The 72,089-nt window shown below is 36.9% G+C and overlaps 3 protein-coding genes across 5 annotated transcripts; 1 reads left to right on the forward strand and 2 right to left on the reverse strand.

Moving 5' to 3' along the window:
• Window positions 1-12,334: 12,334 nt before the first annotated feature.
• Window positions 12,335-19,982, reverse strand: LOC143622206 (hyperosmolality-gated Ca2+ permeable channel 1.7-like). The gene is made up of 12 exons (XM_077093407.1): window positions 19,643-19,982; window positions 18,659-18,820; window positions 18,429-18,564; window positions 17,804-17,905; window positions 17,220-17,339; window positions 17,049-17,129; window positions 16,073-16,413; window positions 15,740-15,985; window positions 14,454-14,778; window positions 13,771-14,004; window positions 13,144-13,372; window positions 12,335-13,001 (listed from the first exon to the last, which is right to left on the reverse strand). The coding sequence occupies exons 1-12, from the start codon at window positions 19,954-19,956 to the stop codon at window positions 12,952-12,954; spliced, it is 2,340 nt and encodes a 779-aa protein (XP_076949522.1). The 5' UTR covers window positions 19,957-19,982; the 3' UTR covers window positions 12,335-12,951.
• Window positions 19,983-27,812: 7,830 nt separating this feature from the next.
• LOC143622152 (putative sarcosine oxidase) lies at window positions 27,813-29,696 on the forward strand. Its single transcript, XM_077093377.1, has 2 exons — window positions 27,813-28,704; window positions 29,234-29,696. The coding sequence occupies exons 1-2, from the start codon at window positions 27,813-27,815 to the stop codon at window positions 29,605-29,607; spliced, it is 1,266 nt and encodes a 421-aa protein (XP_076949492.1). The 3' UTR covers window positions 29,608-29,696.
• Window positions 29,697-29,886: 190 nt separating this feature from the next.
• On the reverse strand, window positions 29,887-43,352 carry LOC143622207 (protein HUA2-LIKE 3-like). 3 transcript variants are annotated; one of them, XM_077093411.1, is made up of 12 exons: window positions 43,081-43,352; window positions 42,057-42,133; window positions 37,955-39,182; window positions 36,384-37,792; window positions 35,916-36,288; window positions 34,828-34,936; window positions 34,210-34,322; window positions 33,366-33,553; window positions 32,764-33,274; window positions 31,512-31,803; window positions 30,707-30,883; window positions 29,887-30,264 (listed from the first exon to the last, which is right to left on the reverse strand). In XM_077093411.1, exons 1-12 carry the CDS (start codon window positions 43,195-43,197, stop codon window positions 30,230-30,232), a joined length of 4,629 nt encoding a protein of 1,542 aa, XP_076949526.1. In that variant the 5' UTR covers window positions 43,198-43,352; the 3' UTR covers window positions 29,887-30,229. The 3 variants fall into 3 exon arrangements, with proteins under 3 accessions (XP_076949526.1, XP_076949525.1, XP_076949523.1); XM_077093410.1 differs by having other exon boundaries at window positions 29,887-30,255; window positions 36,384-39,182; XM_077093408.1 differs by having other exon boundaries at window positions 36,384-39,182.
• Window positions 43,353-72,089: the final 28,737 nt, after the last annotated feature.

The following is a 72,089-nucleotide window of genomic DNA, read 5'->3' on the forward strand; positions in this document are numbered from 1 at the left end:
AATAATAATAATAATTTTCCAGTTACATTAACATTACATCTTCTTCTGGATAGATGGGGGATGGATGTTTGGCTCTCATCTAATCTAATCTAATCTAATCTTTTCAATCCCTGGGATCAAAATCAATATCAATTCACTATTATATTTTAACTCTTTATTCAAAGTTTGTTTTATTTATTTATTAATTAATACTGCTTGAATATTATAATAATATAATATATTACTTTTTTTTCTTTTTTCTAATAACATTGGGTAATGGTTAAGACATCATAATAAACGATTGAAATCTCATATCAAAAAGACTCATTAAAATATTTGGGGTAATTCTAAGAGCTATTAGAACATCAATAATAAGGAATTTGAAAACACCACAAAACATGTCTAATCACCCGTCACATCATAAAAACACAATTTTTTTTAAAAACAAACTCATCTAATAAGGAATCTCAAAAATACTAAAAAATATTTTCACATCATTACCACATTTTACACCCAAAACCCCCCACCCAACCTCATCATTTGCAAAAGGCCTCACGTTTATCTCATTTTTTCTAGTTTTTATAGAAGAACTTACTTGAAAAATGTCTCTAACAATCACTCCCACAAAATAAAAAATGGATGAGTAGAAAAAAAAAACATCCAAAAAGAACACCCTCCAAAAACACCTTATTCTTATTTGGGATGGTCTTAAAAAAACTTCTAGAAGTAGAATGATTACTAAATTATATAACATGAGAAATCAACTTAGATAAATCATAAATTATATGTTTAAAACATATTTGAGTAATATAGTATATGATTGTAACTTTGTTTCGGCACTAGCGTCCTGTTAGTTGACTGATTAAATGAAAGTTTTTATTTTTGAAAAGAGGACTTCATTAGAAACAAACCGAACCCGAAAACCGGGACGGAGAACCACCCACACACACTACATAATTACAAATCTACACCAATCGTTCCAAAGGATATTTTTAAACTTAGATCTATGCTTGAACCAAAAGAAGCTCAAGGCCTTGACTTCACTAAAGATGTCTTCCACTTTCACTTGCCCTTCCGAAAAAACCGCATTTTTCCTAGCCTTCCACAAACACCAGCACGCGGTAACCAAGATGCCTTGCACCGCTATCTTCTTAGCAGCTCCAAGTCTGCTATGGCTGTGAATCTCCACCAGGTCTCTGAACGAGAACGCAAAAATGTTCGGAATATGACACCACCCACTAACTTTTTGCCACAAAACAGTGGCGACCACACACGAAGTGAAAAGATGAGTCACCTGAAGAAGCGTGTATCGACTTACTTGTATACGATCAACGTTCCTCGGGTACGAGTGTGCTATATCACCGATGGTTTTCCGAGATACGAGTTCTTCCACCTACAAAACGAACAGTACCGTGAGCTTACCCCTCAGAAAGGGACAGAGGGGTCCTCTTTGGGGTAACCCTCCGGTGTGAGAATCAGATATTGTAGGAGAGGATAATCAGGATGTGAAAATGAGTAAAGGACTTAGAATATATTTTCTTGCCTGCCTCCAACTGTGGAGGCGGCCTGGTATTTATAGTGCTAGGGTTTCCAATGATTTGGCTCAGACCCAATTAGGGCCTTTTTAGCCTCCCCCTATTGCTTCGCGCCACGTGTATTTAGGACATCTGGTGCTCTTTCATTGATTATTCTCTGACCAAGGTATTTCACCTGACCCATGAGCCATCACGTGGTAGCACATGGGCTTTGCTGAGTTGTCCACCTTTCATTGGCAGCTGTCAACCTCAGCACATTCTTTATTCCTTAAAAGATACCTTCTGGAAGGTTGTCTGATGAGCACAATCACGGTTGTCCTTATCCTGATTTGGATTAGATTATTGTCTCATTTATGCGCCTATCCTGGGGATGCGCGGGGTCTTCTCTTATTCTCACACTGAGTGTGCGCGCTGTGTGCATATGCGATATGCGCCACGCACAGGTGTTTCGTGCGCTTGCGCATAGGTTTCGGCTTTGTGTCTTCGTGACATCTTGATTTCAAGCTTCTTATCCGTACTTTATGGGTTGACCCGCCCCGCTCGATGTTGGGGCGGGTGCATACCCCTTCAAGCCCCCCAGTCTAATGTGTGTCTTGTCTCGCGCGAACGAGGTAAGGGAGATATTAGACTCAATGGTTCGCTTTCTTAATAGGGTTTGTCTTTTCTTTTTCATTTCTCATATGTGCGTTGCGCGAAATTCCATCCCTTTGGTTAAAACGAATCGTCAATGCACGTGGTTGGTTGGTGTTGACATGCATCAGAGATGGAGGCGTTATGTGTCAGACCTTTCGTGTGCTAGAGGTGCTACAGTGGCCTTTCACGTCTCCTCATACAGTGTCAGGAACACGTGTCGCGCTTATGTTGGCCTACGCCTGCGAGTGGGGGCGCGTGAGCGTAGATCTGATTATTACTTGTTTCTCTTTCTCTCCCCTGGGCCTATAAAACCAAACCTTTTTGAACGGTTTTTTCTTCATCTCCATTGTCACTTTAGAGCTTTACTTGTCTTCTAACCCTTCGATTCAGAGCCTTTATCTTTGCTTCCGGATTCTGTGTTTAAACAATCGGATTGCTCTTATTCTGCAATCGCATGTCTCTTAACCCAGACACTACCGAGTCCCCCAGTAAAGGCCGTGTGAAGTCGATGGTTATCTCTAACTTGAAGAAGACCGGCAAGGGTATTCGGGTTGCCGAGGCTTCGTCGGAGGAGGGGGGAAAGAATAAACGGCGAAAAGATGGGACGAGATCCCCTGCAAGTTGAAACAGCATGAGCTTGATAGTCTCATTGCTTCTCAGGGTTTTCTCCCTGAGTATGGTTGTCTGCTCCCGGTAGCCGGGCAGACGGCTGCGGATTCTCCTGCCGGCTATATCTCTCTATATTCTCATTTTTTTACTCACTGTAACCTTCGTCTTCCGATGACAAGGTTTATAGGTGCGCTCCTTCAATTTTATGGGATTCACATATCCCAAGTTCACCCTTTTGGGTTGGTGCGCATGACTCATTTTGAGTTTATGTGCAAAGCTCAGCGCGAAGAGCCTACTTCTCGCCGCTTTCAATATTTCTATAAACCAAAGGTTCAAGATTCTTGGTTTTCGTTTACTCCGCGCAGTCAGAAGGTTAAATGTTGTACTATCACTTTTAAGAGCCTTCATGACTGGACTGAGAAGTTTTTCTACGTCAAGGCTGGTGTGATTCCAATCCGCATGACTATGCGCGCGATCACTTTTGCCCCCGCGGATGACAATGTCCTTAAGAACCCAACGGGCACATGGGTTAAGAAGTTATCTGCTGAACCATCCCCCGCCAAGAATATTTGCGAGGAAGCGCTGGTGGGGGTTGGTATGAGCAAGAGGTGGACTGACAGCGAGACTGAGCCTGTCATCCGTGTTGATGGCTCAGGTGGGTTGTTTGTTCATTGCATTAATTCTGCGCGAGTATAATTCGTTTTGCTGATATCACTTGTCTTGTTTTATGCAGACAGCAAGGAATACATCCACGCCGCCTATGACGAGCATACGGAGGGTGGATCTGCTGCGCTGAACCCTGGGGAAACCGCCTTTCCTGATCGTTTTGACGATATGTTTATTCCTGTTGACTTAGAGTTTTGCCTTGACAGCGATGTGCCTGGTAAGCCTTTGTATTTGTGCTTAGGCCCTTAGAATACCAAATTTGGTTTTATCATTTCTGTTGCGCGTATTGTAGATGCGCTCGCTAATTATGAGTTAGAACTTGTGGAAGAGGAAGGGGAGGAGGCAGAAGCTGAAGCGCAAAAACTCAAGCGCAAGGCTAAAGGCAACTGGCGCAGGGGCCAGTAAAAAACTGAAAAAAGATGATGCCTCTGTTGCCCAGAATCTTCCTCCTACTCAAGTGAAGGGACTTGAGAAAACCAAGGGTTTTATTTCCAAGTTTTCCTCGTCTTCTTTGCCTCAAGGTGTGGGCAATCCTCCAGTCCACACGAGGTATGGTGCTGCCACCTCATCTCTGCGCGCGGCGGACAAGGGAAGCGGTGATGCGCCTGCTGTTTCGTCTTCTCCAACAGGTATACTTTGTTTATATTTTGTGGTTTTATGAGCGTGATTCCGATAGAGTTATTAATGAAGCTTTGTTCACTCAAATGTTTGTAGAGCCGGCAACGTTGGTGGCTCAACCTCAGGCGCAGCAAGGTGCCAAGGCTATGCCGAAGGTTGTTTTGAAGTCCTCTGTTTTGCCCTCAAAAGGGGGAAAATGGACTTCATGGCGATGCTTAATTCGCGGACTGCGGTGCGCCAAGGTATTTATTGCGCTTTGATTGTATGATTTTTTCCTTTAGTTCAAGTCATGAATCATTTCTCCTTTTTGGTTTTTTCATAGGAATTATAGCTGGCACACAAGCTGCTGGTGGCACTGCTAGCGCTGGCGCCGTTAGTTCTGCTCCTGCTCCAACAAGTACTGAATCTCCCCTCATTGGGATCACTAAGGAGCAGGAGACTATTTTTCGCGCTGCTCTAACAGCGTCAAGACCTCCCTCACCTCCTCCTGCGCGCAGCCCTCCTCGTGAGACTATTTTTTATTCTTCCAAGTCGCAGGAGAAGAGACCTGTTATAGAGGATGATGAGGAGGTTAATTTTGAAAATTCTGATGGTGGCCGCGTAAGCCCTATAGCGCCACGAGATTTCGTGGCGCAGCCTTTTTCTCATGGGGCAGGCAGAAGCTCATCAGCTGGCGCTAATCTTTCTGCCGGTTCTCCTCAGGTATAAGTTTATTTTGCTCCGCTGTGCAGACTTCCAAATTAGTGTTTAGATAACTAAAACGTTTCTTTGCGTTGCTTTGTGTTTGTAGGGAGCCGATCACATATACCGCCCGAACTGGAGTATCACTGAAGAGAGCTCATTCCAATCCTTGGGCGTATGTGAAGACTTTTGGGCTCACTCTGTTCCTCCAGCTGAAAGGAGGTTTCAAGAGGACCGCACTCACATGGATTTGCTTAATGGCCACCTTTTTGCTGGGTCTGCGTTTTTTGCTGCCTCCCAAGAGCTTCACAATGATTATATAAAGGTACGTGATGCCCTTGCGGAGGCCAAGCAAGAGGCTAAGATTTCTGCTTGGAATCTTTCTGATGCCCAAGAGAAAGCTGAGAAACTCCAAGCAGAACTTAGCGAGAACCGGGCAAGTTCCAACGCTGCTTTTGTGAAGCGCGGGCTTGAGCTGCAAGCTGCGCGGGAGAAACTGCAAGTGGCAGAGGCAGATGCGGCCAAGTACGCGCGTCGAGCGCGTGACCTGGAGTTGGCAGTGGAGGCGCGTGACCAAACTATTGCGCAGGTTAATACTGAAAAATGTTTATTGGAGAGTGAGGTTGCGCGCCTGAAGAAAGAGCTCGATGCTGCGCGAGCGAAAAAGAATGAAGCCTTGGCGGCAGCAGCGTCTGACAAAGAAGAGCTAAAACAAGCCAAGGAAACTGTTAAGTTGTTAAAATTCTCAAATCCCTGCTCTTGAGACGTCTGTTTCTTCCCTCGCGCAGGACCGTCAATGGCTGATTTCACAGGGTGTGACACGTTGCGCTTATGCCATGAAATACTCAGACGAGTTTCAGACCCTTGTGATGGACTGTAATGCGGCGTCGCGCTTGGTGGGTCGGGCTGAGGGGTTTAAGGATGGTTATGAATATGGCATGCTAAAGAAGAATCCATCCGACTACCCTTATCAGCTCGACGCTGTCTGCGCTGACATGGCTGAGGTGGGGGAGAAGTACTTGAATACTCCAATTCCCATCCTTGAGCAGGTATTTTAACCTTAATGAGTTTACTTGACTTATTTTCATAATCTTTTGTACTTATACTGTTCCTTGTGACTTGCAGATAGCCGCGCTTGCTGACCAGCCCGATCTTGGCACTTTAAAGAAATTACTTGATGAATGTGAAGGGACTGGTGGCAATGATGATGGCGCGGGCAACGCTACCTCTGCCAGCGGCTCTGGTGTGGCCAAAGGACCTACTCCTGACGCTATCATGACAGAAGACGACTATATTCAAGACGAACAGCTTGATTATGGTAAGTTTGGAGATGACGAGGAGCGGGCTGCGCCAGATGCTGAGGGAGGAAATAATGATGAGGAAGATGAAGAGGCTGATATTAACATAGAGACTTGAAAAGCCCTTCTTGTTTTTTTTTTTTTTTTTGTGTTTGTAGTTTTTACCTCATCATTTGTAAATTTGTAAACTTCTATGTTTCGGAATGAAATTTTGTTTTTCCCTTATTCGCATCTTGCGCATTCCCAATTCATCTCTTTATATTGCATGCGTGTGCTTGTTGAATATAATGTATGCTTACACATTGAAACTTGAACAAGGTTGTAAGGAAATTATTTTTACTTAATCATTAACAGTTGTCATATTTCAAGTTATTTTGCGATATTCTGAATATGCTGACACGTGCCTTGGCATTTCATTATTCCTCTTTTGCGCGACGTTATCGTGCATTTATTATAGGGAATTATGAATGAGTTTTTTAGCCTTTACGTGTCAGTATGTGTTACTCTGCCTATATCCATTATAATCCCATGCGCGGCCCCTCGACCTGAGACCTTAACAACTATGCTTTGGCATGTGCTTTGCCTTAGTTGTGCTTAGGTATTTTTATGGTCCAGCTGCGCAATACGTAGGATGGATGCTATGAGTAATTTGAGCTAAGGCTCATATTATTGGGCTAAGGCCCTGACGTTTTAGAGTTAAAACTCGTTAACGCGTCTGAGCTTGAAGCTCGCGCATGTATGTTTTACTTCGTTTTATTTTTGGTTTGATGTCAATACAATGTTGTCATATTGCTCAAAATTAATAAAGGGAAGTGTGAAACATGTATGCAAAAGGTAATAGAACGCATATTAAGAAAGAAAATAGAGCGTATCATTATTCATAATGGCTTAAAAAGCCTTGATTACAAGCTTGACAACTTTTACATGAAACATTTTCTAAGTTGTGCTGCGTTCCATGTGCGCGGGATCTTCTTTCCATTTAAATCTTTTAAAGCGTATGCGCCTTTTCCCAATTCTTCCGAGACTTGATAAGGTCCCTCCCAGTTGGGAGACATCTTTCCCGGGGGTATTGCGCGACTAGCTTCATTGTTCCGAATGACAAAATCATTCTTCTTGAAGTGGCATTCTTTCACGCGCTGATTGTAGTATTTTTCTAGCTTTTTCTTGTATTTGGCTTCACTGATGATAGCCGCCTCTCTGCGTCCCTCAAGTAAATTGAGATCCAACCTCCTTTCTTGCTCATTATCCGTCTTGCTCTTCATGAGCACTCTATAGGATGGGCATCCAATCTCTGCTGGAATCATAGCCTCCGTTCCATAGGTTAGGCTGAACGGGGACTCGCCATTGCTGGTTTTGCTTAATGTCCTGTGCGCCCACAGTACATTAGGTAACTCCTCGACCCATGCATGGGACTCTCCCTCCAACCTTTTCTTCAGCCCATTCAGCAAGCTTTGGTTCGCGCGTTCCACTTGGCCATTCCCTTGAGGGTGGTATACTGAAGTGAAGACCTGATTGATGTGCAATTCCTTGAACCAACTGGATATCTTCCTGTCAATGAATTGTTTGCCATTGTCGCTCACGATTTCCATGGGCAGGCCAAAACGGCATACGATGTGGCTCCAAATAAATTGCTTCATTGCCTCGGCTGTGATTTTTGCCAGTGGCTTGGCTTCAACCCATTTTGTGAAATAGTCTACTGCCACTACCAAAAACTTTACTCGCCCTGGCGCTTGTGGTAAGGGACCCACAATATCGATTGCCCACTTGTGGAAAGGCCATCAGAGGTCACCGGAATCAAGTTGTTCTTTGGCCGCATGGTATTTGGCGCATAGCTCTGACACGCTTTGCATTTTTGGATCTCTTTTAACGCGTCCAAGTACATGCCTGGCCAATAGTAACCTGCGTTCATTGCCTTGGCGATCACCATGCGCGGGCCAGCATGTATTCCACAGATTCCTTCGTGTATCTCTCTGATCACATAGCTTGCTTCCTCAGCGTCTAGGCATTTCATGAGTGGTCCAAGATAAGAGCGTCGATATAACGTATCATCAAGCATTTCGTAGTTCTGCGACTTGTGTCTTATCTTCCTCGCCTGTGCGCGATCATCTGGTACCTTTCCCTTCTTCAAGAATTCCATTATTGGAGTTATCCATGATGAAGGTGTTGTATGAATTACAATAACAGACTTCGCTCCCACTGACGGGTTGCTCATTACTTCCACCCTGACATCTTTGCCAAAATGATCGAAGCTGGTTGATGCCATCTTGCTTAGCGCGTCGGCAGACTTATTTTCACTGCGCGGAATGTGTATGATTCTGAAAAAGTCAAATTGTTCGGTGAGTTTCTTCGCCTGCTCTAGATACAGAGGCATGGTGTTCTCCTTGGCATCATAAAGGCCATTGACTTGTGCTGCTACCAGGTATGAATCTACATGAGCCTCTAGCTTTTTAACTCCGAACTTGTGCGCGATGCGCAAACCAGCCAGCAGGGCTTCATACTCAGCTTCATTGTTGGTGCTCTTGAAATCCAACCTGATTGTGTAAGTATACTCATGATTTTCTGGATCCACCAGTTTGAGGCCTGCGCCGGACCCTTCGTTGTTTGAAGCTCCATCATTGAATAATCTCCAAACGTTTTCTTCATTATTGGCTTGCGGAGGGTCTACTTTGCGCTGAGCCTCTTCGACTTTTCCTTCAGGGATTTCTGCGATGAAATCAGCTAAGACTTGTCCCTTGATTGCTGGACGAGGCTTATAGGTGATCGTGTGCTCCCCTAATTCCAGCGCCCATTTTGTCAGCCTTCCCGAGAGCTCGGGACGTCGCAAGACTTGCTGGATGTTGTAATCAGTCAGGACTTCAATAGGATGACCATTGAAATATCTGTGAAGCTTGCGCGACGCATGCGTTAGTGATAAAACTAACTTTTCTATGATGGTGTAGCGCGTCTCAGGATCTGTCAGCACCCGACTTACATAATAAATTGGTGTTTGGATTCCCTTGCGATCCACCAATAATACTGCGCCAATGACGCGCTCTCCTGCTGACAGGTACAACGTTAAAGTTTCACCAGGTAGTGGAGCTGTGAGCGCAGGCAGATTTATCAGACATTCTTTTATCTCACTGAAAGCTTGCTCGGCCTCAGGCGTCCACTTGAATTGGCTTTTCTTTAAGCAATTTCTCAATGTGTTAATGAATGGGGTAGATTTGCTTGCATGGTTTGCTAGGAACCTGTTAATTGATACCAATCTACCATTCAACTTTTGAACTTCCTTCATGGTGGATGGTGAGGGCATGCCGAGGATAGCCTCCACCTTCTCTGGTTTCACCTTGAAACCATCCTTGGTGACCATTACGTCGAGAAATTTCCCTTCTTCCACGCCGAATGTGCATTTGCTCGGGGTTGAGCTTCATGTTTACTTCCTTTAGGCGCCGAAGGGTTTCTTTGATGTCTTTGAGCATTTGTTTTTCCTCCCTGCTTTTAATCACCAAATCATCCACGTAGACTTCTAAGTTTTTTCCAATCTGCTCGTTGAAAATTGCATCCATGAGTCTTTGGTAAGTGGCTCCTGCATTCTTCAAACCAAAGGGCATTTTTTGGTAACATAAAACACCCTTGTCAGTTCTGAAATCAGTCTTGTCTTCATCCTGTGGTGCCATTTGAATTTGGTGATAGCCCTTATAGGCATCCAGGAAACATTTGAGCTTAAATGGCGCCACAGAGTCCACCTTCATGTCAATGTTTGGGAGGGGGTAACAATCTTTTGGACACGCCTTGTTGAGGTCCTTGAAATCAATGCACATTCTCCATGACCCATTGCTCTTCTTTACCATCACAGGATTGGCTACCCATGTTTGATATCGTATTGGGCGAATGATATTCGCGCGCAGTAGATCTTCTACTTGCTCATTTATGGCCTCTGTCTTCTCGTCTCCCATGACTCTTTTCTTTTGAGCAATTGGCTCCACGGACTTGAATGTGTTGAGAGAGTGCTGCGCCAGGTCTCGCGGAACCCCAGTCATATCAGAATGTTGCCACGCGAAGACTGACATATACGTTGTGAGCAATCTTTTCATTCTCACTCTTGTGTCATCTGATATCGTAGCTCCGATTGTGATTGTTTGTTCTGGGAATTTTGGGTTGAGAATCCATTCCTCTGGCGCGTTGTTTGCCACTGGAAGCTTCATTCTCCCCTCTCGAGATATACTTATTACTGCGCATAAATGATCTCGGTACACAAATGTTACTCCTGTTGGTGTTGGGAACCCCAACGCGCCATGCGCTGGTGACGGTATGGCGTTGAATTGGGCAATCGTTCCTCTACCCAAGATCATACTATGGCATGAAGTGGTGGGCAAGACCAGGAAGTTGACAATTTCAGCTCGCTTGTGCTTCTCATCCCCCATAGTTAGTTCGAATTGTATCTGACCTAGGGGGTGAATAATTTCGTTTGAGACACCCGAGATTGGTGCACTCACAACTTCGAGCCTTGCTTGGTCTGCTGGATCCAACTTCCTGAAACATTGCTCATACATGATGTCTGACTCACTACCGGTGTCCACCAGGACTCTTGACACCTCATAATGAGCGATGTGTGCAGTGATGACTAGAGGACTGCTGATAGACGGGCCTCCTCTGATTCTTGGAAAGATTACTTGTTGCTCGCGCCAATCCCCTTGGATTTGCGCGATTCTCTTCCTCGATCCTTGCCCCTGCCTTCTTCCTTCAGCTACACAGATTCTTTTGAATTTTTTACTGGCTGAGGCTCCGTCTGGTTGTTCGTTCTCTGGTCTTGGATTTTTTACCAGGTGAGCCAACTTGCCTGATTTCACATCTTTTTCGATCGCATCCTTCAAATGATGGCATGCATCGGTGTTGTGCCCTGTGGATTTGTGAAACTCACAATATTTGCCACTGTTCGGTGGTCCCTTATGGAGTAATGGCCTGGGGTTTTTAAACTGGACATTCTCTGTGCTTAACACTTGCGAAGGCGTTTTGGTGAGGGGAGTCCATATTCTTGGTAGAGGTCTGTTAGGCTCTCTGCCGATTCCTCCTCACTGCCGCATAGCGAACATAGACCATCCCCAACCGATATGCCCCTTCTAATCAATGCATCCTTAGTCGGAATTCTATTCATTTCGGCCCTCCAAACAAAAACATTACACTTCAACGGGACCCATTTACACCAATCGATGACAAAACGATTGCTAGAAGTTGTGTAGTAAGATAACACAAGCTTTGCGGACTTTACCGAGAAACTCCCCGACTGGTCCCCCAACCATCTCCACCCGTCATCTCTATCATTTAAGATTACCGAGTTCAAGCAGGTCTGGAGATCAGAAAAATCCCTTCTCTCGTCTTCCGAATCAGGATCGTGTCTCCACAACCACCCGACCCCTCCCTCTAACCGATCCCGGACATTAGTTTGAAAAAAAGATGGTTGTGGATTCAAATTATACGAGATGTAGGGGTGATGATTTTTAGAATATAAAATCAGAGAGTGTGTATTAGATTTAGCACAAATAAAAGAAATGGATATTTGAGTTTTATTTGGACGACATTAATGATAAGTACAATACAAGTTACTATTATTATCACATATATGTCTCCGTATAATTTAATGAACATTATAAGTTACACAAGTTGCAATTCTTATCGCATCCAAAGATGAAATGGTACAAGATAAGGAAGGCTACAACATAAAATTTTTATAAATAAAGAGAGATCTAAAACTAACAATAAACAAGATAGAGATCTAAAACTAATACTAAATAAATAAGATAACAAGATTAGTATTAGAAAGTACATGTGTAAATGTTAGGGGTCAATTTTTATGATCCAAGATCCTGGATCTTAAATAAGTTATTATCATGAGTATTACTGTATTAGCGTTAATAACCGGTTGTTTCTCTTTTGGCTTTGACTAGTCTTCGGAGGCGATCGTTATTTAGTCTAGCGACATGTAGTGCAGACCAAGTAAATTCCAGGATTCTTGAAATTTAGTTATTTTTATTTTTCTTATATAATGAGGCGATATGATAGATATATGACACAACAAACACCCGCAACTCTCTTTGTAACACTTAGATTCTATTCATACTTGCTCTTGAGTTGTAATTCTTACCTCATTTAATAAGATCAACAAAGGCAGAGTGAAGGTTAGTCACCTTCCAAGTTTTTATGCCGGGATCCTCAAAGACTGACTAAGGCCTTTCCTCGTAATCACTTGTGTCAGGCTGTCAGCCTTTTGCTTTCTTTATCGTGTTTGTTACATAAATCACTCAAGCACACTATCTATTAACTTGATCACAGAATTATCTTGATTAATATTTGGTCAAAACAATAAACCAAAGAAAATGACGTCAAGTGGATTAGTTAACATCTACTAGAACCTCTATAAATCGATTTTATCATCTCTATATCTTAAATTATTTACCCATTGCATATTCAACTTCTTGAGTTATAAAAAGAATTTACCAACAAGATTAAAATTCTTATTAACCTATTCAAGACCTCTAGTTTTCTACAACAATAATGGAAAAGAATTCCAAATAGGAGTGGATACAGCATCACTGTCTAAATCGATTTTAGAATCGGGCACGGCTGCATGAGATTTAAACTAGCCTTAACTTGATCCGGGCCTAACTGACCAAGCTGCAGACCGCGCTGTCTGGGCTGAGGCCAGGACCAATCATGCCTCGCTACCTTTTAACTAAATGCAGGTTAAAAAATATTAGCCATTGAAAATATACAATTATGATTTACAAAACAGATGCAAAAAAGAATGGGTTTAGCCTTTAGGTGCCATTGATCAGCTGAACAACTGTTTTTTCTGTACACAAAAACGCCATATCTTGGTTCGGTTTAGACTCAGTCCTGAGTCACAAACATTCTCCAACTCTGTACATACCAAATTCACAGCCTTTCTTCCACCACTACCAGTGTCGGGCACTCGGGCCTGCTACAGAACCTCCTTTGGGAGTCTCTGAAATAAAGTTAAAACCCATTTAGATCAAGAATCATACATAGGGCTCGCAATTTCTGACATGGACACGAAGTTAAAACATGTTTGGGTTTAAGTTAAACAGGTCGACACGTTTATGATACAATTAAAACTGGTGAAATACCTGTTATGTCCTCAGAACTGCCTTGTTGAATTACTTTTTTACCCTCTCTATGATGAATACTCCTTTTTGTTGCAACAAGTGGACTGTTTTCTTCTTCATCAACAACTACAGGTCTTTCAAACTCCATTGAACCCTTGAAAACCGGGTGCACGTATGCGTCTTGAAGATATAATTTTATGTTAAGATTCGGTTCGGTTGCCCGTTCTAGTGTATCTTTCTTCATTGCATCCTGTGATCAAAACAGAATCGTGTAATCGTTGTATAAACAAAATGTTATTTTCGTCTTTTCAAATTATGTCTAATAAAAAAATTTTAGGTACAAAATGTGTAATAATAAAATAATCATCAGTTAACAAAAAAAAATTTAGGTCCAAAGTTGCAGGCCCAAATTCATTATTTTGTGACATTGGCTTTAGCTCAAAATTTTCAAGCCCGAATGGTAAATCGAAACAACCCAAACCGAAAGGAACCCATTGTGAAAACAGAACGGTTTTCAAAAATTCAACCATTTTTCTTTTCAGGTTTTGGTTCGGTGTGGGCCCAAAACTGACTAATACGGCCTATGCACACTCTAATATAAACAAAAGGGTGGTTTCATCTTTTCACATAGACTTGGTTATGTCTAACCTCTAATGGGAATCGTTTGAACTGGGCTTCAAACCGGCCCTTGCAGAATCTAAAGAACCAGAATGTTAAGATGGGAAGAGGAATGAGGCAATAATTTGCATTAGTTGCCTTTTTTGTGTTTAGTAATCCTAAAAATAGAAATTGTGAAATCATTAATCCGATGATTATTTGGCGGTGAACATCGGGCCAAAATGCTGCACTACTCTCGTACTTTTGATCGTATACGTTGATAATCTAACATCCACAAACAACAAATAGCAGAATATTGTCAATTTTGTTCCATTTATTTATAACGAGAAGGTTAAACAAAAGGACTCAACTTTCGGTTATGTTATGTTACAGTTTTGCATGTAATTAAAACCGAACCGAATTTATGTATTTTCATTTTTTTATTTTGAACTTTAAGTACTCTATAAGTACTTAATAGAGTTACCCAAATATTTATTGGGCCAAACCTTTTTTCGGCCCAATAAATTTCAAGCGCAAATGGTAAACTGACAATATGAACGGCTTTCAAAAGCTCAAAAACCAAATTTTCAGTTTTTGGTAAACCCTTCCCATACAGTCATGCATACCCCTAACAAAAACCATCAAACTTTAAAACCGAGCCAAACCCGAGCTTTCCCTGGCTCAGATTGGCTCGTGAACAGCGCTAATTATAGTGGAATGGTGGAACAGTTTACCTGATGGCGGAAAACCAGAAAGGCAAAGGCAAAAAAGATTACAATGAAGGGGAGTAATATAGGGGTGACAGTAGAGTAGAGTAATCCAAGCAGAAAGTACAGCTGTATTCGGGGCTCAGATACGGCCCAAGTTAAGGAACCAGCATCCATTGCCTCTTCTCGGTCCTTTTCGGTCTTTACAAGAAACGCGTTTTTCAAGTGAAAAACAATCAAAGGAACCAATCTTAAGATCTCTGCAGCAACTCCTGACCAACCGTCTACCATTACATATGTTATGAAAAATGTCGCTTTCATTGGGATCGACACACCAACTGTTTTAGGAATCCTGAGTTTAACAAACTGTTAATAGTTGACCTTTGCACTTGTTATAAATAAATAATGTACTAAATATTGTTGCTCACTAGATAAACTAACGATACAGAGAGTTGTATGAATTTTGTTCACGCTTTAGCCGACTTTCAATTAGGCCTGTAAACGAACCGAACATTTAATGAACTGTTCGATGGGAAGTTAGTTTGTTTAATAAACAAACAAACATGAACAAAACTATCTGTTCATTTAGTTAAATGAACAAACACAAACACATGTCTTGTTCATACATTTATGTTTGTGAACGTTCGGTTATGTTTGTTCATCAGTTTACGTTTGTTTGAGTTTATTCATTTATGTTGTTAGGCCTATTATAATTTGGTATATTTTATTAATTTTTTGGAACGACATATTGATATTCATGTTTTTCTTTGATTGGTGTTAGCTTAGTTATGTTCATTTATACTTGTCATCTACAGTTATATGCGTTCATTTATGTTCGTTTACCTTTATAAACTCTTTGTTACTATTGACGAACAATTCATTTTATAAATGATCGAACACGAACAAGAAATCCACGTTCGTTTAATCGTTCATGTTTGATCGCTTGCTCGTTTTTGCTAAATGAACGAACACGAACATGCCCCATTTGTGTTCGTTCGGTTCGTTTACAAGCCAAATTGCAGCCCATTTGATGTGGCATAGTGGTTAGGTCGGGTCAAAAAATCCAGTCTTGGCAGGTTGACCCAAAAGGCCAAAAACACTTCTTGACCAAAAATTTAAAAATCGTGTTGAATAATTAGAGTGTCAACTATGCTTACAAATATTATATGCTTTTAATATATTTAACAAAATGATATAGAAGGTTTTATGCATTAAAAATAACACTTTGAGTGATCTTCAACTCAAGTGATCATTTTTTCATACTGTTATGAGTATCAATAATATTGTGACTTATAAAAGAAATAGCATCATACTCAGCTGGGGACTGATTCATGAACTCTTTAAGTTGCTGAAGGGCAGTTCCAGTAATTATGCTTCCAAGAAATACATTGACAAGCAAAAATAAGTGGTATTTTCCAGCTGAACGCGTCTCTAAAGATGAATGTGCTGTAAATCCCTCTATTTTTGACATGAACATTATAATTGTTGGTAGAAGAATGAGAAATATCTTCAATATAATCCCAGGAAGATAACCTTGAAGTACAGACTTCACTGATCCCCTGATCATTTAAATCATTTCAGATTCACAACAACAATATAATATAATATAATCATAAGTATATTGGATCATTTAAAAATTGACTCACATTTCAATAAGAGGTCTCAAAAAGGGAAAAACCTTCTGAATTCCCTCAAGATTAGCCAAAGTTTGAACAAAGGCTATAGGGACCATAAAACAGAAAGTAAGACCAAATAAAGCAACAGCCATTAGCAATCTCCTCAAGTTAAGTTCAACATATGGTATGGCTAAATTGTCCCAATAAATATCACGTGGTTCCGGGGCCCACTCGGTGAGCCATTTCGTGGGGTTATGTGATTGGTCTGTTTGAGCACAAACGGCTGCACCCCACCGTGATCTAAACGAAACAAATGCTGCAGGCATAATGCAACTTGGATCATTTAACACTCTTTCTCTTTCAGCTTCTTCCTAATAACGTACCCAATCATTAGAAAAGAAAAAATTACACAATGTTATAAAAGTATATAAATATAATAGCTAATAAATAATAAACAAGTTAAGCCCGAGCTTGAAAAACTACTCATGAGCCAAGCTCAAGCTTAAGAAATGGAGTTCTAAACGAGCTCGAGCTCTCTTAAGTTTAATGAGTCGAGTTTGAGCTCAAGCTCGACTCAGCTTGTATACACCCCTAAAAATAGATATTTTTCCAGATCAAAACTATTCGGGTCAGGTTATGTTGACCTAAAAGACTCTTTGTTCAAAATATTTGTATATTTTATGACAATCTGTTTATCTGAATTACAGTGATTTAGGATTTTTTGTGCATTGAAATTAAACTTTGGACTTTGACGTATTTAAAAACACTTTTTGTTCAAACCATTCAGGATTAACTAGTGACCCACATATGACTACAGAAAATTAATTTGACCCGTTTGACCCATGTTACTTGTTTACTTTTAAGCTCAATATCTTGATTTGACCATTTGAACCATTAAAAACTATAAACAACCCGAATTGACTCATTCATAAGTATATTGGTCAAAATTACCACTCCAGATATGGTGTTACAAGAAACCAGTCATTTAGTAACTTTGTATGCTTACTTCTTTGCTTAGAGTCTCGATTTGTTCCGTATAAAAATCTATCGCATCAACGTGTTTTCCCCATAGACCCCAAAAACCTGCCTATATAGACGAACTACATGTAAACCGGTTTTAAGAAAATAGAGAATAATAATAACAATATTTAAAATGGAAGACGTTAAACGAAAATACCTTAGTAGTGGGCCTTTTATTAGGGTGTCTCTCATACTTGTTGGTGTAGTAAGTAAGCCAATTTTGCAAACTCTTTTTTACCACCACCATATCTGCAAGAGTATTTGCATCGTACACTACCTACAACTCCAGGTTTATATATGTAAATTTCTACACAATTTTATTCTACCTTGATCATTAAGCAAATAGTTAGTAATAACGGTTTGAGTTAACGAATTCTGCTTCTCATTATTCATAAAACTAGACTATATTGTAATGGAACTATTTTATAAAACTAGACTAAATTGTAATGGGCCTAAGAAATTTAAATGAAGATATGCATAAACGTAAACAAAACAAACTAAAAAAATAGTAAACTAACGACCATAAACAAATTTATGAATGAACGTTTGCAAACATAAATGAATGAACAAGACATGTGTTCATGCACGTTCGTTTAACTAAATGAACATAAAAGTATTCATGTTTGTTCGTTTATTAAATAACCGAACTTCCTGCCAAACAGTTCACGAAGTGTTCACTGACGGTTCGTTAACAGGCCTAGATGCATTGTATAATATAAGTTCCTGAAAGAAGAAGTATACCTGATGTGTAAGGTAATGATCAGGGTGATTAACACAGAAGAAATGTTCAACATGTTCACTGACTGATTCGTCAACATCTGGAGGAACATTCCTCACAAGAACCTGTATGAGGCAGCCATTCTCACATTACAAATTATTAGGGCCCAATAACGCTTCGGGTTGACTAAACAAAGCACCTTTGATCCCTTTTTATTGTCTATTTTAACTACTATGTTAACTATAATTACAAAAATAATATTATCACAAATTTTCACAAACCAAATTTCGGTTTTGGTTTCGCATGTACCAAAAACCAAAAAGACCGAACTAACGGAACCGAACCCGTAAAAACCTAACAAAACCGACTTTTGGTATTGATTTTATACTTTTATTTTTGAACGTTAAGTAATTTATAAAAAAATTAATAAATCATGTAACACAAAAAATCTAGGCCCAAATGTGTAATAATCATTTAAGTATTAACTAGCCTCAAATTCATCAGTTTTTATTTGTTTATTTATGAAAATATAAAACCAAACCATCAGTTTTTATTTGGGTTTGATTATTTCGGTACGGTTTCTCAGTTACAGATTATTTTTTTTGGTTTCATGCACACTCCTGAATTCTTTGCTGACTGGACACTCACTGTAAATTGATCAGGACGACGCCTTTCATTAGCAATAAAATGCAGCCTCATTTTTGCTACAATCATGTATTCTCTATAAAGAGCAAAACATGTCCAAAATGTGAAGACATACGCCATTACTATATGCGCATATAACCTGATTCAAAAAAATGCATATACATAAATCCTTAATTATGGTTACTAAAATCACGAAATAAAGTATATAATATAAATCAAAAATATTTAAACACCTGCTTGATCCAGGCGCGATGTTGGATATTGAAAGCTTGTCAATGTCACTAAATGTTAAATCTTTCATATTCGTTTTCATCACCTCAAAATGATCCCCAGTGTAATTAACAGGCACCAATACAGCAAATGAAAGCAGAGTGATGGGGCAAAATATTTTCAAACTGCATGCAAAATTTCACATTAGTAATTTTATTGCTTGTAAACGAACATGAACGGAGAATGTTGGTGTTTGTTCATTTAACGTTAACCAAACAAATGATCGAATGGGGTTTTGTTGTCCGTGTTTGTTTGTTAACAGTATAACCGAATTGTTCACGAACGTAAACAAATGAACATAGCTGAAAATAGATGAACGAATGTAAGTGAGATAAAGCCACGCAAAAGTATGTTAACATGAACACATGTCTCGTCCGTTCAATTATGCTTGTGAACACTTAGTTGGATGGTTTATGTGTTAAACGTGTCCAACACCAAATCAGATTGAAGGCTCCTAATATCTTAGAGAATATTTAATATAATAATTAGTTTATTATTATAAGATAAGTTAGTCTTATTTTATTTAATCCTAACTGTATTTGGTTTCAAATTCTGTATTTGAGTTAGTATAGGATTGGGAACCGTGGGTTTATATATACCAGTGGTTCAATGTGTTAGTTAATTATTAAGTTTTTCTCGTTTGTCATTTTCTTAATAAAAGAGTCGTAGAGAGTTCTACAAATCTCGTGTTCGTGTTCTTGATTCACTTGCCCTAAAGTTTAACATTATGTTCGTTTTTATGTTCAGTTTAAATTCGTTTATGTTCGTCTACGTTCATATACACGTGTTTGTTTACGTTCATGAACCATTCCTTTATACTATTAATGAACGAGCACAAACTTGTTTATTCTCTTAACGAACCAACAAGACCAAGAAAACCTCTCCGTTTAATGGTTTGTGTTCAGTCGGTTAAAGTTAAACAAACATATACGAACGAACAAGCTCACCCAAGAAGGTAGATTCGAATGTAGACAGCAGAATCAAGGCCGGCGTGTTCAATAAGCTCGGGTTCTGGCATCCTTAATGCAGCAGGCATCCAATTCAAGAACTTGAGGTACATTTTAGCATCTAGATTGACAAATTTCTTGACATAAGTTCCAGAACTAGTGGGACTGTCTCTTATGCCTTTAAGATACCATTTGGGGAAGTAAACTCTGTCGTTGAGGGGCTGGAGGCGTAGGATAGCAAACGCAACCAGAAAGAGTACTGCGGATAGACAGTTGATAGCAGCGGATACAGCAATATCCGAAAGAGTAGCCATCTTCTTCTTTCTCCAAATTCAAACACCGCCTATAAAAATGTCAAAACACATTTTATAAGCATGGAGTTTGATACATACACATATGTATTTTATTCTAGCAAAAGCTAAATGAAGGCGAAAACAAAAGTATTTATTTATGAGTACGTCATGGAAATGGTAAAAACAATAGAGGATCATTGAAATGATGAAATAATTAATGAATGAATGAAATGAAAAGGCATTGGATTACGAAGCTAGGTTTTAATCATATCTATACAATTATGATGATGATGATGATGATATGGAGATTTTACCGTTGTTTTTTTATTGTGAGGAAAATGAAAATGATTGATCTAAACATGAATACGACGATTGCAATTAATGAGTAGCAGCATGCAGATTAAGATTAAGATTAAGATTAAGATTAAGATTAAGATTAAGGGTTTGGGAAAGCTGAAAACAAACAAAAAGAGGCATGAACATCAACTGCGCCAATATCGCACCGTTGGAGGACTTATAAACGACGTTGTTGTTGTTATTATTATTAGTACACCCGAACCGAAAAATCATTTTTTATAATTTTCACCTGAACGAACACGAAAACACTGAACCGAAACTATAAAATTCATTTTTTTTATAATTTACACCCAAACGGACACGAAAACATCGAACGCAAAGGCGACGAGGCGGAGGTGGTGCGATGGTGATTGGTGTGGATGGAAGGAAACGAAAATGTGTTGATATATATAAATGGGAAGAATGGCTCAAATCTATCACTCGGTTTCTTCATCGTAATGTCAAACAGTAAACCAAAATGACTCAAATACATCACCTACTTCTTTTGTGTACAAACTCAAAAATACCCCAACTTTAACAGTCATAATCGTCAAAATTAACAGTAGGGGCAGTCTGAGCCTTCCGGGAAAGAACAGGGGGTCAATACGCGCAATTTAAAAATAAGGGGTTCAAACTGCGCCGCCACAGGGTGGCAAATCATAATTTTCTCATCTATATATAACCGCTAAGTTGTGATTGGGCTATTTGAGGACACCTTGAATTAACCAAAGACAACATACACGTCGCTACGCCACATCTAACGGCGCCGGCTAGAAACAAATGCTTGCCATCCGCTAGTTCTCCCATGCCAAGCAACAATCTTGAATTAAGTCATCACAAACTTTATAACCCTAGATACATTAAGACAACAAACCCAAACAACACTTTTAACACCGGCATAAATGAATTTAGAAACCCTAGAAATTCAAACATTAATATATATATATATATATATCAATACACGGGGAGGGTTATTTTGAGAACCATGGTGAGTTTTAAGAACTTTAAGAACTCAATTTGAACCACACATTTAATTAAATGATATGTGGCTGAGATTAAATTTGATTAAAAAATGAAGCAGGAGAGAGAATAAGTATTTTTGATAATTACACAACTTTAAACGTTAGTTACACATGTGTAAAAAGTCGATTTGGTGTGTAAAAAAATACCATAATTTTGTGTACATCATTTACACTTATGTATTACACATGTGTAAAAAAAATTCGAAAAAAAAATTTGTTACGTTGAGTTCTTTCGAGTTCTTAAAACTCAAAATGGTTATCAAAAGAAATCAATCCATCAATACACAACACATATATATCAATACAAATAGCATATGCAGTGACCTTGAGTAACTCGAAGGAAACAAACCCCCAAATTTAAAACACTAGAAAGTATAATAAACCAACAACGTCATTTTGGCGGACATGTGTGCACCTCCGTCGACATACGATGGAGTGTTGGTAAAACCCGAGCGTTACGCCGGTGAATTGACGCAAATTCAGTTAGTATTGTTTATGTTCTTTACGGTATAGACATCATTGGTAAAACCTTAGCGTCCATAAAAATATATTTGTCAAATTATCTTATAAAATAATAAAATACCTAAAACGACATTTGTTTGGTCGGTAAACCTAGATGGTGGTAAAACCCAAGCATTGTCGATCACAGGCATTGATGTGGTAATTGGACACGAATTCATTTAGTTTCGGCTACGTTTGTTACGGTACCGAAGCTAAAGAAAGGAAAAAGAATATAAAAACTGACTGGACCAATGAGGTGTGGCGGTCAGTAAACTCGAGCGTTGGTAAAACCGAGCGTTGTCGGTCGCGGGTGTTGAGACGTTAAGTTTATGCGAATGCGGTCGATTTTCGTTATATTCGTTTTGATTTCGGAATAAAAACAAACAAAATTGTCCTTTGGTTAGCTTCCGTTTTGTGAGAATTAAGCCTCATGCATATATCTAGAAAAATACTCATATATTGTATCCTTTTGAGTGATTCAGATACCTCTTCCGGATTAGAACTTGTCTTGAGCATTCTACTCGAGATCAGGCGTTGCATAAAAAGAAAGGTAATATATTTCCAACAAACCCAAAATCTCCAAAAACCACAAACAACCACAATCAAAACCAAATCAAACACCCTATTCCTATCACCAAAAACCCTATCCAACCAAATTACCCATTCACCAGTAGAATTCAGCATTAATCTTTTACTGGTAGACCCTAAAAACCGGAATGCATTCTTTCGATTTCAATCTACTTTGTTGCCTACAATTTGCAAAACCTAAGTTGCCTCCAAAACTTAGGGAGAGAATCTTTCTCTTTAGCAATGAGGTGAGGAAAAAATGGCTCCAAAAGGAACAAATGCTACAATTTTGTGGGATCTCCAAAAGCGCAATGAGAAAAAGAGCAAAAATATATGAACGATGTTTGGGCTACGAAAATTGGTCTCATGAAAGAAGATGCAGAGTAAGTTAAACCCAATCCCAATACGAATATACCGAACTAATGAGGGTCGGGGCTATTAGACTCAAAGCAGAATGAGCCATTAGAACTGGAAGTTATGTTCAGAATAGGTTTGAGGAAAAACTGATCCACATCTTGGACAAAACCAGACTTGACGATCTGACTTTGAAAGAGTCATTAGGATTGTATAATAAAGAAAAAAAATTGTCGATTCACCACACTTTGGGACATAGAATGGAGAAAAGACAAGAAAAATAAGACACTTTGAAGAAGAAGCTCGATTAGTCGTATCCCTCCTAAACACCCTTGCTGAAAAACCCAACAAAACATATCACCCACATCAAAAACCTTTGAATATTTACTATCTTTTAACGTATGCAGCATTTCACAAAGTGGTGGAGAATTGATCTCCTCGACAAACATATTCTCTGTAAGTTATATCTTGACAAGGGAGTGTTTATACATACAACATTGCAAGTATGTCCACATATAAAGCCAAATGTGTGTGAACATTGAGAGCACATGACGTTTTACCTAAAAATAAGCTAATAAAAGCAAACCATAGTTTTATATATCACTACATATATTCTCATACTTTGTTCTTATGAACTACTGGGACTTTCTGAAACTTCCGTATAATATTAACAATTATATTAGAATAAATAACCACTAATGTTTATAATTTATATATTTAGGTAAATATAGCCTTAAAGAATAAAACAAGCTGATATACAAAGAAAAACAGAGAAAAACCGTGAAAACTGACTCAACACACCCCATTTTGGAGCAAGGCATGACCATGTTACAAGCATACAAGGAAAAGACAAAATTCAGAAGTCACAACACGACCATGTTGACACCAAAATACCCCCAAGTTGAAACTACCAAAGGAAAAGACAAAAATGAAAGATTCTGAAGCTTACCACGTGCCATGTTAACTCTCAACATGCCCATGTTGAAAGTATAAGAGAAAAGACAAAAGATGAAGCTTCCAGGCTCATGACGATTGTGTTATTTCACCTAATGTACTTCCTGACACATGCAATAAACACCACTAGACAATACTCTCAAGATGGGCCGTGTCCAGAGTCAACATGGCCGTGTTTAGACAAATCTTTCTTGTTGTACTTTCTGACAACACTATTAGAAAAAACTTTCAACATGGTTGCGTTGACCTTATCATGGTCGTGTTGAGACACCAGATCAGCCTATAAATACCTTGTCATTCTTCATTGAATGCATACCATTTAAGACTTGGAGGAACACTTAATTCACTCCACCCACTCACTTTCACCACCATTAATAATGGAATCATTCCATCCATCCACTTTTAAAGATTAAGGAGATTAAGCTATTGGAAGAAGTCATTAGCATCAATGATTAGTCATCCAAATTGGTTAGATTGTTCTAATTTGATCATGCTTGTATCTATTACTTTGATGAATAACATTATGCTTAGTATTGGCTAAACTTCCATAGTATCATCTTGGTTTATAATGAATCTTAATTGAAGTTTAATACGGTTGGTTAAACATGTGATCGGTTTATAAAAAGTAAAGGTTATGTTGTAATTATCACTTGTAAGGCCCCGTTACCGGTAGCCCTACTTTGGTATTGGATTTACTCATAAACGCAGTTCTAAATATCAGAGTTAATTAAAACTTCACGCGGAATATAAAATTCAACCGTAAAACATTACATAACTTTCAAATCTTGTTTTATCAAACATTCATAGTCATTTAAAAACAAAACATAGTCTTTTAAAACATCATAACATTTTCTTGAGACGCCAGTGTCTTCAATTCGATGCCATGTGTCCTCGTCAAGCGAACTGCCTCAATCTACTCACCTGCGTGCATACTAAAAGTCAGCTACGCTGAGTGAGTTCTAGTTAATCACACATTATACAATACATACACTTACCTTCGATATTATTAGGGTTCGATCCATTCCTTTTCTAATAGTTACTTTAGATAAGTCATACATACGTTCATACTTTATTACTTTCATACTATATGAATTACTGTCCTTTTCTATCTCGGATATTATTAGGGTCCGATCCCTTCCTTTTCTATCTTAGATATTATTAGGGTCTGGTCCCTCTTTCCTTTGTCTATCTCAGATATTATTAGGGTCTGATCCCTTTCTTGTCTATCTCAGATATTATTAGGGTCTGGTCCCTTTTTACTTCTCTATCTCATATATTATTAGGGTCTGGTCCCTTCTATCTCAGATATTATTAGGGTCTGGTCCCTCTTTCTTCATCTTCGTACATACCGTCTTTACATACCCATAACATACATACTTTCTTTAATCATTCATACATACTCATATATTGTACATATATCTATCATACACATTCATCTATCATAAACATACTTCCCTTGTTAGCATGTGCAATATCCGAAGACCGTTCACATACCGACAAGCTTTCATTCACATTTACGATATACATACATAACATATAAACCATATAAGGCATACACTTACCAGTTAAGGTAAGTGTATTAACTATCACATCGAGTATGCACACAGCCCCGAAAACATAACAAGGAAATGGGGCTAGAAACTCACCTGAATGCGGTTACGTTCACTGTTAATGGTAATCCCTTTTCTTGAGTTGTGCACGACTAACTGTATAACAATTACACGTATCAATTAACTATTACTACTCGTATCGTATTTCTATCTTTATTTAACCCACAACGAACGGGGGTCCGGGGGCGGCGCCCCTGGCAGCGGGGTTCTAGGGGCGGCAGCCCCTAGCGGGGTCCAAAGGGCAGAGCCCCTGGCTGGGGTCGAGCTGTCAGGTCAGTTTGAAAATTTTTATTTACATTAACTGTCTTAACACATTTTCCATTAGGATTTTAATTTATTTTCTAATTTGCTAACCCATTCTTCATAACGAATTTAGTCTGATTCGCTGTCTGATTCGTTACCTTAAATGTAAGCGAACATGCATGTTAAGCGAACTTAACGTAAGCGGACTTAACTTTGGCGAACTTAACATTCAGCGAGCTTAGTGTTCGGCGAACTTAGTGTTTAAGCGATCTTATCACCAGGCGAACTTATACAAGCGAACTTATATAAGCGAACTTTATACAAGCGAACTTATACAAGCGAACTTATATACACGCGAATGTATTTGGCGAAGTTATCTACAGTTATCGTCGGGTTTTGATTTTAACCCAATAGACCTCTGTGTTCAGCCTTTAATCCTTTGATATGATGCTAACCAATCCCGTGAACATTCCCATGGTCATTTTGGATAAGACTCGGCCCGAAAACACATAAAGTTTGGACCTTTAAGCTCAAAAACGTTCAATACTAGATTTAAGGTTTTCCTTGAACGAACCGTTTATGTTCACGGGTTCATTAGGTTCGTTTTAGCATCAAGTTTACAACTTTACGTTTCGTTTATACTCGATCTATTCTAGATTCAAGTTTCAAGACTAAACGTTTATAAAAACGTAAACTTTAAAGGTAAAACGGCTTACCTTTATGCGCTCTTCGGTCTCGGTTAGCTTGCTTATGGACTCTAGATCTTGTGTATGGCTCGTATAGCAAAGATCTACCAAAACTAACGTTCGCTCGATCCCGTTTCACCCCTTTCTCACTCGCGGCCGTATATGTGTGGTGGTGTGTGTGTTTTTGAGTGTGTAGAGAAATATGGAAGATGGAATGAGGATTATGGTTTTAGGTTGGTTTAAGGGGTATTTATATCCCTTAAATCCCATGGACCTAAGGCCCATTATCCTCTAATCTACCATAATTAATCCAAGTCCATCATTTATCTTTATTTAATGCCAATTAATTATTTAGGCCCAATAACTAAACGCGACTTCCTTTTATTAAATATGAATATTTAGGATATTACATCACTTGATGAGGATTGTTAAAATCTTCTTGAAAGACAACCCAAGTGTCAAGCTTGACAATGAGCCGGGGAACTACCACTCTTGTGAGGCCTTGGATAATAAACTTTAAAAGAGACACCATGTACCGAGCTTGATGAAAAGTTGGGGATTGTCATTCTTCATGGTAAAAGAAAACATAAATCCTAATAGGAACATGGACCAAGTGAAGTATTAGTAGTAATTAATCATTTTGAAATGGGAATGTTGACAACGTTGTGAAAACGGATTGTTGATATTAATCCACTAAAAATTGGTTAATTATTTGTTAAGTGAGTATGCAACATAACCTATTTTAAACAACTCTTGGATGGTTATTACATGATTTCTATAATTGTCCAAGAGTTGTGCGGGATAATATTTGGTAATTCAAGGTTTATCCTTTACAAGTTAACTAATCTTAACTGATATTTTAAGTATAATACAAATGTTATGTTTACTAAAATATTAAAGAGAATTCACTTAGTAATTTAAGGGATTGTCTCATCTTTAAAGTAAGTTACTTGATATATACTTAATATAAAACCACTTGCTAAAATGATGTTTTAGTTGAGGTCATAAAGTTATGCATATCTAATTTTTTAATTATCATGGAATAACATGACTTAGAACTAAGGTGTTATTCGCACTTTTAATTAACAAAGCAAGCTTATATCACATACTTACCAATTAATTGTTAAACCAAGTTAAAAGTAGTTATAACCAAGATGATACACTTTTGTATATATTGCACGTATAGGCTAAAAAAACTGTTTCTTCATGTTCATTCCGTACACTTATCAGTCATGCATGATTTACATGGCCCGTATCAACATACGGTCAACATACGGATGGTGTACGTATGAAGATTCCATCTACCCATCATTATTATTTGACTTGAAATTATCATTCAAACTAAGAAACAAACAGGTTAGTCTAACAAGGACCACGTAGCTCCTCTCTTCGGTTAGCCACCAAATGTAAAGATTCATCATTCATTAGTTATTTGTCTCCTTCATCACCCGTCACTATACCCCTGTAACTACATACTACCATCTTCGAACATGACAAAATCTCACTATAATCAATTCAAATGTCAATTCCCATGAGTGAAACCAAACCAAATAAGTAAGTATAACCCATCCCTTGTGCAATTTTGATCTTCCCTACACATACACATGGATGACTTACCCCAGTTTGAGGTAATCGTAATCGGCGCAGGCGTGATCGGAAGCTCAACCGCGTGCCATGCAGCCAAACAAGGCCACAAAACCCTACTCCTCGAGCAGTTCGACTTCCTACACCACCGTGGATCTTCACACGGCGAGTCCCGAACCATCCGTGTAACTTATCCGGAGCCTTACTACTCTCCCATGGTCATCGAATCCAAGAACCTCTGGAACGAAGCGGAATCAGAAATAGGATACAACATTCACTTCCCAACCCAACACCTTGACGTCGGTCCAGCTGATAACACCTTGCTGGTTGCCATCATCGCCAACTGCGAACAACAATCGATCAAACACAAGATTCTTGACCCTCACCAGCTGAAAAGATGGTTGCCTTTAGAGATGGAGATCCCGGATGACTGGGTTGCAGTTGTCACGGATGTTGGAGGCGTTCTGAAGCCGACGAAAGCGGTTGCTATGTTTCAAACGTTAGCGATCAAACACGGGGCGGTGCTCAAGGACAAGGTTGAGATTGTAGACTTGAAACTCGACCGACAGCGAGGTGGGGTTTTGGTGTTTGGGGAATCCGGGCAATTGTTTTGGGGGAGGAAGTGTGTGGTCAAGGCGGGAGCTTGGATGAGTAAACTGGTGAAGAGGGTTAGCAATGGCGGAGTGAGTTTGCCGATACAGCCCGTGGAAACGAATCTGTATTACTGGAAAGTGAAAGAGGGATACAAGTTTGATTTCACCATTGAAGGAGGCTTTCCGTCGTTTGCGAGCTATGGTGATCCGTATATGTACGGAACACCGGCTTTGGAGTTTCCTGGTTTGATCAAAGTTGCGGTTCATGGTGGTCGGGACTGCGATCCGGATTTCAGGACTTGGGGGGCAGGTGGACCTGGTATAGGATTATGAATTTGATTCGGTTATCTGTTCCACAGAAATTGTTTATTCGGATAACCGAACCGGATTCAAACTTGTTTATAAGGTTTATTTTATTTGATACATATTGGGTATGTTTGGCAGAAGCCTTTAAGAGCTTTTAAGAGCTTCAAGCTTTTAAGAAAAAACTAATACTTAATTAAAAGCCTTGTTTGGTTCAATGAGCTTGAAGTTTTTAGGTCAGGAGAAAAAGCTTAAAGTTTAAAGCTTCTACTAGTAACGTTTAGAAAAAGCTACATGCTTTTAGCATCTTAATTTACTTAAATAACATTCTAAAATAAATACATTTACTATTATTGTTTTTAGTTATGCTCATTTTAGTAATTTTATACCTTTATTAAAAACTTCAGCTACTCTGCCAAACATGTAAATATTTCTAAAAAGCTACAGATTCCAGCCACTAGCTACCAGCTAGTTTTGCCATACATACCCATTATATTGTTGTTAACTAACTCTAACTAACATATATATTGTTTAATGCCAACCAGGTAATGAAGGGACACAGACGGTGATTCAATATCTGAAAGAATGGATCAAATCGACGTTTGGCTATAGGGTCGATTGGGAAGGTGGGCCAATGATGCGTCAGTCTTGCTTGTATTCGTTGACACCGGATGGGGATTTCGTGATAGATTTCTTGGGTGGTGAGTTCGGTGAAGATGTGGTCATTGCGGGTGGGTTCTCGGGGCATGGTTTCAAGATGGCTCCGGTGGTTGGGCGGATGCTGGTGGATTTGGCGGTAGGCGGGACGGAGGCTGCAGTTCGCCTGGATGAAGAAATAAAGCATTTTAAGGTGACAAGATTTGAAGGGACTCCTAGAGGAAATGTTAAAAGTTTTGAAGACCAAGTTCGCCTTAGGTAGCCGATTTCGTTTGTCAAAGCAGTATGGGTTCGAGTCTCGACATGAACATTAGTTAGGAGTTGGTTTCAGGGCTGTCGAATAATAATAATAATAATAATAATAATAATAATAATAATATTTTGATTACTTCATGTTTGTATTGAATATAGCCATGTTAATCAAGCCAACTCGTTTTTTCTATAAAGACTTGCTTTTTATTTAAGTTTTATATTATATGAAAAGAAAGGGCATAGATGAAAATTGATCACTTCTTCACTCACGTTGATAATCTGGCACGATATTACTAAAAAAGCAACCGATCTATTTCAGTATTTAAACCAGGATAACAAAAATGTACAGTTTGGGTAAACAAGAATGACAGATGACAGAATTAAAACATCTAACAGTTTTGAGTAAACAAGAAAGAATAACATCATCTGCTAACCTTCAAAACGAACCAAAATTCGATGACAGGATGCTGTTGCAAACATGAAACACACATTTTCACGGGCCATGTATTCTGTGCAATGTTGATGCTTAAAGTTTCTTCTAGAAGATTTGGTACACGGGTGTTTTGTAACAAACTTCATGCTATTTGGTCTGCTATTATATAATTTTGAAGAAAATAGGTTTGCTCCATGTGTCATCTTGGTCTCCAGTAATTAGGACCTGCAACACCTAATATAATATAATATAAGTTTAGCATTTGGCAGGCAAATTAAGATGCCATTGCAAAACTAGAAATATCAAATTTGCCCAACAAATCAAAGAATGACACATTTCTAGCTTAATTTAATTCACATTTTTTATTCACACATAAATGATAGTATCTGATTCGAACATACATACTCAACTGTTCAGTTATCTGCTGTCGAGAAAGCAAAAGAGTTAAACAGACGAGACGATGTTTCAATTTGCTTGCTTATCGTCGATGTCGATCAAAAATCAAAATTAAACAAATATAATGAAAAGGGGTAAAATGGTCATCAAGTAATAATTAATTGAAGTTATATGATATATTTTTTTTGTTCGGTATATATGCAAATTTTCAAGTTTATAAGATTAAATATAAAATTAATTCAATATTGAAAAATTTTAAAACTAAAAAATAAGAGCGAACCTCTAGTAGCCATATGAACTGGTGCTTCGGGGTACGGTGGATAAGGCGGCATATCTCTATGATTTGGAGGTCTTACAGGATAGTACCAGTTGTTACTAGACATTGGTGGTTCATAAGGTGGGCCTGCATACATATTGGGAGGATACGATCCTCTGGGCCCATCCGGATAACAAGGACCTGTTATTACACAAATAAATTAACAGATTAAAACAAATACTAAATGTAGATTCTTGCAAAACAAGTGTATTGATCCTAGAAACAAAAAAAAAGATTGCAGAAGTGGTCCCCTAGATTTTAAAAACTGCAAACTTAGTTCAAACATTTGTGAGGGTTGCACGTTTAATGCCTACAGTTAATCCCAGTTAGTTTTAACAAAAAAAGTTATGTCATTTGAAACTAATGTGAGTGAAATTGTTTATTTTCAAACTTGAAACCCTAAAAATTAGTTTTTCAAACTTATGTCAACTGCATCACTTCCGATTTTTAAACTGAACCTTCAACTTTGTCAAGGTTTCAAATAAAATTAGATTAATCTCTCACATGAAGGACTATTTTATTAGGGTTTCAAATTTAAAAAGACACAATCACCCTCACATAAATGGCACGACATCCCTTTTCCGTTAAAAACTAACTGGGATAAACAGTAGAGAGTAGAGACCAAACGTACAACCTTCTCACAAATATTTGAGATAAGTTTGAATTTTAAAATATTGGGACCAAACTTGCAATGTGGTCTAAGTGTCAAACCACAGGGACTATTTATATAACTTTTCTAAATGACTGAACTAATAAATAATATATTTACCAGAAAACGGAGGGGGTTGAAACCGCCAGCTGTCATCATATGGAGGCACGTGCATTCTGTCATGATCACTGTAAAAGTTACCGGTATCTGTACCGTTGACAAAATGGAATCTTCCAGAGTATGAAGGAGGTGGGATTTCACTGCATGAATGATCTGATTGAATATATGAGAACTGAGATGATGGGGCAGGATGTGGTGGCCTTAGGTGGGCGTTACTGGCGGCTTGAACAGGTGGACGGGGGATACCGCAAGAGGAAGAGTTAGATGATTCTGGTAGTTCATTAGCACCGTCCTGCATAACCTGAATCGTCACATTCACAAGTAAATGTCTATGTTTTTAACCTTGTAGAAATTCAGTGTCAATAATGTAATCAAACTACTCTAAAAAGTAAAAAATGCTATGATTTTTCTGAAAAAAATGAATTAGAAGATTCTATGCCTTAAAAACACGCATTGGCCAACTTTTGCCCTATGAAATATGTTTGCCCGTAATAAACAAAAACATGTCCATATTTAATCACTTCAAATGGTTAGGGTTAACCCAAACATGCCTGGTTTGACCTTTTAAGAGATAAAAATGTATCCTGTTTTGTTTCAAAAGATGATGGGCTGATAAGTTGATTAACATGTCTGGATTGTTCATTATTCGGTTTAATACCGAATTAACCAAAAACCGAACCTAAAACCAAAACAAATTCTTGATCAGCTATTTGGTTGAAGTGTACTGGTAACCGTAACAAAATAACCATCTCGGTTTTCGGTTTTACAAACTGCTGAAATCGGTGAACTGCATATGAACTGCATAAACCGGTCAAACCGAATAAGATATTCAGTTACTCGCTTAACCAATATAAGAAATGATATTGGTTATTATCCAAAAACTGACTCAGATTCGGCACTGTTCGGTTTGAGCTATACTAAATTTGGTTCGGCTTGAACCATACAGAACTCTGTCCTGTTTTTGGTTACGACCGAATAAACCGAAAACCCCTTATCCCTTAACATGTCAAAACAAGTAATTTCGGGCACCAGTCAAAAGGACCAGGTTGGATGGTTTAAAAACATTTTTTGTCCAAACTCCAACATGTACATGCCTTATTAATTGTAAATACCACATGGTTGACTTTCAATCGTAAAGCTATTTCCTTTTACGCTCACTTTTTACTCGTTTGACTTAAGCTCATTTCTTACACGTTTTACCTGTTAATATATATATATATATATATATTGCGAACATAAATTTAAAACTTACCTGACTAGTTACATAATGATTGGCATCAGGAAAGGAGGCTGGAGGTGGTGGAGGAAGGGCGGCCTGAGGCGGTGGTGGAAACGACACGAGAGGTGGTGGAGGTAGAGGGAGCGAGACTGGTGGCGGTGGTGGTGGGGGAAAGGGACCCAGAGGCGGTGTTGGCGGTGGTGGTGGTGGAAGAGATACAAGTGGCAGTGGAGGAGGTGAATTTGGCAGAGGGGGAGGCAAATCTTTCGGTAATGGCGGCAAACGTTGTGAGCACGCGGTTACTGTAACTTCACTTTCATAGGTAGGGGCCACATCTTCCATTTCAAGCTCACCATCAACATCCTCCAGTACATGGGTATGCTTCTCTGTTGCAGGTGTGTTAACCTTATCATGTCCTTCAAAAATTCCTGAATCGTGCTCAGGCGTTACCGCCTCAAAACCCTCGGCATCAGAATCACTTCCTTCGTTTTCATCTTTCAGCATTGTTGGTATGCAAAAACCAGATAGCTGTATAGTTGAATTACTGAAACATTGACACGTTGTACACCAACATCATTAATAATTAGGTACTATTTACCATATAGAAAAAATAATATATATTATTGATAGACTACCTTCCATACTCATCCATTAGCATACCCTCAACTTCTCTAACAGGATCATCAAAGGCACGTTCGTTTCTTAAGGTTCGGTGAGAATTACTATGCCTATAAGACATCTTGTTGAGGGAATCGAGCTCACGAATATGGTGACGAATCATTGGTTCCGGAATAATCTTTCTTTCTTGCCACAGCTTTAGAACCTGCACAATAATAATAATAGAATAATAAATAATAACACTTCAGTACCTGGTTGAAACAGGGCCAGGTCAGTTTCAGTCTCAGTCAACTCGCAAACGTTCTGCCTAATTTAAATATTTTAACAGTAATTACTTTGTTCATTATGATTACAAAAGCCAAAATAACAATCTAACTTTTTGAAGAAAAAGGTTTAAGAAGCTGCACATGTTAAAAATCATGTTCCCCTTTATGTAAACATTTTATTTAATCTGTTTGAGATGCAACACAAGTAAACTGACCCATTTATAAACTTCTTACCTAACTTTATTGTCAATTTTCAAATCGTTCCCCTTTTAGCTAATATTTTTGTATTCCCTTATAGCTAGGAGTGCCAATCGTCGGTTTGGCGGGTTGAAAAACTCAACCAGAACACAGTCCGTATTTTTGTTTGTGTCAATAATATCAACCCTAAGCCCGCACACATTTATAATTGTGTAAACTAAGCATGAACCGTTTAGCCCATTTATCTAAATGTGTTAACCAGGTTGGAGGGCGATAACCAACAATGCTGAAAGATGATAGTAGTAGTAACAACAGAAACAGCAATAAGAATAGTAGTAGTAGAAATACTAATAATAATAATAATAATAGATCAACAATACGTTAAAAACAGACTTGCCTTTAAACACTGCCTACGGTTTTCAAAAGCACCACTCCCTGGAGGGGCAGCAGCCAACAATAGCCGTGGTAGCACTGCTTGAATAGCTGAAGGATACAAACCACCCACACCACCTGAAACACATATTCGCATCACTTTTATAAAACCGTTCACAAAAATTATGAAAAAAAATTGCACATTAAAGAAACACATATTACAATTTCCCAAATTTTAACAACCAACTTAAAATTAGACACAACATAGAAACTAAGTTACTATCTGATATTTTATTAACAGCCAAGTTACATGTTACCAATTGTAGGAACAAATAGCAAGCAGCTTATTAATTAGTATATATGTATATGTCACATTTATTAATTCTTTTACAAAATACTATCTGGACAAAAGTAACAATGTTTTCAATTTTCAACCATGTAAATCAATTACTTTTTAGTTAATTCACATAAGCATTTTTGCATATAAGCGCAATTCATGTAAAATCAGTTAAAATACGCCTGGTTGCTAAAGTCATTTTCTAACGGTTTATTTTATTAATAATAACTGAGAATAACAAAGAGCTTAACTGAGAATAACAAAGAGCTAGCCTTATATAACACCAACACAAATGAAAATATTTACCTTTAAGCCCTCGAGAAAATTGTGCAATAGAATCCACAAGAAAGAACAAGTCAACCCGTTTATGTAAACTTGATTCAGCTTCCAAACTGCGAGCAATAGTCTCCACCACCTAATTAATCATGAGAATAATTAAGAGTAAAATAAGGAAATCAGTACTTAGTAACTATGAGTCTTGAATGCTACAGATTTGGTCCCTGTAGTTAAGTAGAAATTACAGATTCCGTCCCTAAACACTGTTCATTACACTGGCCGTTCCTGTTCAGTTTTTAATTACATTTTGGTCCCTGGGCTCTGTACATTGTAGAAAATACCCTTCATTCTTCATCTAAATATATTTCCACTTGTTAATCTATTCCTTTAAACTCAAATTTCATAACTTTTTAAATTTTGTTGAAAAAAAACCTAAAATTGTTAACTTATTAAGAGCTCATAAACCTAGGCTTGTAATTTACTTTTCAGTTCTTAAAAGTTGGTAGTTATTTCAAGACAAATTACTACGCAGTTAATGCCAAAAAATAGCGGTTATCGGTCAATGACTGATATCTGAGATATCGGTTATTGCGGTGGGATAGCGGAGTGTGTGTGTGCGTGTGTGTGTAACACCAAAAAGTATCTAATATTAATACTTAAGTCTTATACCAAAATCATAAAAGTCAACAGTTCAACACAAAATAACAATATTTTTAATTTAAGACATGATTTAATCAATTAATCGAAAGCCATGAAATCATCCTCCGAGTCCACATCAACCAAATCCTCCAATATATATGTCTTTAACTCGTTCAATAATAATCAGATTTAGGGCTTAGGGTTAAATAAAATGGAATTGGGCTATGGGCCAAAAAAAGGTAACGGTTTGGGCCAAAAAGTTTAACAAATTTGGGTCAAAAATATTGAACTGATAAACTCGCCGATAAATCCGATATATCGGTAGTCTAATAGCGGCATAATAGCGGTAAATAGCGCCGCACATATCGGAACCGATATTTGGGCCGATATTTCGACCGCTATTTTACAGACAGACCGATAACCGCTATAGCACCGATATTAATAGCATAGTTAACAAAAATATAAAAATAATAATTTACCTTGACAGCCATGCCGAACTTAGCGCAGTCAATGGCAATACGGGTAGCTCGGTCAATGCTCTTTTTGGTGCGTGTTAGTGTCCCAAGACTTGTTTCAAAAGATTTCAAAGCAGCGTGTGCTTCTGAAACAGTATTCCACTTGTTGCTAGTGTGTTGTAGTTTTCTATGCACATTAGGACTACAAAAACTATTGTTTTCATGTAAACTACTACTCGAAGAAGAGGGTGCTCGGGTAGCTGACACACTTTTAAGGCTTGTGTTATCTTCAGAATTCAGAGTGGAATGAGAGTGTTCAATACCTGAGTCAACGGTAGTCAACTCTTTAGCATCTACTTCCATGTTTGACTTATTGGTTACCTCGGCATCTTCAAATCTATCACAAATATGGTTCCAACATGAACTTATAAAAAACGGACCTAAGTAAAATAAAAAAATGAGAAATAACAAAATAGATGCATATTAACTTACACTGCATTATCATTGCCATTATCTTCAACTGGACGGACCGCCATGATGACATCAGCGTCTGAAACAACATTTTCCAAACTACTTGATACTGGAGCTAAACTCACCCCAGAACCAGTTGCCTCAATCACCTCCCGACTAGAAGGTTGACCGCATGTGTTGACCGTGTCAAATGTTTTTGGGCTTTGAGTACACACAACGGCTTCAACTGTTCTTGTAAAAGAACCCATCAAGACAGAATCTTTACCGTCATCAATTTCCATAGGCTTTTGCTCTGGGCTACTGCCACTCCCAGAAGGTTGACTGCATGTGTTGACCTCATCAATCATCTTGTTCTGTTCAACCGGTAAAGATAAATTACTACAAATTTCCGTTTCCTTACTCTCAGTTCCATTAAAAACGGCTTTCACGGTGGACGGCCCACTACGAGAAACTTGTTCATCTTCTGCCACATGAGCAGGTTGACTGCACGTGTTGACCTCATCAACCATCTCATTCTGTATAACTGGTAAAGTTAAACTGCTGCAAAATCCATCTTTTTCTGTACTCTCTACAGTTCCATTAATAAAGGATTTCATGGTGGGCGACCCGTCAAGAGAAACTTGCCTATCTTCTTCAGCATTAGCAGGTTGACTGCAAGTGTTCACCTCCTCAAACGTCTCATTCTTTTCAACTGCTATTGAAAAATCGCTACAAGGTCTATCGGTTTTTTTATTCTCTAAAGTTCCATTAATGATGGTTTTCATGGTGGATGGCCCATCAAGAAAAACTTGTTCATGTTCTACAACATTAGCAGGTTGACTGCACATGTTGACCTCATCAATCATCTCATTCTGTTCAACTGGTAAAGATAAACTGCTACAAACTTTATCTGTTTCTTTACTCTCTAAAGTTCCATTGATGGTTGATGGTCCATCAAGAGAAACTTGTTTATCTTCTGCAACATTAACAGGTTGACTGGACATGTTGACCTCTACAATCATCTCATTCTGTGTCACTGGTGATGATAAATTGTTACAAATTCCATCTGCCTCCTTGATGGATGGCCCACCAAGAGAAACTTGTTTATCTTCTCCAACGTTAACAGGTTGACTGGACATGTTAACCTCATCCATGATCTCATTATGTTCGACTGGTGAAGATATATTGCTGCAATCTTCATCTTTTTCGTTACTCTCTACAGTTTGATTGTTAATAACTTTTATGGACACCTGGTCATCTTCTGCAACGTTAGCAGGTTGACTGCATGTGTTGACCTCATCAACTATTATACTCTGTTCAACTGGTAAAGATAAGTTGCTAGTTTCCTTACTCTCTAATGTTCTATTGGTAGCGTGTTTCACGGTGGATGGCCCACCAAGAAAAACTTGTTTATCTTCAGCTACATTAACAGGTTGACTGCACGTGTTTACCTCATCAACCATCTCAGTATGTGCAACGGGTGAAGATAAATTGCCACAAACTGGTTGTTTACTTTCTAAAGTTCTATTGATCATGGTTTTTGAGCTGAACAGCTCGCAAGAAGAAACTTGTTCATCTTCTGCAGCATTAGCAGATTGACTGCATATGTTGACCTCATTGATCATCTCTTTATGTTTAACTGTTTCTTTACTCACTAAAGTTCCATTGATTATGGTTTTCATGGTGGACGGCCCACCAAGAGAAACTTTTTTATCTTCTGCAACATTTGCAGACATAGCTTCTAGGGCCCGATGGAGACGTTTGGAAGGCGGTAAAGCAGCTTCGCCCTCAACCAAACAACCAAAATGTTTCTTCTTATTAGCTTCCCATAATGGTGGTTTATTAACACCACATTTGTTTGATGTAAAACACGGGTCAAATTCTTGTTGACCCGTATCTTGATCATCCTCATTGTTTAACACCATAATGTCCTGGCCCGTTTTATTTACAAGTTCAGAGGTTTGACCCATTCGAACCCGGGCCCGTTTCACTAATGGCAAGTGATGATCACCATCTTCTTTTGAATACTTCCCAACAGATTCAGTATCGGAATTCTGAATCAGTTCGGTTTTATCAGGAAAGTCACGTTTTTTACTTGGCTTTCTTTTCTTCTTTAAAATGAAAGACTTATTTTGGAATTCAAGAATCTGACTCAGCTTCATGTCATGATCATTTTGTAGAAACTTATTATTATAATCAGACTGTACACAATTTCCATCGATTAAACTCTTTGTATCAGAATCAACAGTCGCGATTTCTGAATCATTTTCTTCAAAACTTGCATTTGAACCTGGTGATGTTCTGACCCGTTTGGTTCGCGATACATTCGACAAATTACCATTATTAATCACAACATCTTCTGATTGAGATCTAGAAGATTCTGCTCTAACAGAACTTCTTGACCTTCGGGCAGAAGGTACCCGAGTACCAAAAACCTTCTTTCTTGAGTATGTGGTCGGTAAAGGTGCTTCCTTGACTGCCAGATTACAACTATTCCCCTCAGACAACTTTTTGTCATCTTGTGTGTTAATAGCAGCACTCTCATCATTAGGTTTTAAGGAGACTGAAGCTTTTGGGCACGAGTCAGTAGTTACGCCGGTCTCGTCCTTTGTCGCTGAACTGGCGACACATTCCTCTGACTTGATCGTGTTTGTTGATGCATTTTGGCCAGTTATAAGATTAACGTCGTCAGCTTGCTTCTGTTGTTTTAACTCCTCATAACGATCAATAATTTCCCTTGCAGCACGAACAAAATCGGCACCTTTACCGTGACGTTTGTTTAAAATAGACGCTCTCTTCTCTTCAGTAAAAGCCTCAATATCAACTGGATTGCAGAATGCTCTGCAAAGAGATATTTATTAATCAGTGCATCGAAACTACCCATGAAATGTAAACAATACTCTTTTTTGTCAAAATAAGTGTGTTTGGCATATGCATGAAGTGAAAGGATTGGAAAACCAGTCAAGAAGGATTCATGTCGAAAAGGGTAATTTCTTGAATAGAATGATGCTGAAATTTTATGCACTAAAGGAAAACAAGTGACCCTCGTCCTGTTTAACCCATTTTCCAAAATTCCCACTTAGCTAAATTTTATGTTTTACCCGTTTAGCCCATTAAAGATATAGCATAACCCCGAATCAATTCACTAATGAGTAAATGGGTCCTAACTGACACCTTAAAACGAGTTGAGAGACAAAATATCATCAATGCAAGATGGTGAAGTAAACTATAACAACAAATCAAGTTAAATGTATCAAACTACTTGAAGGCATCACAAAAGTAATATATGAACAAGTACTATTACATAATATGTTGAAACCCAATGCATACAAAAAATAAGGGGTGTTTGGAGTTTCACTCATAAAAAATCACATTATCGTGAATTTTAACTGTAATAAGCAGTTTACAATGTTTGGATAAACATATTCTACTTCTCAGTATACGAAAAATAATGGAACAAATGAATGGTTCTGGATAATCAGTTTCATTCTAGCTGCAACAAAACTGTTTTATCAAATAAAAAAAGATGTGCATAATACCCCTTCCTTTAGCCTAATTGTAAGGACTTTATTCCCATCCAAAACGGCAAATCTCCCTTAACCACAAAAATGTCTTCTTTGTTCATCTTACTATCAATTCTTTAACAATCAGAAGTTTGCAGACACTTAAAACAGCTAATATTAATATCATTAATAACATAGTTATTAAAAGCCCTCGCTACTTGCGTCTAGTCCCATTTTCAAGGTGAGGGCCAATATATGCACTTCATGTTCCTAGGCCCTCGCTTCTTGAAGTTGACGACACCTCTGTTAGTATTAATGACGAATCGTGAATAATGATCAATTTGAACCTTTACCATTTATCAATTTTTGAACTTTTGGTTTTCAGGTTTTAAGCATTTTGGTATTTTACTTTGAACATTTTGTTGTTCTATTTTTGGAATTACATTTTTTATCTTGACCCTTTTAGAACTTTTAGTAAGATGATACTAAATGTTATATAATAGCTTTTGCTTATTTTATTTGAAGAATAGTATTGTTTTTCTAATACATAATATATTTTAAATTTTTTGTTGTTTAAGTGTGCTTTTTTTCTTATGCCCTCACTTTGTTTGTGCCTTGCTCCTAGGCCCAAGGCGAGGCCTATGTGCCTTGAGTGCGCCTAGCACCTTTGATAACTATGATTAATACAACTACAAACAGTAAAAGCATGTCCAAACAATATCTTCTACGAAAACATGTTTTAATCCAACCGAGTATCTAATTATGACTACTAGATTAACACAACTACTTAAAAATGTGCATCCTAACATTAAGGATTATCGTTGATCTTGATAAAGGTGTGATCCCGCGTGCATAAAGTGATATATAAGATCGGTGTGTTTTGCATGAAGTGAATTATGTGATTGTTCTGCTTCACATTCCACTTGCACAATCTATTTCTTAGATTTGTTTTACATGTTCATCCCTTAGATCAACTTTAACAAATCATGAACTCTATTCTAGTTCACTTCACAGACTGAAAACACAGTAGTCACAAGAACATATTGTAAGTTGTAATACAAAGTTCATATAATGAGAACTCAAAAACTGTATCCTTATTTTGGTACCCACATAAACAAACTTAAAACATTCAAATACTTACAATCATACAAGGGTTGTTAGCACACTCTCAAATCTAGATATAGCTATAGTTTTATTTAAATAAACTACAAGCGCACCTTATGAATCTAGTGCTCATAAAGGAAGCATCTTCTCTAGGGCTTAAACTATACCAAAAAGAGAATTACATACCTCGTCTACAGGTTACTGTCCAACCTGAGTACGAGTTATTCCCCTTGTGATTCCTTCAATTGTCAAAGAAATTGGATTGATTGATGAGAGTTAAAACCATACACCTAATTATCAGCTTCACGTTTACTAATTGTTTGAAATTTGCTAGTACTATTTAAGTTAAAGAAGCCAATTTTCAAAAAGCAATCACCAAACAGAGCTTTAGTAGTCAAGAAAACATGCATAAAAGAACATATAATAAAATGCAATCAAAAACCATATAAGCATTCATTGAACCATAAATCAATATTAGCTAGTACAACAATTCAAGCTCATTTAGTCAGCATACTTCCTTAAAAGTCAAACCTTTGACTTACGCTTAAAAGACTACTGGATGATGTCACCTCACTCATGTAGCATAATTGAATGATGATTTCTAGTCAAGTAACAAAATTTTGCAAAAAAAATATATATATGCAATAATGCGTAACTCTTAAACAGAATCCAAAATCATCACATAAATATGCCAACTGATTATTGAATTAAAACAAAAAAAAAATAACAATGTAAGTTGTTTTGTGTCACAAAAATGAAAATTACAAATCTATATTATCACACTCACAAACAAGTACAGATGCATAAGGCGCTTTTTTCCACAAAAAAACACACAGTAACATAAAGCACACACAATAGCTTAAACTAACTTACTCGTCAAAGTTGCTTGCACAAGCACATAAATGGTGTGTTCTCAGAAGTATAAAAAAACACCGTATGCAGATGTCCTTATTTTTTGAGTGTGATAATACAGATCTGTGATTGTTTTAACATTTGTGTACTAAATCAACTTTCATAGTCAAATTTTTTAATATATCGACTCATAAAAAATAAATCCAAAATCACAATTAACACAATAACAGAATCCAATAGTAGAAGATATGCTCACATTTGTTGAGTTCCAAAGAAAAAGACTAGAACTTTCTTCCAGTCAGTAGTGTATCCCCACTTTTCTGGCTCGCTAACCTGCAACCAACATACAAATTTCAAACTTTAGTTATATAAAACTATCAAACTTAATGACTTTACAGAAAATTCTACAAGTATCGACATCTCATTGGGTTCACATTACAACAATAACAAAAAAGCATAAAACAAGTCTCAAACTTGGTGCAGAATCAATTAAACAAGTCATGGATTATCAGTCAAACAAAACCCTACACACAACCAACATACAGGTTTCAAACTTTTGTTATAAAATGTAATCAATACACATAAAAAAAACTATTAACCATAATAATAAATCTAGAAACATCAACATCTCATTAGAGTCACATTAAAACAACAAAAAACACAAGTCTCAAACTTGGTGCAGAATCTATTCAATAAGTCATGGATGATCAGTCAAACAAAACCCTAAATTTACAGACAACCAACATACAAATTTCAAGCTTTTGTTATCAAAACACATAAAAACCATTTAACTGAATGTTAATTCCACAAATACCAACATCTCGTTAGGTTCACATTAAAACAATAAGAAAAACCCTAACTTTATTCAAAAACTACAGAAATGAGATTCACATTAAAAAAATAAGAAAAACCCTAAATTACACACAACCAACATACAAATTTCAAGCTTTTGTTATAAAAAGTTGTCAAAAAATATAAAAACCAATAAACTTAATAACAATTCTACACATACCGACATCTCATTAGGTTCACATTAAAACAATAATAAAAAAAAACCCTAACTTTACACACAACCAACATACAAATTCCAAACTTTTGTTATAAAATGCTATCAAAACACATGGAAACCATTCAATTTAATAACAATTCTACACATACCAACATCCCATTACCTTCATATAAAAACAATAAAAAAACCCCTAAATTTATTCAACTACTACAGAACCAATCAATCAACCAAAACCCTAAATATAGAGCGAAATGAAAGGAAAGAAACATACCGTGGCAGGCCAAGCAGGAAAACCCTTCATCTTGGCCATAACAAGATCGCCGACGTTCCACTTCCGGCAAGCGGCGGCGGCGGCTTTACTGCGACCTTTTCTCCGACTAGGCGCCATAATAATAAACCCTTTTCTAAAAACTAAACAACAGAACAATCTAGAGGCATTTAGAGACCAAGAATTAACACTGAATTTGTAATCAAGATTCAAACTTTTAAAGATTAAAAGTGATAAAAACCCAAACTTTAAGTTGAAATTGAAACCCTAATGATAATAATAATCTGAAAGGGGGTTTGTGGGTTTGTGTGTTAAAAAGATATTATTATTCACTTCACAAATGGGAAGAAGAAGAAAGAAAACAGATATGCATTTGGTGGGGGTGTGGTGCTATTGTGCGCCCAGATACGTAGGTTACACGGTACAGGAGTCTGTCAGTTATTGGGCTAACGTCACCCGTGATGCTCTTTAAATGGGCCTCAATTACTATTGTCATCTCATCTGGGCTTTTTAATCGAACATTTGACAACACATGTCTCAAATGTTTTTAAGGTGTTAATCAAATTAGCAATAACCATGTCTAGATAGTCGGCTCGTGAATTAATCATCATACACTGAATGCTCCATAGAATCAAGCAACTTCTTGCCATGTGCAGTATTTCCAAGGGAACACCCACCTTTTTTTTAACCTGCTTGCAATAAACATGAACTGAGTTGTGTGCTCGCTTAAAAGTTTGGGTTTGATAGTAACCGGATTCGAGATCGGCGGTCTCCCAAGATATGACCTTTTGAGCGGGTTAGACTCCAAAGAAATAAGATAAAGAATTAGACATTTGTCTTCATAATTTTCTGCTTACATTCAATATAACAAAGAGGCCTTATATAGGCTTACAATGCAACAATAAAAAGGAAAACATGACATAGTGGAATTGTAATTAACTACCAACTACATGCATAAATATATAACTACTAAACGTGGGTACTAAATGCAATTGACAAAACATGCATGCAAGCTAAAAGAAACGTGGGTCTATGATGGAGGTGGGATTGAGGACGTATCAGGGTTTAGGATCTTCATGCAGTTCCACACCATCTTCAATGGTTAACATTAGCGTGTGTGGACCTGTGGACCATTGAGGATTAAGTTTCAAAGGGGGTAGTCGGTAAAGAATATAAATGATTTGATACAGTTTATCTAGTTTGAAAAGACATTGACTGCATCAACTTAGGGGGATGGCAATACCGGATTCAAGATCAACAAAATTCACAACAATTGAAAGAAGAAACCAAAAGTGTCACACAAATTGAAAAGTGTCACTACAAGTAATGAAGTGTCGCTGGTAATAATTAAGATGAACAGGCTAAGTGTCGCACTTGAAATAGCAGGTGTGTTGATGTTCAAGTGTCATAATTAATGTCCTGCTCGATAGTATCACAAGAAACACGGAACTATCTCTAATTTTCATTACCAGGGAGTGTCGCACAAAAACAAATTGTCTCTGGTATAACGACTCTAGGATAAAATATCTGAATTGTCACTAAAAACTTGTGTCATTATTTGAAGATTGTCAAATTGTCGCTATAAGTTCATGAAGTATCGATGTTTGCAGCAGTTGTGCTCTTCACAATTTTTGCCAAAATCTCACTTTTTCAACAACCAACTCACCCAATAACATATTTGAAATATCCAAAAGCTTCTCGGTCATCAAAACCTCTATATTACCAATTCAAACACGAATGTGACTAGGAAATGAAGAACTATCAAACGTTTTGCAAAAACTCTAAAAACAAAAAAAAACAATCAAGAGAACATATGCTCCGGTACCAAATTGTAATTCTAGTTTATCTCTAGATCTTGAGAATGCTTGGTTACTCAACTGATAGGATCTTAGGTTTACCAATTGATTTTGTAAACAAGATCCAAAATAACAGACTTGATGATAAAATAAGCAAAACCCAAATTGATTCAATCAACAAACATTCTTGGTATTGATATAAAGTAAAGATATAAATGATTCAACACATGCTAGATTATTACAAAGGAAAACCACAAACTATTACAAACTCTAATACAATCTGAGTCAACAACTAACCTAGAATGAACAAAAACTATTCCAACATCACAATCCTTCACTTAGAAATGCATCATTTTGTCCACTTTCCTTAAACAAGTAACAATGCAAACAATACACTTTATCCGCTTTGACACTATATTCCAACCAATTTCCAAATTCACTAGTGTACCATTCCTCATTAAAGCACCTTGATTTACCACTAAAATTTGTTAGAGGACAATCATGCCCGGTTGGTTGACATGGACCTCTAAGTAGATATGCCCGTCTAATTTCATCTTTTTAACTTGGGTGATAAGATGAAATTGGTTGCCTTTCGGAAGGATCCCATGGTAGATTATCAAAATTTATTTTTGACGGTTTACTACTTGAAGATGATGATCCAAGGTTCGATGGTTTCACTTTGATAATATCTCTTCATATTCAAAATACCTTCAAATCAACAATTACAAACTAGCAAATTTAAAACTAAGAAACTAACAAACTAACAAATTAAAACCAATAATCTAACAAACTAAAACTAAATTTAACAAATAACTTAACAATTAAGTAGCTAACACTTAACAATTAACATTTAACAATGAATTATTACCTTCAAAGTGGGAGTATTCGAGACTTCGAGTAAGAGTAGGCAGTGGCAGGAGGACGGGGAGTCGGGGATCAAAGACGGGCTGCTGAGTGGCTGATAGAGAACGGGACGGCGTTGGTCAGGGGCTGAGTGCCGGAGTGGCTGACGGAGACGGAGTGGCTGACGGAGTGCGGGGCAGCGGTTGTGCGGCGCCGGCGGTGGACGGTGGTCAGGGACTAAAGTGGTTAGGGGCGGAGAGAGCTAGAGAGGCGTTGTTTATGGACTGTATGGTGTCTTTGTGTTTGTTATAAAAAAAAACCCAATATCAGTCATGGTAAGCGTAAACAAGTAAAAAAGATTTCATCTTATAATAAATGAGCCACCCTTCCGAAAGGCAACCAATGGTTGGGGTTAAGTAGTTCCCCTTGGTTTTCGTCTCTTAGGTTTGGTCATTTTTGCGATTTTCGTCCAACTTTTTTTTTGCGATCAGCCTCTTTAGGTTTTCCAATTGTTGTCAATTTCATCCAAATCGCTAACTTCATCTATTATTAGCATTAAGTCTTCTGTCTTTTTTACATATTAGGATAAAAGTAGATATTGTAACAAACATCATAAATGAGAAAAAAATAACTTTTGATAACCTCTTAAACCAACATCCAACCTAGCCTTCATCACCCAATTTCCTCCTCTCCTACACTTTTGGTCGTCTTCCCGGCCACTAGGGTTGTATATGGGGTCGATCCGCTCTGGTTGTGGGCTAAAAATGGAAATTCTTAGTTTTTATGTTAAAAACCTTTCGTTCTCAGTTTTGGTTTTTTTTTATAGTTGGGTCCGGATCGATTTCTGGATTTTCGGTAGGGGTATGCAAGATACAGAAAAAACAAATCCAAAACCTAAAACACCAATCCTGTATAAGCAAACCGAAACAAAAACTGATGGTCTTATTATATATAGACCTTTGAAAACCGAACTTTCCATTCGGTTTTGTGTGTAACTAAAACCGTAAAAACCGAACCGTATTTATTAACTTTCATTATTTTTATTGAATTTTGAGTAATTTAGAATAATATAATATATTGTTTAACCCGAAACTTTTAGCACAAATGTATAATAATCAAATAAAGTATAAACAAACAAAAAAGATTTAGGCCTAATTTTTTTCTTGTCAATTTGTTTTTGCCGAAATGTCAAAGATTAAAAAAAATACGAAACTAAAAAAAAACCAATACTTGAAAATAAATCAAAAATGAATGGTTCTCAAAATTTTGTTCTTAGCCTAATTCGAACCTACTCATGGACACCCCTATGATCCTGGAAGACGATTGTAAATGTAGGAGAGGTGGCCGTTGGATGATGAAAACTAAAGTTCATTTAAGTTAGAGTTTACTAAAAGGTTGTTTTCTTCGATTATGGGTCTTATCACAATTTTCACTTTAATCAAAGTAAGTTAAAAGACAGTAATGCCCCTAACTTAAGTTAAAAATTGACAGATTTTATGATTTGGATGAAATTGACGATAATTGGGAAATCTAAATGGCTCAGCTAAAAAAAACGAAAAGAAAAAAAAAATTGAATGAAAGTCGTAAAAATAGCCAAACCTAATGGTTGATTTTGACAGTTTACCTATATTTTATGTGATTTTATTACTATTTCTAGAATGAAATATTGAAATAAGTTATTAATTTTACGCCTCAACTAAGTTAGTTAACATCCGCCTAGCTAGTTAAATCATAGGTTGTCATTTATTTCTCTAGCCAATTTTCTTTCTCTATGTTATAATTTTGGTAGTTTGGTTATGAATAAGTTGAAGTTATTTAACAAATAAGTGTAGATGAAAAAATCTAACAATACTATTAAAGCAATAGCTATTGTCCACATGTCATTCAACTAGCCTTTCCACATCAATTGTCCACATGTCATTCAACTAGCCTTTCCACATCAATGCCAAGTCATCTATTTCCTTTCCTATCTTGTATATTATTAAATCAAAAATGATGTTAATGATGGGAATCGAACCCTGACACAATCCCGAGATAGAAACTTAACAAATGCAGCAATGGCCAACCAACCAAGGACCACTGATGTTCAATTATTTAAAATTCCTTGTAATATCATAAGAAACACGGAATAACTTATATCTATAATTAATTATCTCATATTAGGAAACCCTAAAAGATAAGTTATAAAAATAATGTTAATCAATATATCCAAATTCGTTAAAGATCTTATTAGTATTTTAAAGGTTATCTTTATCCTATTTAAATAAATGAAAATTTATTTAGAATAAGAACCTTTGTGTGTGTTTAATTTTAATGATTTGAAATTTGAATATACTATTTCTCTTAAAAATAACACGCGTTGACTTTTAAGTTTCCTTAAATTTTGCGTATAATTATTCTTAAAATTATTATGACATTTAAGCTATTTCTATTTTTACAAAGTTAACTATTTATTATATAAAATAAAAGCAAAGATACATTCTTTGTATTGTTTCTGGTATATGTATCTCAAGTTACTCTCTACAAAGCAATGTAAGTTCGTCATACAAAATTTAGTTACCTAACATATAATTACATCTCATTGTTATGTATAATTACGTTCCAAACACTAATTTTTCATCTTTCAATTAATAGATGTGCTTTCTTTAGACTCATAATATGATTCAGGTGGTTCTTTTTATGCTTCGGAGAACTGAGTATGAAGCTTTTAGTTATTTTTTTTAATTTAATTGTTATTGTTATTGTTATTGTTATTGCACCTGTATATATGGTGTTACCATATGCAACATTTAAATGTAGAATTTGTTAAGAGTAGAATTTGTTTTTGTTGTTCAGATAAAGTTTTGACTAAAACCTATTTGGGTGAGCATAAAGACGTTATAATGATACTTTAAAAGTTTATTTAATTTTTTTATGAATATTCAGTATTAATTTTATCTCCTTTTACATTTTAATTAACATTTAACATGTAATTTTGGATAAAAATATTAATTTTGTGCAGGGGCAAAACAATAATTTAAGTGTTGGTTAAATTAGTAGTTTTTGTTAGGGTTAAAATGTTAATTTATGAAAATGTATTATATATATGTGCAAATCAAACTTTGTATTTATGTGCGGTATATGTATGTTGCAAGTCAGTGTATTCATATGTGAAAGGATATTTTTTTTATGTCCATATGTGTGTTTGGTTGTTTGTAAACAAATGATGTAATGATTATTAGTTTTGGTTTATAGGTTGGATCATCCATTGAAAGAAGGGTTGGTGTGCATCATATTTGAAGAACGACAAAGTAAAATATTCACATTTAAATGTCACTAAAAAGACAAAGTGAAATATTCACATTTAAATGCCACTAAAAGGAAATGCGATCTATGCAGTCAAATCTCTAAGCTTAAGTCATGTAAGATGTCTTTTTTTTAAATCCTACTTATGGTTATGAATAATAATATACAAGAAATCCATTGAGAATATAGATCATGATTGTTGGTATTTGTGTAAATTAGTAAATGATCTTTTTTTAGTTTTTATGCATAGTTTATTCGCAATTCAACTCGTTTATTTTGTTAATAGAAAGATTTGGAGATGGTGATACGTTCAATTTGGATCTTGACGAGGTAAACACATGTTTAATAAAATCTTCTAATAAATGGATGTCAAATATTTTTGCTGAAAAGCAGACTAATTTGCTGATTGTTCAACATTTTGAAAAATGTGGGTTAATATCTAAATATAATGATCTCGATTAGGGATGAGCATTTTGTCCCAAATACCCGTACCCGTACACGTACCCGTATCCGTACCAACTTAGCATATTCGGTACGGGTATTGGTACTCATTTTTGTTGAATTTTTGTACAGGTACAATTGGGTACAGGTACGGGTACAGTTGGGTACATTTGGTATTTTGTACCTGTTTGAATTATATGATGGTTTAATTGAGATTCTTCATACTTAATATATAAAATAAATTCTCTAACTGTCACACCCTCAAAATCCACTAACGGAGTTTTACCGTCAGAGGGTGTGAACTGGCAGGATCGGAATCATTAGTTATAATCAAACCAAAGAAAAACGTTTAAATGTAAATAAGTGCGGAAGCGTAAAACCTTAATTCAAAAGTTGCGTCACGCAGGACGACTTAAAACCAAATGTAACTGTTAAAAATTAAGTTTGCAGAATAAAGATGGTTTCAATTAATGCATGCTCCTAAACCGCGCGCCCGCCTCGGCTACCTGAGAATAACATACTAAAAGTGTCAACACAAGGTTGGTGAGTTCACAAGTTAAATAAGATAAATCGTTTAGCGTTTTGCGTAACCTCGTTACGACGATTCAGTGTTTTGCGTAACCACGTTACGACGTTTAAGTGTTGCGTAACCATGTTACGACGTTTAAGTGTTGCGTAACCACGTTACAACGTTTAAGTGTTTTGCATTACCAGATAGTGTTATGTCAAATTATATATCGATAGGTAGCTAATCTATACAACAAGTATCGCTAAGTGGTTCGCGACCGAAGCTGACTGTTTATCAAGTGCCCGTCACCAGGTCAATCCAGACCATGGTAAGTGTTAGCCAAAATTACACCCACTCAACCTCCAGTTGAGCTTAACGTCGGGTGGGGTTTGTCAAACCCAGTAGTACTACTCAACAGTGACTCGCTATTCCAAATATTAACCGGTCCGATGTGTGGGACTTCAAATGTTACGTTTGCCGCTTAGCCTTTACAAGTGATATATAATTTATAACAAAATCTTAAATATGCGTTTATCTCAGAAAATGCGTTTATCGGAGTATGTTATCTCCCCCAAGTGAAAAACGTTTGAAAACAGTTCAAAGAGCGGGGTAAGTGAAACTCACTGTTTGCGAAGAATATCCCGATCTAGATCACCAAGTGATGTGCGTCGTAGAAACTCTCTAGCGTTCTAAATAACAAAGAGATTTTCTAAGTATCGGTACGTTTAACGAGTCTCTAGACTCGGCACATAATACCTATGCACGTAACAGATTTCGTGTTTCGTTTGTGAATTGTGTGTGACTTAAACAAGTACAATTGTGATACGATACATGAGTGAGCAATTACTTTCGTGTCACGTACTAATAACATACTTTACTAGCAATTATTCCCGTAAGGGCATTTTGGTCAACAAACAAAGATTAACTAACCATTATTCCCCATAAGGGCAATTTGGTCAATTCATGGCAATCAACTAACAACTATTCCCCGCAAGGGTATTTTGGTCAAAATACAACAATTATATAAAAACTATCATATTTCATGCATTCCTATACAACTCAGCAGCTAGTTTCGTTATGACAGAATTTCTACTTAAAAGATTGCACTAGTTCACCGATCATAACGTCTCAATTAATTCACCAAAAATTACCACAGAAGCATACATATCTTAGGTTTCCAGAACATATTTTATCTTATTTTTATTCCACATATTTTTCTTATAATGACCAAAACATTACAGCAAACTCATATCAGTCAGATTCATGTGCAACAGAATGTTATTTGCAATTCCCATTAAACGAAAAATCCAATAAATGCAAGACCACTTGGGTTTGGTTCCTAACTCAATGAGTCAACTTCCAGAAGTGGAACCAACCCAATTGGTCTCGTAGTTCATGAGATATAACATTTACAACATAACCTAACAGCAGGTCTAACAGCTCAGCTTTGCATCACGTTTTTGAAAAATCATAAAAGTATACTTCCACTTATCCAAAAATTACGAATTTATACTTTATAGAAACTAGACTCAACCTAGTTTACTGCAGTACCCACAATCTCAATCAATTTTCACGTTTACACTTCGTTACAGTCAATTGAACATCGTACATACATTCTGTCCAGATTCTGTTCACATCAAAACTCAACAATTTCACTAGCCATGGATCACAAATAAATCATATAACATGCTAGACACTAATACTACTATCCATGCAACTCAATTACACCATACATACAAGATTAGGGTTTGTGTTTTAACTCAAATCAAAGACAACACTCAATCAAGCAACAACATCAATACTAGTTATCAATCATCATGAATTCAACAACCACCATGTTAACTCATACATACATAAGAAAATCGGCTGCCTAGGGTTTTTGATTAACCCATTAAACATCAAAATCAAACAACAAGAAGATAAAGGATGATCAATTATACCTTCCTAGCACCTAGTTCTTGGATTAAACACTTGATTAAGGCTTGAATGTGTGTATGGAAGTGACGGCAGCCAAGGGTGGGGTGGGAGCTTGTTCCGATCGGGTTTTTGAAGAAAGAATAATAATAGGTTAGGGTTTAGTTAAGGATATATTTATAATAATACAAGTTACACTCTAGTCCCTAATCTTTCAAGTGTTACATCTCTAGCCTAAACTAGTTGGTTCTTGTTTCTTGTTTAACATTCCACATAACAATCAAGTAACACACATATATCTAACACATAATACTCACATAATTAGTGTTTTGACGTTTGTCGTTTATTTATCAATCGTTCGCGTCAACTCGTTTGCGTTTCGGTGCAAATCCCGAAAGACTACACATGTAGTAAGTGTTAAGCGTCATTTAAACCCTAGTTTAAATGTAATGAAGTGTGCGTTATAGATTCAACGATCTTAAAGTTTGAATTGACGGAGTTGAGTTAACGGGGTTAACCTGAAATTGACGATTGTCACATCATTCCCATGTTAAAGAATTTTCGTCCCGAAAATTTGAGTTAAGTCATGATGAGTGTCTGAAAAAAAATAAGAAAATTTTCAGTTTGTCATATCATCCCCTAGTAGAAAGAAATTTCGTCCCGAAATTTAGTTCATACCTCCGGTGATGTTTGACGGTTTGCCGGGCTTCGCGGTTTTCGGTGTTTGGTTAGCCCTTCAAAAAGGTGAGGATACTTTTTCATCATGCGATCCTCGCGTTCCCATGTGAACTCCGGTCCACGTCTCGAGTTCCAACGAACCTTAACGATTGGAATTTTGCTGTTCTTGAGCGTTTTGGTTTCCCAATCCAAAACCTCGACTGGTTCCTCAATGAACCGTAACTGTTCATCAACTTGTAGTTCCTCCAAAGGGACTACTTGGGTTTCATCAGATAGGCATTTCTTCAAATTTGATACGTGGAATACATCGTGTACGCCACTGAGTTCTGTTGGTAGGTCCAGTCGGTACGCCACCGGACCAATGCGCTCAGTTATCCGGTACGGACCAACATATCGTGGGTTGAGTTTGTTTCGCTTACCAAAGCGAACCACACCTTTCCAAGGTGAGACTTTGAGTAACACCCGATCGTTCACTTGAAATTCGAGAGGTTTTCGGTGCTTGTCGGCGTAACTCTTTTGGCGATCTCGTGCTGCTGCCATGCGATTTTGGATTTGAACAATCTTTTCCGAGGTTTCGAGTACCAGTTCCGGACCAGTGATTTGGCTATCACCCACCTCTGCCCAGCAGAGTGGTGATCGACACTTCCGTCCGTACAGCGCTTCAAACGGCGCTGCCTTAATACTTGCGTGGTAGCTGTTATTATACGAAAACTCTACCAAGGGTAAGTGGGGTTCCCAACTTTTTCCGAAATCTAAGACGCATGCACGCAACATATCCTCCAGGGTCTGAATAGTCCGTTCACTTTGCCCATCCGTCTGAGGATGGTATGCTGTACTCATATCGAGACGGGTGCCCAGTGCGCTTTGCAGCGACTTCCAAAAGTGCGAGGTGAAACGAGAATCTCGATCGGAAATGATCGAGACAGGCACTCCGTGTCTAGACACCACTTCTTTCATGTATATGCGAGTCAGTCTTTCCATTTTGTCTGTTTCCTTAATTGCTAGGAAGTGTGCCGATTTAGTCAACCGGTCAACGATCACCCAGATGGTATCGCATCCCGTCGGTGTCTTAGGCAAACCCGTAATAAAATCCATTGAGATGTGTTCCCATTTCCACATTGGGAGTTCCGGTTGTTGCAGTAGACCAGATGGTTTCTGGTATTCTATCTTGACTCTGGCACAAGTCAAACATTTGCTCACGTAGGTGGCAATGTCGGCTTTCATGTTCGGCCACCAGTAAAGTGCCTTTAAATCATGATACATTTTATCTGAGCCAGGGTGGATAGAATATCGGGACTTGTGAGCTTCGTCCATCACTAGAGTTCTCAACTCTCCGTATCGTGGAACCCAAATCCGGTTCTCAAAATATCGGACCCCGTCCGATCTGGTTTCAAGTTGCTTGTTCATGCCCCGCATGAGTTCCGATGGAAGATTATCATCTTTCAAAGCTTCCAGTTGCGCATCGCGAATCTGATCGGGTAAGCTGGCATGAATCGTGAGTTGCAATGCTCTCACCCGTCTGGGTTTATCTGTTTCTTTTCTGCTGAGGGCGTCGGCCACCACATTGGCCTTGCCAGGGTGGTACTTGATGGCACAATCATAATCTTTAAGCAGCTCGACCCAACGACGCTGTCGCATGTTCAGCTCCTTCTGATCGTAGATGTGTTGGAGACTCTTGTGGTCGGTGTAAATGGTAAACTTGGTACCGTACAAGTAATGCCTCCATATCTTAAGAGCAAACACCACAGCTCCGAGTTCCAAATCATGGGTCGCGTAGTTCTTCTCGTGAACCCGTAGTTGTCTAGAGGCGTAGGCTATAACCTTCTCGAGTTGCATCAGCACACAACCGAGACCTTGTATAGATGCGTCACAGTGCACCTCAAAATTTTCCGTTCCCTCTGGGAGGGCTAAAATAGGGGCGCTACAAAGCTTGGTTTTCAACAGTTGAAAAGCGGATTCTTGCGCGTCACCCCAGTTGTACTTAGTGCCCTTGTGAGTCAAAGCGGTGAGGGGTTGAGCAATCTTTGAAAATCCCTCGATGAAACGCCGGTAGTAGCCGGCCAGTCCTAGGAATTGCCGCACCTCAGTCGGAGTCTTGGGTGCTTCCCAGTTTTTGATGGCCTCTACCTTACCGGGATCGACATGGATACCATTCTCGTTGATCACATGTCCTAAAAAGTGAACCTCGCGAAGCCAAAATTCACATTTCGAGAGTTTAGCATACAGTTGTTCCTTCTTCAGTAGTTCCAGAATTATCCTTAAGTGCTCTTCGTGGTCAGTCTCGTTCTTGGAGTAGACGAGAATATCATCAATGAAAACAATCACAAACTTGTCGAGGTACGCCTTGCATACTCGATTCATGAGATCCATAAATACGGCTGGTGCGTTGGTTAGGCCAAAAGGCATAACCGAAAACTCGTAGTGACCATACCGTGTTCTGAAAGCCGTCTTTGAAATATCTTCCTCGCGCACTCTCAGCTGGTGGTAACCGGATCGTAGATCGATCTTCGAGTAGTAACTCGATCCCTGAAGCTGGTCAAACAAATCATCAATTCGGGGTAAAGGATAACGGTTCTTGACCGTCACCTTGTTCAACTCCCGGTAGTCGATGCACATTCGGAAAGTCCCGTCTTTCTTTCGGACAAACAAGACAGGGGCTCCCCATGGCGATGAGCTAGGTCGGATAAAACCTTTATCCAACAAATCTTGCAACTGAGTGGACAACTCCTGAAGTTCCGCCGGTGCGAGTCGATACGGGGCTCGTGCTATGGGTGCTGCACCGGGTGTCAACTCGATTTGAAATTCGACTTGACGAATAGGAGGGAGTCCGGGCAAATCCTCCGGGAAAACTTCCGGAAAGTCTCGCACAACCGGTATGTCTTCAATTCGTTTCTCCTCCGCGGGTTTCTCAACAATCTGCGCCAAAATTGCCGGATGGCCCTTTCGTAAATACTTCTGTGCCTTCAAAAGGGTAATGACGCTGGTGGTCATGCCGCTTCTCTCGCCTCGGACCGAAATGATCTCGCCGGAAGGGGTGGTAATATGGACTATCTTATCATGGCATATAATCTCCGCTCGGTTCTCGGATAACCAGTCCATGCCGACAACGACATCGAAACTACTAAGCGTAAAAGGAATAAGGTCGATGTCAAAGATATGACCTGACAGTTTCAACTTACATCCCGCAAGTATATGAGTTGTTATTACAGTTTTACCGTTAGCTAATTCAACAGGAAACTTAGCGTCTAACGGGGTTGGAGTAAGGTTTAAAAGTTGGCTAAAAGCTTTTGACACAAAACTCCTATCAGCTCTAGTGTCAAACAAAATAGAAGCAAAACAATCGTTTACAGGGAACTTACCAGACACCACATGCGGATCATTGCGGGCTTGACCCGATCCAATCACAAACGCTCTTCCTTTGCCATTTCCTCCACCATTACTGCCACTTCCATTACCCCCATTATTGTCATTCTGTTTCAGCTTGGGGCAATCCTTCCGGAAATGACCCTCCTGTCCACATTCAAAACATCCCTTAGTCGTCATCGGTGGCTTAGGAGCACCCTTCGCCGCAAGGTCAACTCTACATTCCTTCGCTTGGTGACCTATCTTTCCGCATCTTTGACACTTGACACGGTCACACTGACCAACATGATGAAAGTTGCACCTGTTGCACTTTGGATATTTCCCAGCATATCCGCTCGAAACCTGCCCGCTACCGTTGTTGTTGTTGTTGTTGTTGTGATTCTGAGTATTGAAACTCCGAGTAAATTCGGGCTTACGGTAGTGGTGTTGCGGTGGGAGGTTTGAGGATGAAGATCTTGTGTTGTCAAACTTTCTCTTCCCGCTGTTCGGGTTGCTGTTGTTGTTACTGTTGCTGACGTGGTCATTACTCGGGTTGTCACGGGCTTTAACAGTCAAACCCCTCGGTGGTAACGCACCCTGGGTCACAGCCTGATCCGTCAGTTTGTGAGCCAAACGGATCGCTTGTTGGATCGTGGCTGGTCTGGAAGACGTCACCATACCCTGAATCTGTGGTGCTAACCCATCAATGTAAATCTCTATTCTCTTGCTCGGCGGATCCACCATCCGCGGACACATTACAGCCAACTCGTGCGAACGAGTAGTGTAGGCTTCAATCTCCGAACCCACCATCTTCAACGACCAAAACTCCGACTCTAACTTCGAAATTTCCTCCCTCGGACAGTACTCCTCTCGCATCATGTTTTTGAACTCCTCCCAGTTCATCGCGTTAGCCAGTTCCAATCCAAGGATCTGGACGTTCGAATTCCACCAAGTGAGGGCGGAATCCTCAAGTGTCCCAGCAGCGAATTTGACCCTACTGGCAGGGGGACAGTTACACATCTCAAAGGCCGACTCGGCCTTCTCAGCCCAACGCAGGAAGCCTATAGCTCCCTCAGTGCCCTTAAACGTACTGGGCTTGCAGTCAAGGTAGTTCTTGAAGGTACACGTTCCACTCGGACCTCCAGTTTGATTCTGAACGTGTGCGGCTAAAGCGGCCGCCACATGGTCATTCAGCAGAGTTTGGAGTTCAGCTGCAGTCATGCTGATGTTACCACGTCCTCGTCCAGCGTTTCTTCCGGCCATTTCCTAGAATCACAGTATAAAATGTTAAACATGAATTTTTCTTTCATATACAACACACCATACATGTAATAAAAGATAGGTAAGAAAAAAAAAACATCACATCACAACCACATATTAGTCTAAATAAAACTCATGATTAAAACCATTGTATTCGCTACAAAGTATTTCCAATCAATCCTTAAAATCATAGAAAAATAATAGTTAGGATGGAGACAACCCCTCCATCTAAGTATCATCATCACTAGATGTCGTCATCTGAGGACACTTCCGAATGTGCCTCCTCCTCAGCCGGTTCTTCCTCCGGTTCTTCTTCGGGTTCCTCCTCGGGATCTTCCTCGGGATCCTCCTCAGGCTCCTCTTCGGGATCTTCTTCAGGTTCTACTTCAGGCTCTGCCTCGGGCTCGGCCTCAGGCTCTGCCTCAGGTTCTGCTGCGTTCTGAGCAAGTTGCATTTGTAGGTCATCGCAACGCTCGAGTGCTATCTCGGTTCGGGTTCTTGCTTCTTGGAGTTGCTCATGCAAGTCTATCATCTCGGCTTGCATCTTCATCATAACCTTCGTTTGTTGCTTACTAGTCTCCTGCATTTCTTTCATTGCCGCTGCCATGCGGGCAATCTCCTCCTGAGTCTCGGTTCCATCTTTAAACAGTCTGGAAACATTCTCTCTCGTGTAGCGCATGTAACCCACATCACGCTCCAAACAAGAAACGACAGCTGCGAGAACTCGCTCCACATGTTCGGTTATGGGTGGTAGAGTGTTAGGGTAAGCAGGGTGGTTCGGGTGAGGCAATGGGGGAACTTGTTCACGGTAGACCATACGTCTGATCATGTTGGGGTACCAATCCCAGCTAACGTCGTTTTCATACAGGCCTCCGGATAGGCGGTACCTCTTCGGTGCAGGAGCTTCGAGTTCCGGGACTACATGGGGTGGCGAGGCAGTAGGTAACTGCGGTTCCTTCCCGTGAGCATGCGTCATCGAATCGGATGATGATGAGGGTGGCGTCGACATTCCTACAGGTAAGCCGTGTATATGCGCGCGTATGAGTGAAGGAGGTAAAGAAATATAAGATTTCAAGACTACACAAACCTATGCAGTGCGTATCATTATAACTAATGGGTCGTCGCGGTTATAGTCTAGTATGCATGCAACTTCTAGTTCGCTATAACCAATGGCTCTGATACCAATCTGTCACACCCTCAAAATCCACTAACGGAGTTTTACCGTCAGAGGGTGTGAACTGGCAGGATCGGAATCATTAGTTATAATCAAACCAAAGAAAAACGTTTAAATGTAAATAAGTGCGGAAGCGTAAAACCTTAATTCAAAAGTTGCGTCACGCAGGACGACTTAAAACCAAATGTAACTGTTAAAAATTAAGTTTGCAGAATAAAGATGGTTTCAATTAATGCATGCTCCTAAACCGCGCGCCCGCCTCGGCTACCTGAGAATAACATACTAAAAGTGTCAACACAAGGTTGGTGAGTTCACAAGTTAAATAAGATAAATCGTTTAGCGTTTTGCGTAACCTCGTTACGACGATTCAGTGTTTTGCGTAACCACGTTACGACGTTTAAGTGTTGCGTAACCATGTTACGACGTTTAAGTGTTGCGTAACCACGTTACAACGTTTAAGTGTTTTGCATTACCAGATAGTGTTATGTCAAATTATATATCGATAGGTAGCTAATCTATACAACAAGTATCGCTAAGTGGTTCGCGACCGAAGCTGACTGTTTATCAAGTGCCCGTCACCAGGTCAATCCAGACCATGGTAAGTGTTAGCCAAAATTACACCCACTCAACCTCCAGTTGAGCTTAACGTCGGGTGGGGTTTGTCAAACCCAGTAGTACTACTCAACAGTGACTCGCTATTCCAAATATTAACCGGTCCGATGTGTGGGACTTCAAATGTTACGTTTGTCGCTTAGCCTTTACAAGTGATATATAATTTATAACAAAATCTTAAATATGCGTTTATCTCAGAAAATGCGTTTATCGGAGTATGTTATCTCCCCCAAGTGAAAAACGTTTGAAAACAGTTCAAAGAGCGGGGTAAGTGAAACTCACTGTTTGCGAAGAATATCCCGATCTAGATCACCAAGTGATGTGCGTCGTAGAAACTCTCTAGCGTTCTAAATAACAAAGAGATTTTCTAAGTATCGGTACGTTTAACGAGTCTCTAGACTCGGCACATAATACCTATGCACGTAACAGATTTCGTGTTTCGTTTGTGAATTGTGTGTGACTTAAACAAGTACAATTGTGATACGATACATGAGTGAGCAATTACTTTCGTGTCACGTACTAATAACATACTTTACTAGCAATTATTCCCGTAAGGGCATTTTGGTCAACAAACAAAGATTAACTAACCATTATTCCCCATAAGGGCAATTTGGTCAATTCATGGCAATCAACTAACAACTATTCCCCGCAAGGGTATTTTGGTCAAAATACAACAATTATATAAAAACTATCATATTTCATGCATTCCTATACAACTCAGCAGCTAGTTTCGTTATGACAGAATTTCTACTTAAAAGATTGCACTAGTTCACCGATCATAACGTCTCAATTAATTCACCAAAAATTACCACAGAAGCATACATATCTTAGGTTTCCAGAACATATTTTATCTTATTTTTATTCCACATATTTTTCTTATAATGACCAAAACATTACAGCAAACTCATATCAGTCAGATTCATGTGCAACAGAATGTTATTTGCAATTCCCATTAAACGAAAAATCCAATAAATGCAAGACCACTTGGGTTTGGTTCCTAACTCAATGAGTCAACTTCCAGAAGTGGAACCAACCCAATTGGTCTCGTAGTTCATGAGATATAACATTTACAACATAACCTAACAGCAGGTCTAACAGCTCAGCTTTGCATCACGTTTTTGAAAAATCATAAAAGTATACTTCCACTTATCCAAAAATTACGAATTTATACTTTATAGAAACTAGACTCAACCTAGTTTACTGCAGTACCCACAATCTCAATCAATTTTCACGTTTACACTTCGTTACAGTCAATTGAACATCGTACATACATTCTGTCCAGATTCTGTTCACATCAAAACTCAACAATTTCACTAGCCATGGATCACAAATAAATCATATAACATGCTAGACACTAATACTACTATCCATGCAACTCAATTACACCATACATACAAGATTAGGGTTTGTGTTTTAACTCAAATCAAAGACAACACTCAATCAAGCAACAACATCAATACTAGTTATCAATCATCATGAATTCAACAACCACCATGTTAACTCATACATACATAAGAAAATCGGCTGCCTAGGGTTTTTGATTAACCCATTAAACATCAAAATCAAACAACAAGAAGATAAAGGATGATCAATTATACCTTCCTAGCACCTAGTTCTTGGATTAAACACTTGATTAAGGCTTGAATGTGTGTATGGAAGTGACGGCAGCCAAGGGTGGGGTGGGAGCTTGTTCCGATCGGGTTTTTGAAGAAAGAATAATAATAGGTTAGGGTTTAGTTAAGGATATATTTATAATAATACAAGTTACACTCTAGTCCCTAATCTTTCAAGTGTTACATCTCTAGCCTAAACTAGTTGGTTCTTGTTTCTTGTTTAACATTCCACATAACAATCAAGTAACACACATATATCTAACACATAATACTCACATAATTAGTGTTTTGACGTTTGTCGTTTATTTATCAATCGTTCGCGTCAACTCGTTTGCGTTTCGGTGCAAATCCCGAAAGACTACACATGTAGTAAGTGTTAAGCGTCATTTAAACCCTAGTTTAAATGTAATGAAGTGTGCGTTATAGATTCAACGATCTTAAAGTTTGAATTGACGGAGTTGAGTTAACGGGGTTAACCTGAAATTGACGATTGTCACACTAACCATGTTATTATTGAACAAGTACCAAACTTTTCTTCAAAATTAAATAATATAACATCCAAGACACGAACCAACAAACAAATCAGTTAAAGTCGGCGACCGAGTTAGGGTTCTTCAATGCTATCTTATCATTAAATTGATGGCCAATTTGGTACATGTGCTAATTTGGTACTTGTGCAAGTACCGATGCCCGGACTAATTCATGTTGTTTGTTACTTATACCGGTACCAGTTTCAAGATCGTCGATAATTTGGAAATAAAAAGGTAAAGTGGTACAAAAGCGGGTATTGTACCAAAATACCCGTACCCGTACTCATACTATACCGAAAAATTTGGTACGTATTTTGGTACATGTTTTTATTGATTTTTGGTACGAGTACAAACGGGTACAAGTACGGGTACGTATACGGATACTGTCCCACGCTCATCCCTAATCTTGATTCTTGTGATGGCCATGGTGCTGCTTCTGTTTTTTTCTAAGTTGCTATTGGATTTTAATAAATCTTGATTAACTGAAAGTTTATGTCACAAATGTTTAAATATATCTTCTATATTGTGTGTAAAACGACTTTCATTATTAAGCATGCTATTATTTTTATGGTATATTTAATTTGGATGATATTGTTTTTTAAAATTTTCTGGTGGTGAAGCAAAATGAGTTTCTTTTGTTAGAATATTTGAAGAAGTTGATGATGGTTTAATATGAAAGAACATGTTTAGGTCTTTTGTTGATATTTTTTGGTGGTTTGGTGTACACTAACTTATTGTAACTTTAAACTTTTAATGGTTAACATTTTGGTCCGAAAGTTGAAGAAGTTTTGTGTTGCTTGAATTTGTTGTTTAAATATTATGTTTGTTGACATGTTTTTCCACCCGCGTGTAACACGAGTCTATACACTAGAACATGTTTAGATCTCTTTGTTGATGTTTTTTATGGTTTGGTGTACACTAACTTATTGTAACCTTAAACTTTTAATATGACATTTGCATTTTACTAAATTTATAATATATACATTAACCTAAAATATTTTCCAGTTTAAGGTTAAACATCCATTATAATACAAATTAATGGTTACATAATGTTATTTGAAGTTAAAAATCCGTCATTAAAAGTATTCCAATATCAAAATAGTATCAAGAAAATTCCATTAAAATACCAATTAATGGTTACACGATTCTAATTGAATTTGAATTCAATATTATATTATAATAATATGTTAATTATGTCAAAATGGATACTTAAAATAAAACTTGCATTAAAAGTTTTTAAATCTCAAAATACTTTCTAGGTTAATGTTTTTTGAATAATTCAATATTATATTAAAATATTTTAATTATGTCAAAAATGTTGCTTAAAATTAAACTCTCGGATCCTTAATTTATGCATAGTTATGAGCATAATAGTAGTAAAATGATAATATGATGACTATCTTTATATAATTCTTATCATAAAATTCATTTTTTCATTCCAAGGATGTACATAGAGATTTATGATTTGTATATAAGTTTGTGAATTGTATTTTTACCTTTATTTCTCTTATTAACAATTCATTGAATTGATTTTGTAGTGATTTTAGTTTTCTTCTTTGTAAGTATAAAAAATTACAACACATTTCTTTCTATTTCAATGATTGTTTAATAAACAAGACTTTATGACTTCATATATCATGATATAGTTTTTATTGATATATCTTTTTGGCTTCATGAATTAAGTTAGAAAGATGTTTTAAGTTAGCATTTTACGTTATTTGTTGTTGTATGTTATTTTATTTAACAAAAACAACAATGTAATACCTTATAATGAATGTAAAATTATTTGTTCTTATAAATATTACACTATCAATTCATTATTATTATTATTATTATTATTATCATTGTTTCTATATATATATATTTATATACAATTTTCACGCGTATGATACAGGTTACTAACCATCGAAAGATATTGAAATTTTACATCATTGTTTGAGTCTTCGTCTCCAATTCTTCCAACGTTATAAAAATACATTTTTTAACATGTGACAACATTTTGTTCTAAAAGTTATTTTTATAAACATAAAATGTATAATGATATCGGTATGAATGTTTTGTTTTAAAATAAATCAAACACCAATGTTTGGTTTGCAAATTATAGTTTATAATTAATAGTGTATAAATCTATCAAATTCTTATTATAAAAGTCATAAATAAAAATCATTATATAATATAACTCAATTTACATATTACATGATATATTTTTTTTACTTTTATTATAACTTTCATCTGAGTGTAACACGGGCTTTCATTATTAAACATGTTATTATTTTAATGATATATTTAATTTGGATAATATTGTTTTTTTAAATTTTCAGGAAGTGAAGCAAAATGAGTTTTTTTGTTAGAATATTTGAAGAAGTTGATGGTGGTTTAATATGAAAGAACATGTTTAGATTGATGTTTTTTTTTGGTTTGGTGTACACTAACTTATTGTAACTTAAACTTTTAATATCTAGACATTGTAAATGATTACGTTTTGATCGAAAGTTGAAGAAGTTTTGTGTGCTTGAATTTATTATATAAATTTATTATGTTTAGTGACATGTTATTCCACCAGCGTGTTACGCGGGTATATACCCTAGTTATTTATTAATTTAGTGTACATTTAAAAATATTTATTAATTTGGTGTAGTTGGAAAATTTGTTGTCTTTGGACCGTGGGAGATGGAGTAACTTCCGTGGTCTGTACAAGTCTTTTTGTTTCACTAATGACTACTATTCCAGATACGTCATGGTACGGGATTATTTGGACTTAGGGGTGCAAACGAGCCGAGCCGAGTCCAAGCTCGACCTGTCTCGAGCTCGGCTCGTTTAACTTACATAGAGCTCGAGCTCGGCTCGTTTTAAGCTTTATTTCCAAAGCTCGAGCTCGGTTCGTGAGTAGATTTTTCAAACTCGGGCTCGGCTCGTTTACCTTTTTTATAAGTTATTCATTAAATAATACAATTATTTTTATATATTTTTTCTATTATAACTTTTTGTTTAAAATAATATATATTATTTACTTATTTTTATAACATGATATATATATTTTAAAAAGTTATATAAATGACAGGCTCGTTTAGGCTCGCGAGCCAGCTTGAGCTTGATAAGTGAAGCTCGGGCCCGGGCTCGTTTATTAAACGAGCTTACTTTTAGGCTTGAGCTCGGGCTCGGGCTCAGGCTTGATTAAGCTCGGCTCGTTCGAACTTTTTAACGAGCCGATCTCGAATAGTTCGCGAGCAGCTCGGTTTGTTTGCACCTCTACTCCTATCTTTACTTGGTAAAAGTCATAAAACGTGATTCATTAATTACAAATTATAAGATTTTACTATATACTAATATTATCAAATGTATATAAATTTTAGTTGGTATTTATAGAATAACTTAACCCTATATATTTATATACAAGAAAACTTTATAAATTAAACATGTGTAACGTTAAAATTATGAATTCTAAATTCTCTTTTTTTTTATTAGCTGGATAATTATTTTAGTAACTATGAGAAGTAAACAATTTAAGGTTTATATCAATCTGTTATGCTTCATCTTTGTAGACTGACAATTATTTACATTGTGATAGTTTAATTTTTAACATACAAGATTATTTACGACTTCGTGTTAATTTAATTTTTAATATAATCTTAAACATTGTTTTTTATAGTTCTCTTTTTAAAATAGTTGCATATAAACAGAGGGTTTGCTTCTCATATGTAAGCTTAGGTTAGGTACTGTGATAAACCAAACGGATACCTTTTGAACATCTTTACGGATATCAATATTATCAAAACGGGTATCTATATTTGTTTTTATTGTTTCGGTCACTTTAAAACATGCGCAAATATCCTCTTTGGTGTATCTTGACTCATTAAACGTTCCTCTATGGGCGCCCTTGGGGCACAAAACACCGTCGGGAGGGGGCACGGAGAGTGGGGGCTTCACAACGATGGGCGCCAATGGGCTTCGTCTCTCTCTCTCTCTCTCACACACACACACACATATATATATAATAGTAATAATAAGAGCGTCAATGGGCTTTAAACCATGGCGGGGCATTATTGGTTGGGGCTTCGATGCCCCCCCAATGCCCTCGGTGCTTACGTAGCGCTAACGTGGCATTATGGAGGGGCTTCGATGCCCCCACCATAGAGGATAGTGTTATGTGTCTTCTCTGTCAATTGCTATATCAAGTGCCACTACTGTAACAAACCGAACCTATACCAGGAGTCCAGGACTTTGTATTTTGCGTTTTTTTTTCTTTCGAGTGATATACCAAGTGATGATATAGCACTTGTATTGTAACGAACGATATAAACCCAATTTTCATCTCATATTCGGGGAATCTCACTACTTATTATTCAGTTGGAAAGACATAAAATAATGAGTTAGGAAACTATGTGAGCCTATCTAGGAAAATATGTTGCCTAAATTCTAGATCTTAGGAAACTATTTGGTACTTTGAAAACTACTCTCAACCACTAGATTCTAGATCCAATGGCCTAGATCTATTTTTACTATTCTTAGAAAATTATCACTTTCTTTTTAACCCGCCCCTATGTATGTGTGTATGTATGTATGTGTGTATGTATGTATGTATGTATGTGTGTATGTATGTATGTATGTATGTATGCATGTATGTATGTATGTGTAAAAGATAGAATACAACAATCCTAATCGTACAAAAATGTATGCGACTTAAAAATCATCGTTAATTGCAAAAATACGTGATGGCAAAGTTGTAAATTTATCTTCATTCGTTTCGTTAAGATGAATCGATGCAATTACGATGGGGAAATCATGAATTAGTTTGCTTTTTTAAATCGACGACCAAAATAACACCTGAATTAAAAAATCAAAAACACAATCAAATTTATAGAACCTAATAAATGAAGAACGGTGAACTTGATCAGTTCGTTTTAATCATACACGATGTAATATGTTTGATTTTCAATATGTTAGATTTGAAACAGTGTAATAAAGTTTTTGGGATTCAACGAGTGTGCTTCAATTTTATCATCAACTAGTTCTTTTGACCCTCCGTGTTGCAGGGGGTGGCCGTCAATAGTTAGTTAAAAACTCTACACAGCTTATAGTGTAACAACTCGGTTTATTCAATTAATATACTTATTCGTTACCCAAACCATTTTTATATTCAGAAAATTTTAACGATAAACTATCGTGTCTATCGAGTATTTATTATTTTATTAATATTTGTTTATTATATTTATTTAATATATAATAATAAATTTGATGTATATTCAATTATTACCCGAAACTATACTTTAACCTATTTTTGTATCTCTACCTAAACTATAAGGACAAATCAGCAATTCTGATAAATTATAACCCAATTAAACCAATAATTTGTCTACCAATTACCAAACCCGTTTACCCGACCCATATCGCAACCCGTATACCTGTTTAAGTTTCTTGAACCTAAATCCTCGCTCTAAACTTGGAATTTATTTGTGCATATTGTTATACTCTCCACATGCGGCCTCACCGCCGCTACAACTAGGAAAACCAAAACGTATATTATACGAATTGATTATATTGACCACCATCTTCACTCGTTTAAGGTTACACCATATAACGATCATCATAATCCAATTAATTGCGTCTGCACAACCCTGGATATGTCGCCAAGCGAACCCCTATACCTAATTATGTCATAGAAATCGTTTAGATGGTGTTCTTGATATGCCCGTTGTCATCCCCTTATTGGCTTAATTAACCTTCGTATAATCACTATTAAAGGTAATTAAATATGTAGTTATGTTCGTCAACTAATCTTCTTTAATAACCTAATGGCTAATTAACTAAACACAAACGGGTTTAATCGATTGATCGATCTAGGGTTCTTGAATGCTTTTGGCTTTATTCGCTGTCTGGTTATATTTAATAGCTTATGTCTTTAAACCAACTAACACCCTAGCGCTAGCGCAGTTGGCTAGGGTGTGTGTGTAGTGGCTAGACGGGATGGGGCGTAGGTTCGAGCCTTGCCCTAGCCGTCTGGTGTGTGTTTTTTAGCAGCATAATTTTCTTTTTATATAATATATATGTATTATTAAATTCTTAAAATATATTATCAGTAATACAATATAATAATTAATCTGTATTTTATTTAAAACCGACGTATTAACCAATCACTTTTTAGAACCTTTGTTAAAAACTATATATATATATATATATATATATATATATATGCATATATTTAGAGTTAGGTTGAAAAGAGAACTCCAAAAAAGTGAGGAACTGGGGAACTCTCTTCCCAACCATTGATCAAATTCTCCACATCTTTATGGTACACCCTCAATCACTTACATCACATTATTTTTGTAGTAGAAAAAAACCCTAAAAAATAATTAAAAAATATAGAAATAAAAAAATATAAAAAAAATAAAAAAACCAAAATGTTTATCTAGCATCCCCGGTTAAAAAAAACCCTTCAAAAAATTCAAAAAAATAATTAAAAAATAAAAAAATACGAAAAACATAAAAAAGTAAAAAAAACATCTAGCATCCCCGTTCCAAAAATAAATAAATAAAAAACTAAAACTTAGTTTAGCCTTCAGGTTTAGTTTAGCTTTTAGTGGGTTGTTGGTTTTTTTATCTTGTCGGGGGGGGGGGGGGACTTTTCATTAATATTTTACACGTAAAACAACAAATCTCATTAAAATTTTACATGTAAAACAATACTTCATGAAGATTTTATATGTAAAACAACAGTTCATAAAGATTTTACATGTAAAATCTTAAATAACTGTTGTTTTACTTGTAAAATGTTAATGAGTTTTTTGTTTTACGTGTAAAATGTTAATGACAAGTTTTGTTATTTATGTAAGATACTAATTTTTACATGTAAAATTTTAAAGAACTTTTGTTTTACATGTAAAATGTTAATATGATTTGTTATGTTACGTGTAATTGTTAATGTAAAGTGTTATTTTACATGTAAAATATTAATTTTTACATGCAAAATTTTAAAAGAACTATTGTTTTACATGTAAAACGTTAATATGATTTATTGTTTTACGTGTGAAATGTTAATTAAAGTGTTATTTTATATGTAAAATCTTAATGAACTTTTGCTTTACATTTAAAAGCTTAATGAGATTTTTTGTTTTACATGTAAAAGTGTTTACCCCCCCCCCCCCCCGACAAGCTAAAAAAACCTAAACCTACTAAAGGTAAACTAAACACAAAAGTTAAACTGAGTTTGAGGTTTTTTTTTGGAACGGGGATGCTAGATATTTTTTTAAGTTTTTTTAAGTTTTTAATTTTTTACGTTTTTTTAATTAATTTTTTTGAAGGTTTTTTTGGGCCGGGGATGCTAGATAAATATTTTGGTGTTTTTACATTTTTTTTGTTTTTTAATTTTTTAAATTATTTTTTGATTTTTTTTCGTGGTTTTTTTTCTATTACAAAAGTTATGTAATGTAGGTGATTGGGGATGCAGCATAAGGATATGTGGAATTGATCAAGGGTTGGGAAGAGAGTTCACTAGTTCCCCACTTATTTGAAGTTCCAATGAACCCTCCCCTATATATATATATGTTAGATTATTGAAATTAATAAAGGTTTTAATATTTAAAAAGAGATTTAATCTAAAATATATTTAATATAATTAACATGTTAAAATATATAAATTCAAGTATTTTATAAAAGATTATAGTTTATTTTAATGTTTTTTATTTATTATTTAAAATGGGTTATTTACAATACTAATTTAAAAGAAATCGTTATTATATATATATATATATAATGTATTTTGAGTTTAAAATAAATTATTTAACACAAATATCTTTATATAATCTATCCAAAACTGTATAAATATTTATTTAAGTATTTTATTTATAATTATAATTTTTTATAATTAAATATACTATTTACTAAAGCAATGATAAATCTATGTAATATTCAATTTTCGCAAAGAACACACCCGATCATCATCAAATTTCCGAATCTCTATCTAGTTTTAGCTTCGTATTTAATCCATATTTATTTCCACAATTATTGTTAATTAGGATATCTCGTCGGTAATTCCCGAAGAGCTTGGTCTACCTCTTTTTCTTAACGAATTATTATCTCTTGCTTAATTGCTAAGGTGAGTAATCACTCCCCTTTTTACTTATTTTAAATCTTTTGAGGACATATGCGTACGTTATCTATTTACCTATTATTTAGTTTTCAACTTCAATTGTTAATACTTGTGTGTATATCAGTTTATGCCCAACTTGCTATTTTCTTACTTGCTTTATTTTACCGCATTTAGAGAGGTCCATCATTAATAGTATGATCATACGACTGTTGTATCGCATGACAATGGTTTTACCGACAATCCATCTTTGGTAACCAATGCCCGATTTGCATGGAAACGGTTTAGCCATTTCTTTATTATCTGTGTGAATTGTTTATATGTTATAGTTTAATTGTTTGTCTCACATGAACCAATTTACGTTTTCTCTTATATATTACTATTGTAGTGTCAAAATCTGGTGTTTTACTCATTCAACATGTGTTGTTGACAAAATTTCTATTTTATACGCATATGCAGGTTATCGTAGGAATTTAATGCAAGTTGGTGAAGACTTAGTAAAGAAATAAGTTAGTAGAATTTTAATCAAAACTTAGTTAAATCTGGAGTATTAATTACCTTGTTGCCTTATTTGTATTGTGTAGTTTGTATTATTTAAATTTATTCGAATAATTAATCAAATTTAATAGATATTATCACCTTTAATATTGCATTATAGTACCTTGAGAGCTGTGAGAAATCAACTCGCACCCCGACAATTTTTCCTTAGGTTGAGGTGTGACATATAGTTTGACACAAATTGGTGATATGTGAAACTCAAAATCATGAACTAACCTTAAAAAACTCAAAATCATGAAACAATCCAAAAATAAAAATTTTCCAAAACCATGAACTAACCTTAAAAGGTTAAAACTCATAGTCATGAACTAACTTTAAAAAAACTCAAAATCTAAAGAAACATGAACTAATCTTAAAAAATACAATATTTGAAGAAACCTTGAACTAACATATAAAAAGTCAAATTAGAAGAAACCATGAAGCAGTAACCTTAAAGATTCAAACTACTAACAAAAAAAAAAGAACATATCAAAGTTGAAGAAATCATGAACAAATTGAGATTCAAAAGTTCATACAATTTACATAAAACACTCTAAATTTGTTCATGATAAGCCTAACTTGTTGTTGCCCAGTTTGGAATCAGAACCCAACAACGATTGATGACAATTATCATGGGCTCAGATACATATAGCAAACAAAACGACCAGACAAAAGTAGAGTTGTGAGCCAGTAAGCGATACACAACGGTCGGTAAACAAACAACCTACAATCACAACAAATCCCAACGCCACCAAGAGTTTCGAATCGAAACCCGACAATGGTAATGATCTAATTTTGTCAACGTACTTATTGGAACATTAAGTCATTTAGGAGCCTTTTGTAATAATCATCACATACGATAACTAGAAATTCTACACTTAGAAGAATCTTTGCAACCTTCTACACCACACCACACCACACCACTATCGCTGGCGCTACCAAGTGTTCTGAATCGGATCCCGGAAACGCCACTAAACCACTACCACCACCTCACCATCGCAACAATAGGTGTTGATTATGTTAATAAAGAGATAAAGCCAATGACAACTATGGTGAACCACCACACCACCGCCGTTCGGCAACGCCAACGCGGCCAATCGTAGTAACAAATAAAGAGGTATAAATTCAACGTCCACACAGACCTACCATCTACCTCTCGTTGTCGATATTATCTAAGAAGATATAAATCTAGAGAGATAAAGCGGTAGAAGTGTTTGGTGAGAGTGAGTTACAAGGACACCTGGCAGGCAGTACACCAGTTCACCAAATTGAAGTAAGCCAGGTACAAACATCACAAGTAAGGTACAACTTATACTTATAAAATGTTAATATATAAATTTAAGCCTAATTGAACATCAAACTTGATTGAATCAATAATTATGATGGAGAATAACATTAATTAATTTTGAAATTTTCAAGACAAACTTTGAAAATATAGAATTGAGGATAATTGTTTAAAAAGAGCATGTGTTTGAGCATATTATAGTTGACCGTTAGCGTTTTAAAACTTGATTTAAGTGTTTTGTAATTGAGCGTTTTTATACCCTGCAAATTGATATGCTATGTTTTGCATTAGAGCCATGTCTGTATGAAGCATGTAACCAAATCATAATTGAGCGTAATCAATAAGCTTTCACATTTTAAAGCTTAATTCCTCTTTGAGCCTAGTGCTATTGCAAACTTTACTAGTCAAACCCTTTCAACAAATAATTACATAATATCACAAAGGCAACTTCATAAATACAATTCTGAAAGTTTCAGAACATAGATTTAATCTTTTTCAATATCAAATTTGTGCAGAAGGCTTCTTCTCACCGGCTCAATTTATACTTAAAGTTGAAAATGGAGTTCCTCGATTAATATTTGAGCGTATACATGGAATCTTAATTTGCAGATTTGATTAATTATATCCAAAATTGAAATTGAATTTGATTTAATATCACTCAATCAGGATTTTCTAATTACTCGACTTGATATGCAATTTCGTAGATGCAACAGAGTGTAAATCTTTTAAGAGTGTAAATTTTTAAGCTCTGGAATGTGAAGAAATTGAAGTTGAAAATGTATTGATAAGAATCGTGAATTAATTGATGTGTCAATGACACACTAGGTCTATAGCCAAATTGTATTTCTTTTTAAACATCTCGTGTAACACACAAGGTCTAAAGTTAGTGTGTGTGTATATATATGTATATACAGGGTTAAGTTATCGTACGATAATCTTTAATGTGCAAAAAAACTTACGCGAATTACGCTCAAGGCAAAACGCTCAACGCCAAAAACCAAAAACGCTCAAAGCCAAAATACAAAAAAATGCTCAAAAATCCATAATACGCTCAAAACGGGTTTCGTGAATAAAAGTGAAAAATTGATGGATTAACGATGCAAGTCTGTTT

The sequence above is a fragment of the Bidens hawaiensis genome, unplaced genomic scaffold, assembly GCF_021521415.1.
Source record: "Bidens hawaiensis isolate Kalapana, Puna unplaced genomic scaffold, B.hawaiensis_p1.1 tig00003058_1, whole genome shotgun sequence".
NCBI classification, from domain to species: Eukaryota; Viridiplantae; Streptophyta; class Magnoliopsida; order Asterales; family Asteraceae; genus Bidens; species Bidens hawaiensis.

What these genes read in the sequence shown, in the direction of transcription:
- LOC143622206 (XM_077093407.1), bottom strand. Translation starts at nt 19,956, where the DNA reads ATGGCTACTCTTTCGGATATTGCTGTATCCGCTGCTATCAACTGTCTA. An exon ending in ATCATTACCTTACACATCAG is followed by an intron (nt 17,340 to 17,803) that starts GTATACTTCTTC and finishes CTGGAGTTGTAG; the next exon opens with GTAGTGTACGATGCAAATAC. An exon ending in ATGAATCAGTCCCCAGCTGA is followed by an intron (nt 14,779 to 15,739) that starts GTATGATGCTAT and finishes TGTTAAACTCAG; the next exon opens with GATTCCTAAAACAGTTGGTG.
- LOC143622152 (XM_077093377.1), top strand. Translation starts at nt 27,813, where the DNA reads ATGGATGACTTACCCCAGTTTGAGGTAATCGTAATCGGCGCAGGCGTG. An exon ending in TTGGGGGGCAGGTGGACCTG is followed by an intron (nt 28,705 to 29,233) that starts GTATAGGATTAT and finishes AATGCCAACCAG; the next exon opens with GTAATGAAGGGACACAGACG.
- LOC143622207 (XM_077093408.1), bottom strand. Translation starts at nt 43,197, where the DNA reads ATGGCGCCTAGTCGGAGAAAAGGTCGCAGTAAAGCCGCCGCCGCCGCT. An exon ending in TTCCTGCTTGGCCTGCCACG is followed by an intron (nt 42,134 to 43,080) that starts GTATGTTTCTTT and finishes TGTTGGTTGCAG; the next exon opens with GTTAGCGAGCCAGAAAAGTG. An exon ending in AGTTCATATGGCTACTAGAG is followed by an intron (nt 30,265 to 30,706) that starts GTTCGCTCTTAT and finishes ATATTATATTAG; the next exon opens with GTGTTGCAGGTCCTAATTAC.